The sequence below is a fragment of the Phaseolus vulgaris genome, chromosome 2, assembly GCF_051622355.1.
Source record: "Phaseolus vulgaris cultivar YP4 chromosome 2, ASM5162235v1, whole genome shotgun sequence".
In the NCBI taxonomy this organism is placed as follows: Eukaryota; Viridiplantae; Streptophyta; class Magnoliopsida; order Fabales; family Fabaceae; genus Phaseolus; species Phaseolus vulgaris.
The window spans coordinates 27221595-27276003 of record NC_143499.1 but is presented as its reverse complement, the minus strand read 5'-3'; the positions used below and the strand labels follow the sequence as shown (position 1 = coordinate 27276003).

Genomic DNA, 54409 nt, shown 5'->3' with positions numbered 1-54409 from the left:
AGAAAGAACCAAACACTGATACCCCCCTTGCCTGTAATTAGCTAGCTTATTATAAGCAGATTTAACCGAGAAAGAGTATGATGGGGGGTCGTTCCATAACCTTACATCCTCATTATCTGGTTGAAATGACGCCATTGATATTATTGACATGAAGTCATCTACCAAGGTCTTCTCCCATTCAAACCATTCTCTTCTCCAACTAAACATCCACTCCCACCGATCTATATTCCATCTGCCAAAACTTCTGATAGTCTTGTCTTTAAGCACAGAGTTGTTGTACATTCTTTCATACCTTACTTTGAGTTGGCCAATAGCTAGCCATTCATCTTCCCAAATTTTGATCTTGTCCCCTTTTCCAGCTTTCCAATATGTATTATGTTTAAACCAGTTGTCGCCTTGGTCTGATAGTCCAACTCTAGATAAGTCATTTCACCATCTAGATGTGAACTTATTTCGATTCGGTGTACATGAGTTCAATAACCTCCTCAAATCATACTTAGATTCCAAAACCTCCTTCCAAAGTCCACGCTCATTGGAATCTAACCTCCATAGCCATTTTGCCAAGAGAGCCTTATTAAATAAGTCGATACGTTTAATGCCAAGACCACCCTCTTCTTTCGCTTTACAGATATTTTCCCAACTAGTCCAGGCGATTTTCCTCCCTTCCTTTCCCCACCCCCACAAAAATTTCCGTTGTAGCTTAGTGATTTCCTTACACACTCCAGTTGGGGCTTTAAAGAAGGATAGATAAAAGAGTGGAACGGCATTTATAACAGATTTTATAAGGCAGACTCTTCCCGCAAAAGGATAAATATATATAATCAGTATAATTAGAAATAAATAAAATAAATAAATAGTATCAATACGTAATTAAATATAGATAAAATAAATAGATAAGAACATTACATAACTACAAATAAAGAAAATAGATAAATAAAATAAATAAAACTAGTACAAAAGATAAATACAAAAATTTAAGACGTGCGTAACAGGTAATAAATAAAATTAATACACAAATAAAAATAAATAAATAATAATAAATAAATAAAATGTTAATAAAACAAAAATGAATTTATTAAAATTAATATAAACAAAAGTTTAACCTCATCTTCACTAAAGACAATAACATCATAGCTCCAAATATGAAGATTTAAAATTCCTTTCTCGAAAGCTCCTTTCTCTCTTTTATCTCCCTCCCCCATCTTTTATCTCTCCTAACTTTTCCTTCTCTTTCCTTTACTTTCTCTTCCACTCCATCTATTTAGAAATCAAAATTTTATTTTATTTTATTTTATTTTATTTTATTTTATTTTATAAAAATCATGATAACTTTCATTTAATGAAAAAATTCCATTAACTGATCCAACTAACTGCCCTTCGGACTGTCAGAATCAACTATTGCTCGACATTACCGAATGGCTTACAACGTGTTCCCTCCATACGAACTTTGGATATAAGCGATTGCACTCTACTTCATTGCCCGACTAGCTGGGAGACCTTACTTCTCTTCAAAAGTTAAAGATTCGGTGGTGTGAGAAGTTGAAGTCAGTACCGAGTAGCATTCAACGCCTCACCAACTTTTCTTCTTTAATTATAGACGGATGTCCTTATTTAAAGAAGCGGTGCAAGAGAGAAACGGGAGAGGATTTGCAATACATAAAGTACATTCCAGAAATAAGACTGTACTACACAGACCCAGAGAAAAAGACTTCAAGATTTTGTGGTAAGTGAATGATTGTATCATTTTCTTTAATTTCTCCTTACTGTCTCAGTCTGTACATACATTAATGTTCGTAATTCTGTACATACATTTATGCTCAGTTTAACACTGCCCTCTATGCTACAGTCTCTCAAAATATCAACTTGGCCTGTCTTCTACATAAGTCTTTTATTATTTTATTTTTTTTATTGATTGCGTATTGTTTAATGGATTCAATAATTTTTTCTTATACAAATAAATGTTAAAAAAAATTGAATGTATATTTGTAAATGCAAACTCATTTATTTAACCTATAGTTTTTGTGGGACAAATACTTATGGAAGAGGTCCAAGCCCAAGATAAAAAAAGTTCAAGCATAAGTCCAAATACAAGTTCAAGCTTCTGCTCAAACCCAACAAATAGAAGATTTGGGCCAACAAAGCATCATTGGATGTCTTTTTTGTAATTACTTTTGAGTATTTTTAGTAGAACATAAAGGGAGGTGTAGATATAGATATAAGAGGTGCAAATGTATAAAGCTAAGTCACACCTGCCATGTGACATAAAAAGAAGATGTAGGTGTAGATTTAGGAGGTGCCAATAAAAAGAAACCAAATCACACTTCCCTTGTGACTAGGAATTGGCTCCATATTCAATTGCTTCTCATTTGAATTTTCCTCCACTTTCTTTTGAATTTTCAGCCCTCTAAACACTATAAATAAGAGGGCTTGGCTCATGTATTTCAAAGATTAATTGAATAGTGAAATGCTGCCAAAATTGTGTCATTCTCACTCCTTGCCTAAACTCTCTTAGGAATAGGCTTTTAATCTTCAAACCTTCACCTACAAAGGGAGTTGTCCGAACCACTCCTACTCTTCCTACTTCTCATGCACCTCCAAGGCTATCACAACTCTTAGGAGAGCCTTGTTCCACCATCAAGCCATGGAGCTTCCGCATTCATCAACAAAAACCGCAAGAAAGGAGACACAAATCCATCATTTGGTATCATGAGCATAAGTTCTACAAGAGCTAAGTGTCTTCTCTCATTTTTGTGTTTGTGTTCTTCTTATTTCCGTGTTGTTCATCACTTGTTCATGTTGTCATGCTGTTTTTTGCTTTTTAATTTGATTTAGTTGCTGTTTTAAGCAATTCAATCGGTGCAAAATGTTCAAATTGTTCTTGAGCTTCTTATTTTCATATTTTGTGTAGGAATCTATATGAAATTGTGTTGCTGTTTTGATTTTAGGTTGTTTGAGTCTTGTTTGAATTTTTGTTCGGTTCATATGATTTGTCTTGAGTCATTTTATTTTCTGAATCCTTTGATGTTTTGTCTAGTCATGTATTTCCTAATTTGTCATCAAATCCTTGTTGTGCTAAATTTGTTGATAATTTTGGTTTCTTGATTTAATTTGAGTCCAGAATTATATTTATGTGTTTGTTGATCCTTTGGTGCATTTTACTTTTATATTGAGTTCATATTTGTGTGATAGATCCATACAAATTCATATACATCTACTCCATTGTGTTTTTGAAGTTTCTCATTCTGTTTTTAAATTTCAGAATTAGGACTACTCTGTTTTTCAAGTTCTGTGCTGGCTGTTTTTTGTTATGAATTTTAAATACGTTGGAGAAAAATTCTGAAAATCTGGATTTATACAGTTTGATGTGTTAGAAAATCAAGAAAAAAAGAATCAGATGAAAATAAAAAATAGAGAAAAAATGATAAATAAAACAAAAAAAGAGTGCATCCTGGTGCCAAAATATACGGTAGTTGGACAGTGATTTTGAAAACTTTATCACAATTATTTGGTGCATGTTTTTGGTGTGATTCCAGCGCCAAAAGCTTGCTAAGACATTGAATCGTTTGTGGTTAAATTTTCATAAGCAAATTCAAAATTGACAGCTCAGCATAGATATTTTAAGTCACGCTTTCTGAACCTAAATTTTTCCAGTAGTGCTATTTTAGTTTTTCAAATCAATTCTAATACCTTTCTTTAGGTTCTTTTTGTGTGTCATCCTTTATTGAGTGCCTATTTTTATTTTCTTATCCAATTTTATTCAGAACTCTTTCTAAGTTGTGTCACATAATTCAAATCCATTTGCTGTGGTATTTTTTTTAAAATTTAATTTGTTTCTTGCTTTCTTTTCTTGACCTCTAAATTGTTGGTGGATAAATTCAATTGGTGCTTGTTAAGTGGAATTGACTTTGAGGTGAGTCTAGCTCTACTTAGTAGGTACTGTTTTGGAGAATTTAATTGTCTATTCATAAGAGGTTAAGGCAAGGAGCAACAACAAACACAAATACAAATACCAAACACATACACTTTGAAGGACACAATAAAGAAGAGCAACTACAAGCCAAAGGAGTGCATAGTATAGAAAGCTGAAATTTAATTTGTGCAATTCAATTTCTTTGTATTTCTTTGAGTTGTAATTACATTTAACCTTTGTTTAATTAGTGGATTAATCACGTGTAGACGGTGAGTATGTCTTCAAAGGCTCAAAGTGTCTAGAAGCCTCACTTAGGAAACGTCTAGTTTTAAGCTTTGTAGATTAGCAATCTTTAATTGTGTTTAGCTATTTGCTTTACGTTAATTACTTGTTTAGCATTGCTTAATTGCTTTGTTTGTTAAATTGCTTTGCATTGTTTTCCTTTGCATAAAATTTGACTTTTCATTCCTAATTGTGATATAAGTAATTTACTTAGAAAAAGAATTGTGTGAAGTTTTTGAGGGATAGATTTTGGCAAGGAAAGACTTGGTACTTAAGAAGTCTTAGTGACTCACCTCTCTTTCCTGTAAAGCTACCTTCACTACTTTCCTTTTCTTTCTTGAGGTAAAATACTTTTAAACACAAATCTTTAGTCATGTCAACTCATTCTTCTAAATTTAGTGAAAGTGATATAAAGTCCATCAAATCTCTTTTAAAACAATTAGTCAAGGACTTTCAATCATTCTCATATAGAGAATTGGAACATGAGGTACAAATCAAAGAGTTGAAAATGACTAAAGAAAAGGATGAAAGCTCTCAAAAATGTAAAAAAATATATTCACATGCATCTAGTTCTCACAATCATGAATCTTTTGGGGAAGAAAGTCTTAGGATAAATGAATATTATCAACCACCCCCTAGGAGAACTAGAAGAGAAAGAAAAGAACAAGAAAGCACTAAGGAGGTTAGGGTAGATCTACCTTATTTCCATGGGAAAGAAAATGTAGAAACCTATCTAGATTGGGAAATGAAGGTAGAACAATTGTTTGCTTGCCATAGAGTAAGTGAGGAAAGAAAGGTACCCTTAGCCATCTTAAGTTTTAAAGGAAATGCTATGAATTGGTGGATTGCCCTAAAAAGAGAGAGACATCTCCACATGGACCCTCCCATTACATATTGGAATAACCTTAGGGGAGCCTTGAGATGTCGTCATATTCCCTCATCCTACAAAAGGAAGTCAATGGACAAACTCCAAGGACTTCATCAAAAAAAATCTAAGTGTAGAAGAATATTGGCAAAAGATGGCGATATATATAAAAAGGGCAATGGCTAATGAGGACAACCATACCACCATATCTAGGTTTTTAAGTGGTCTCAAACTTGAGATAAGAAACAAAGTTGAACTTTTACCTTATAGAGATTTTAATGACTTGATTCAACTTAGCATTAAAATTGAAAAACAAATTTTGAGAAAACAATCAAGTCAAAAACAAAGTTCATACTTTGAATCTTATGACAAGGATGAGTTCCAAATAGGGGAAGAACATATAAAAGAAACATCCCTAGAACTTTCCCAAAACCTATTCGAGCATATTTCACACACTCAAGCTAGAATAAATCAATGTTTAGAATATCTTGGTAAAAGTCATTTAGCACCTCATTGTTCCAATGAAAGATCTATGATCTTAAGGGACAAAGGTGACCATAGTATCCAAGACAAAGAAAATAGTGAGAGTGAAAAAAATATAAAAATAGAAACTAGCCAACAAGTGAAGGTCGAGTTATCTATAGGCACCTACAAAGATAAAGTTTTATGTGATGTAGTGCCTAACGAAACTTGTCATGTTTTATTGATATGACCATTGCTAAGTGTTCAAAATTCCATGCTCCATGGTCGTACCAACGAGACTACCTTCACACATAAAAAATAAATTCTTCATGAAGGAGAACTCATGGGCCAATTTAGAGTTGATAAAATTTGTTAATAAAATACTCTTATTCAAATAAAGATCATAAAAAATGTAAAAAGGTATAAATTCATAAATTAGGGATTATTTTATATGTAAATTAGCAATAAATCCTCATAAGTGCCTATATTTTAATATGAAATATTACTGAAATTAGACACTTATCAAACTCTATGCTCCTTCACCTTTTGCAAGTGCTCCATGGGAAGACATAAACATAGGATTTATATTAGAACTTCCTAGGACAACAAAAGGTTTTGACTTCATTTTTATGGTTTTGAATAGGCTCTTCTTTAGAGAAGTGGTAAGATTTCATGGATTACCTAAAAGCATAGTTTTGGATAGAGGTCCAAAAGTTATATGCCATCCTTTGAGGACTCTTTTGGAAATATTTAGAACTAAGTTGAAAATTTCAATTTCTAGTCTTCCTCAAACGAATGGTGAAAACAAAGTTGAAAATATAGCTCTTTCTACTATGCCTAGGGTAATCGTGAGAGACAACCACAACTCTAGGGATGAGTATCTTTTCCATATTGAGTTTGAATACAATAAAGTAGTTCACAAGACTACTAATATTTCTTCATTTGAAGTTGTATATGGGTTTGATCCTCTTACTCCTTTAGATTTATTACCCCTTCCTAATCCACATACCTTTGTGCATAAGGAAGGAGTTACAAAAGCTGAATTTGCTAAAAAAATGCATGAGAGGATTCAAGAACAAATACAACAACAAATAGAGAAATATTATGAGAAGTTGCCAAAAACAATAGAAAAACAAGAGGAATGGCAACTTCATAAAGTTGATTGTTATACAACTGCTTCAACTAACTCATTTGCTTTGTTTGATGATTCCCATAGATGGACGTTTGATCCGGGAGGACGAGCATAGTTGTCAAAGCAAGAGGCTGCTATCTGAGATCGACCCTGTGGATCTGAGGATAGATTTTCTCAAGAAGGAGGAGATGATGGACACCATCCAGCCACATACATCCACATAATGATGATGAAGAAGAAGCATTGGATTTGAGGACAAATCCTTTTCAAGAGGGAGGGGATGATGGAAGAGGCCCAAGCCCATGATAGAAAAAGCTCAAGCCCAAGCCCAAATACAAGTTCAAGCTTCAGCTCAAGCCCAACAAATAGAAGATTTGGGCCAACCAAGAATCATTGGATGTCTTTTTTTGTAATTAATTTTGATTATTTTTAGTAGAACATAAAGGGAGGTGTAGATATAGATATAAGAGGTGCAAATGTATAAAGCTAAGTCACACCTTTCATGTGACATAAAAAGAAGGTGTAGGTGTAGATTTAGGAGGTGCCAAAAAAAAGAAACCAAGTCACACTTCCCTTGTGACTAAGAATTGGCTCCATATTCAAATGCTTCTCATATGAATTTCCCTCCACTTTCTTTTGAATTTCCAGCCCTCTAAACACTATAAATAAGAGGGCTTGGCTCATGTATTTCAAAGATTAATTGAATAGTGGAATGCTGCCAAAATTGTGTCATTCTCACTCCTTGCCTAAACTCTCTTAGGAATAGGCTTTTAATCTTCAAACCTTCACCTACAAAGGGAGTTGGCCGAACCACTCCTACTCTTCCTACTTCTCATGCACCTACAAGGCTATCACAACTCTTAGGAGAACCTTGTACCACCATCAATCCATGGAGCTTCCGCATTCATCAACAAAAACCACAAAAAAGGAGACACAAATCCATCAAATACAGTTTGTAAAAGTTAAAATCCATTTAAAATACAGAGTACACAAATTTTTATCATGCAAATTTTTGTGGATAGGGACTATGGACTTAAAAAGAGAGACTCATCTGTACGTAAAATATACAGTAATTAAAATATAGTTGAACAAATATGACTCAGCTATTTCCAGTTCTAAAATAAAGGGTCTTTATGATAAATTATTTGACTATAATAATTTTTATATTTAAAGAATTTTTTCTAGTTAAAAGTAATCTTTAAAAGTCATATGTTCAGGTATAAATAATTAAAATGTTACTTTTTTTTTTATTTCTATGTAGTAGTAGTGCTCAAATGTATGTTTAATTATTCAATCAATTGTTTATTGTTGTATTACAAATTACAACAGAATTAAGAAAAAAATTATAAAAAAATTGTGATTGACTTAATTAATTATAATAAGTTAAAATTATTATTTCGTCATTGTGTTAAAAAAAAATAGAATGAGAGTTGATTACCTATTTATATATATTATCCGACTTTACTTAAAATATTACTCCCGTTATATGACAATTCCATTGTGTTTTAAATTTACATACTAAGCTGGATTTATTTATGTTATTGGCGTACGTTCCTAATTGGTTGCTTAGTGTTCTACTAAAAACTAAGAGCTACTGTGTAGTTTACATAAGAAGAATCTATATTTTCTCAATGACTTTGGATGAATGACTTGGACCATTAATAGTTACTCTTGACATGATTGTAGGCAGGAAAAGAAATTATTTGATCAGTCTTGCTACGACAACCTCACGTCCAAGAATCTCTGCGTTCCTTCTCCTTCGAACACCTGAAACGCAAAGACAAAGGACGCCCTCGCGGCCGTTTGCACTCCGACGCTCAAGTCAGTCTAAGGGTCAGGAAACACCAAAACTCTCAGTGTAATTCTGTGTGTGTACTTGTGTTAGGATTGCGTACCTTGTTATGTTGGTTGTTACCCTTAATATACTTCAGGGTTTCCCGCCCTTTTCGCTAACCGTAACTGGGCTTACTGTAGGTGTGCCTTAGTGCCACTATCACCCATTCTTAGGGCCATTTGGCGCGTAAGACCCCTTTACTAGAGTGCGACCTCCCCGGGATGACCACTTGGGTGCCAACTCATGCACCCAATCTCTGGGGCCATCCGCCCTGGGAGCGCCCTAGTAGTCGCGTGCCTTGCATGCAGATCACCCATGGGATGTGACCCTTCTGAGTCGTCTCTTTCCCAGTGGCTCTTTAACTGTGTTACGCCATAAGGCGTCATCCACACCCCGCGCACGGATCCCCCATGGCCTAGGCTTCTCCCTTACTGATAACTGGAGTGTGGCTTGGAAACCACCATTTTGGCCCATCTTTTTTTGTTCAGGTCGCCGAGGTCCGAGGCCTTCACCCGACGCCGAGCACACACCTCGGCCACCTTGACTCACGTGCTTCGCGAGACACTGAGCCATGCTCCTCGTGGGACCTAGCCTTCGAAGCCCCACCACAACTGTGGTCAACGCCGAAGTCCGAGAACTGGTCGGTACAAGTCTCACTCTGGACCACAATTTATTATAATGTTATAGGTCATATATATCATTTTAGCTGCACCTATAGAAGACTGATAAGTATGAACTAACCTTGAGTGCCACTGCTAGGTATGGAATTTTCTCTCTCCTAAATTAGATAAAAATGAAGTAAAAACTGGAGAAAATGTAGTGCTCAGCAAAATTAGCTTTATTTCACAAGAGATCAGCTACATGGCTAACACAATATAATTAGGCTCAGTTGAAATCCAAATTCTCAGGAACATTATTCAGCATGAGATCCCTTTTAATAATTTCTTATTTTAAAACTAACTCTAAGACAATGTCTCATGAACTCTATGCTCCCTTTTGCAAGTGCTCCATGAGAAGACATAAGCATATGATTTATATTAGAACTTCCTAGGACAACAAAAGCTTTTGATATGGTTGTGAATAGACTCTTCTTTAAAGAAGTGGTAAGATTTCATGGATTACCTAAAAGCATAGTTTTGGACAGAGGTCCAAAAGTTATATGCCATCCTTTGAGGACCACAATAAATCCAAATTCTCAGGATCATTATTCAGCATGAGATCCCTTTTAATAATTTCCTACAATGCAATTCTTGCCTCCCTCTGTCCCTTCTTCTTAAAGTATAAAACATGATATCCACTCTCCTCACCAATGGCTGCCTTTGCACATATACGAACCATATAAACTGATTTTATATTATCTTTTTCTCAATCATTGTCACACTTATGTTACCACCAATATCTTTTCTTATACAATCATCCTGTATTATGTTCTTTTTCTTCTTACAACAACACATTCATCTTAACAAACTCATTTTTACTGCTCTAATTTTTCAATCTCACTATTTCTTAAAAGCTCAAGATTCACAACTCTACCCACACCCATAAAGGGGATATATTAACAGAATATCTTTATGTTTGTTAACTCCTAAAGAGGGGATCTACGAGAACTATAAAAGGGCTTTAAGACCCTGATCAAAGGTAAGTGCTATTCCACACTAGACCTAGACACTATACTCATAGTATATGCTCTCGCAAACTTGATCGTCGGAGTTTTGTCAATAGGTGGAGCTCCCTCATTGTGGATTTCAAGCATCTCAAAGTAGCAATTGTGGAAAAGAAAAGTTGGCCCAAAATCCACCACCAAGACTCGATCCAGGTCAATCGGCGAGAACACAAACAATAAAATATTTCTCCATACATGTTTTTTATAGGTTAAAAACAAGCATATGAACGATTAAACCTGGTTAGTAACTATAATATTTCCCTATCCTTATAGGTAAACCTGGTTCGGTGACATTAAATTATTGTCATGACTGAGAATAGATCATCTAATCTCCCATTGTTGTCACTCCTAACAAGTACAGAGTAGTCGAAATAAAATATTCCTCTGACCGAGAATAGAGTAATTTGACATTGTTGTTACAAGTACAAATCAATTGAAATAAAATTTCATCTCTCCAACAAAAAGTGTTCTATATTAAATTGAATCATCATCATTGTCAAAAAAAACATGACAATCTTCAAATAGACTTCACCTTCGCTGTACCTAGCCTAACATGCATAGATTTCATCAATCAATATTTGTCTAAGCCATACAAAACAAGAGATTCCTAATACTCACGCACCAAGTGAAATGCCTTCTTTATCTCGTCCTAACAGGCATATTCAGGAACACCAAGAACTCGGCGAGTCGGCAGTAGTCCAGTAGAAGAAGACAATGCTGGAACAATACAATAAAAGGGAAACCAAATGAAAACGTCAACGTATAAGACATCACAAATCACAAATATTAATAAAAACAATGCAATTCACGTTTGATTCAACCAAACCTGTTGCATGGAAATAACGACATCTAAACGGTATTCTCGAAATCAGAGACTCCTCTGTTTTCGTGACAAAACCGCAACTGACCAAAGCTAATAAGCAGAACATTTAATTCCGTAAAAGAAATATCGAAAAACTAATTATTATGCAAAAAAAACAAGATAAATTCAAAACGTGCCCCGAGCCAGCAAAAACGATTGGCCTTTATCCACGAGCACTTCTGAGGTCACAGACGAAAGCAAATGGAACCGATACTGCATTGGAAAAATCAATAGTGTAAAACGATGCCAGAGAAAAAGGAAGAGAGATTTTGAATAGTTTTGGGATATTTTGTTCCTCCACTTACCGACATTAAACGCGTGAACATTCTCTTTCGCGTGAAAAGGCTTGTGGATTAGTGATATCTGCGCAATAAAGCATCGGAACATCGAACAAGTGTTCTCGGCGACTATGGAATAGACTCCGGTGGCAATGATGGTGCGTGATCGGAGTTTACCGTACTGGGTTTGGGTCCAGGCTTAAAGTTAACGGCAACCAATTTTTAAAACATATTTATTTATTTGAAAAAACCTAGTGTTTTTTCTAAGGTTTTAAAATAATTTTGTTAAGAAAATCTTCTATTTTGTTTATTATTTTAAAATATTTTTTGAAATTTAACCCAAAGTTACCAAAACCAAGTTATCAAAACTTCGTTATTTTGGTAAAATTTTAAAATAAATTTTTGTAATTTAAAGAAGGTTAAAAAAATCATTATTAATTAAATTTATTTATCATATTATATTAATCTATACTAAATAAAAATAATCTGTTTTTTTTTCAATAATATATATTTATTTTTCTTGCTTTTTCGTTACAATTATTATTGTAAACTCGATAATTACTATGTCATTATTATTATTCATTTTATAAGTAAAAAATTAATTAGCTTTTTTATTTACTAATAAATTATCACATTTACATTTCTTCTTTTATAAATATTTTTGTTTTTAGTGTTCTTATAAAGTATCTTCTTACTTAATTTTTTATTTATTTTTAATTAGTTATGTGATAGTGCAATATTCCTCCGCAACACCAATAATAAATATAATTTTATATTTAATTATATTTTTTATTTATTTTTTATAAAAAAAATTATTTGATTGCTATTATTTGTTAACATCCTTTTAAGTTATAAGTTGTCTAAAAATTTAGTTCACTAAAAGGTTTTTTTATCATCATGGGGCCTTTTTTTTTGTTTTTACCAAAATGGGGTTGCTGTAAAAAAAATTATAAATCTGGGGCAAGTCATACAACCTTGGCACGACTTCATATGTAGAAGTCGTGCCAAGTTGGCACGACTTTGCCATGTCAGCCTGATGTCGTGCCAACTTGGCACGATTTCTGCCACGTCAACTTGAAATCGTGTCAAGTTGGCACGACTTTGTCCACATCATATTTTTCTAAAAAAATTTCTTGTTTTTAAATAAATATATATTATAATTAAAATTATAAGTTATGTAATATTTGAAATTAATTTGATAAATAATTTTTTTTGAAGGAATTTAAATACTTAGGTAAAGAAAATGAGGAAATTAATAATCAAACTTGAAATTGAATTTTATTATCAAGCTTGTTTGTGTGGACAATTGCTTCTATTGTGACATTCGGTTCTGTAATATGAACATTTTTTTTTCATTTTTTTTATTAATCTAATAACCAAATTAATATATTACATTACCGTCAAACATGATTCATACACAATTATTTATTTTTTATTGCTTAAAACTAACACCCTTAGAAAATTATGTATCAAATTAATTTTAAACATTACATAACTTACTACTCAATATATAAATAAGAAAATTTTACAAGAAAATTAATATATATATATATATATGACGTGGACAAAGTCATGCCAAGTTGGCACGACTTTAGGAATTGGCGTGGCAGAAGTCATGCCAACTTGGCACGACTTCAGGCTGACGTGATAAAGTCGTGTTGAAAACGACCCCATTTTAGTAAAAACGAGAAAAAAAGGTCCCATGATGGTCAAAACCCCTCACTAAAATCTATATTTAAACTTTTTATAAAACGTCTATACACATTATATTATTTAGAGGTTGAAGATTGTATTTTTTTAATAAGACAATTTATTGCTCCATATTGGAGTGACCTTTCTCCCTCTAAATGAATAACTTAAGGTTTAACATATTTGTAACTTTCATTGACACATTTAGAAGATAAAAAGAAAACGATAGAATGTTGTGTAGGGATATCGTGTGCGGAAGTGTAATAATTTCAACCAAAGATTATGAGAAATTAAAGTAACAAGTAAAGTGAGAATGATACCAGAATTTTTAGGTGGAAAACCCCTTTAAATAGAGGTAAAAACCCACTGGCGAGAGAACCAAAACTTCCACTATAATGGTATTGGGAGTACAATGAATTCCTCTCAGGCTAATAGATAAATAGCCTCAAAACAAATCTCTCTATATGGGTTAAACACTTATACCCAAGAGAAGAAATAGAAAGTATAGGAAAAGAGAGAGGAAACAAGTGTGTGTTGCTGTTTGTTGTGTGTGTTACATTGCTAGAAGGAAGCCACTATATATAGTGGTTCTAGGAGACAACAATAATAAAGACAATTAATGGTAATTAACCTCCCTTTGATGACAATTACTTGTAGTAAGAAACCTCCATTTGATTACACTTAATTGTGGCAAGTAACCTCCTAATTATGCCAAGAAAACGGAAAGGTGAGTCATTGATGACTTTTTACGGCAAGTGCACCGCGTTTGTCAGAAGTAATAATTGTCCCTAAGGACGGATATCGATCCCACAAGGAACAGTAAATTATCAAGTACGATATTTGCTAAATATAACAACATAACAATAAAAAGAGTTTAGAAGTGATTGTGTTGGCACTGATCAATAAGAAAACAAACAAAGAATTAGTTGCTTCAATTGGAAAAATAGGGATTAGGTTTCATCTCTCCCACTCTCATGTATTTTGATTAGCATGTTAATATTGAGTTCTTTGATTGAAATTGATGCCCGTAGAAAATTCATTTATATCGATCTCTCGCATATAAAATCCTTAAGAATGTTTCCTAAATATCGATCCCTCGCATATTTATAAAAACAACTTAGAATCACACTCAGACGTTAATGGCAATTAACATTTCAAGTCTATCCCTAGCACTCAAATATGCTAAGTATTGATGTTTAGGTCCAAACCCTAAAAATACCTCTCGGTCAGATTTAAGATTCTCAATTTGTCACGGAAAGTTAAAAGTAAAACAACAATACCAATAATCAATCAAGAACTGAATATTAATATATAAGATATCACCTCAATACATAAGAGTTTGAGAAGATTACTCCCAATCCCAAATGGTAGAATTAGCTACGCATACTTCTAGCACCTTTCATTCTCCCAATTGGGTTACAATTCACTCTATGGTGTTTTCCTCTCAATCTGGCACACTAGGGTTGAGCCTCTAGCCCTCTATTTATCCTAGTTTTCTAGGGTTAGGTTGTTTCCTGTGTCACGTTAATGGGCTAAATGATAAAACATAAAAAAAGGCTCAATCTTTCTTTGCATCTTTTTCCATTATGAGACCTTCCATCTTTATCTTTTTAGCTCAAATCATTCATCTTTAATCCAAATCTTCAATCTTCCCTAGAAATTTGCAATTAACACCAAATTTGTGAATAAAATGCTCTTATTCAAATAAAGCTCATAAAAATGTATAAAGGTATAAATTCATAAATTAGGGATTATTTTATATGTAAATTAACAATAAATCCTCATAAGTGCCTATATTTTAATATGAAATATTACTGAACTTAGGCACTTATCAGTCATAACCCACAAATCTCCACCTTGACTTGCCTTTGACTGGAACACTCTCTCGTCATGAAGCCTAGATTAAGTATGGATAATACCAGCTAAGTTCAGACAATGATCGAACTTAGCCGAAGGAACTGGCTTGGTCAACATGTATACAGGATTTTCGGCCGTATGAATTTTTTCAACAATTATATCTCCTGTATCAACAATGTCTCGGATAAAATGGTGTTTAATTTCAATGTGCTTGGTCCTTGAGTGATACTTACGGTTCCTGGTTAAGTGAACAACACTCTGACTATCACAAAATATAACAAGAACATCTTGTTGAAGACCAAGTTCACTTACCAAGCCTCAAAGCCATATAGCCTCTTTCATACCTTCTGTAGCAGCAATATGTTCTGCTTCAGTGGTGGACAAAACCGCAATGGCTTGAAGTGAAGAATACCAACTGATAGCAGACCCACATAGGGTAAAAATGTAGGCTGAAAGTGACCTTCTCCGATCTAAATCACCACCATAGTCAGCATCAACATAGCCAACTGCTCCTCCGGGATCGACTCTATGTTGATCAAATACCAAACCAAGATCTGGAGAACCTTTCAGATAACGAAGTATCCATTTAACGGCTTCCCAGTGTGTCTTGCCTGGATTTTGCATGAACCTGCTAACAATGCTAACAACATAAGTTAAATCAGTTCTAGTACATACCATAGCATACATGAGACTTCCAATTGCATTTGAATACGGGACATGTGACATGCGTCTTTTGTCCTCGTCATCAATTTTAACATCCAAATTTTCCAAATCAATTATGATGGAATTAAATTCATCAAGGTGAGATTGGATGGGAGTACCTTCGGACATTCAGAGTGTAAAGAGTCGCTCCTTTAACCGGAGTTTGTTTGCAAGACTTTTGGTCATGTATAGAGACTCCAATTTACTCCATATGCCTGCTGTAGTTTTCTCGTTGATGACCTCACGCAACACCTCACGAGACAAGCATAACTGGATTGCAGACAATGCCTTTTCATCCATCTCATCCCACTGCTCCTCTGTCATAGTGGTTGGTCTCATCATTTTACCTGTCAAAACTTTCTTTAAACCATTCTGGGTGAGAACAACTAGCATCTGGACTCGCCAGACAGCAAAGCTGATTTTACCATCAAATTTCTCAATATTCAATTTTGACATTATTGAACAATAGATCATGGTTGAATTATCGAAAAGCTCTGATGCCAATTTGTAGGGATATCGTGTGTGGAAGCGTAATAATTTCAACAAAAGATTATGAGAAATTAAAGTAACAAGTAAAGTGAGAATGATACCAGAATTTTTAGGTGGAAAACCTCTTTAAATAGAGGTAAAAAACCACTGGCGAGAGAGCCAAAACTTCCACTATAATGGTACTGGGAGTACAATGAATTCCTCTCAGACTAATAGATAAATAGCCTCAAAACAAATTCTCTCTATATGGGTTAAACACTTACCCCCAAGAAAAGAAATAGAGAGTATAGGAAAAGAGAGAGGAAACAAGTGTGCGTTGTTGTTTGTTGTGTGTGTTACATTGCTAGAAGGAAGCCACTATATATAGTGGTTTTAGGAGACCATAATAATAAAGACAACTAATGGTAATTAACCTCCCTTTGATGACAATTAATTGTAGTAAGAAACCTCCATTTGATTACAATTAATTGTGGCAAGTAACCTCCCAATTATGCCAAGAAAACGGAAAGGTGAGTCATAACCCACATGTTGCATTCTTTCAAAGATTAATTTACTAATGGGTTATGGGTTTCCTTCATGAGAACTTATTCTTAAGCTACAACAACAAGAGATTCCATAATTAAGGTGATGGAATTTATTTTAAGATATTAATCTACTTTTGAATACATTTATATACTTTTCATTTTACTTTGGTAAACTTCAAAATAAAATATACCTTGCTTCTGCAGTCACTATATTTAAAATTGGTTATTAGTTAAAACCATCTCGAGATAGTAAATTATTAGAAATACATTTATTACGATTTCTTCTACTTTTAAAGCCTCAACTAAAAAATAATTGATAAAAACATATCTTTGAAATTTTGAGAAAAAAATATCTGAAAAGTGATTATTAAAATTAATTGTGGTTGAATTAGTCCGTAGATTAAGATTTATATATAACATCTATTTTTGTAAAGGAGACAAAATATTTATTTATTGATATGAATATTAAGATATTGATTTTTTTTAACATTATGCTTAATACTTTTAGAATTATGTTGCATGATAATTATAATATGATCACTTTTTTTATAAATAACATGTTACTTAGTACTTATAACATGATCCAATATTTTTTATCCTTAATTAAAGTGAAATTTTATCTCACTACAAGAAAATCATGAAATAGAAACCAATTTTTAGAGACCAAAATAATTAGTTGTAATAGTAACTAAATTAGAGACCATTTTATAAACTAAAAAAAATTGGTTTCTAAATGAGTTTCTATTATTATTAAATAATTTCTAGATTGGTATCTAATTAGCAACCAATGTTTTAACTACCAATTATTTAGTTTCTAAATTTGGTAACAAAAACATTGGTTGCTAATTAAATACCAATTTAGAAACTATTTAATAATAATAGAAACTAATTTAGAAACCAATTTTTTTTTTAGTTTTTAAAAAAATTATTATTTTGGTCTCTAAAAAATTAGTTTCTATTTGATGATTATGATTTTCTTGTAGTTTCTGTCATTAATCAACTTGAATTACAGAATAAGGTTTTTTATGAGTGATGTGATAGAAATTCAACTGAGTGATATAATAGTTTCTTCAAATCTAATAAGATATATTTTTTAATATACTTTATTATATTAAAAAACTAGATTAAAATTTAATATCAAAACTAATTTATAAGATAAAATTTACATTCTCACTTTTATATAAATATATATATATATTAAAATTATAATTTATTCTTATTTTTAGTCAATATTGAATCTCCAAAACGTACATAAAGATAACATAGGTATTGTTATGACTTTAGAATTTAATATTTAAAAATAAATATTAATTATCAAATACAAAATTCAAATTATTTTTTAATTTTAAACGTATAGTCAAGGATAAAGAAATAATACTATCTTTTTGAAAAACAAAATAAACAAACTTAAGTTTTAAATAAAATATTATTTTTTTGAAGTAAAACATTTTTATATTGTAACATATTTTATAAAGTATTGTAAACTCATGTTAAAATACAAAAGTTAAGAAAGTATAACTAAAAAAAATCATTAAATAAAAACCAATTATAGAGACAAAAATTAGTTATCAAGATTTTTCTACCAAATTTAGAATCTAAATAATTTAAATAAATAATAATCTTAATTCTCTCCTCCTCCATTAATGTATCTCTTTAGATAACGCTCAAATGATGTTTTACCATTCAAGAAATTTAAGCAACCTAATCATTACCCAAATAATATTTCCCTAGTTATCTTTAAATGTTCCTTTAAAATTGATGTATGCATAGATAATTTGAATATTAAGTTAGAGGATTCAACCAAATTTTAGTTTCAGATTCTAGTATAGATTGAGTCAAATAGACAATGATATTACTAGGTGAAATCCGATAAAGATTTATAACATCAAGTCAATGATAAAGGAATAATTGATATTCAATGAGACATGTTTTATAAGAAATTGTTAAAGGAACATAAATGGTAAATTAGTGAATTAACAAATATTAAAAGTTGTTGATCTATAAATATGAACTTTGGTATTAATCTTATAGGAACAAATAATTGATATTATATATATTATATGGATAAGATGAATGGCTTTTGTAGAATGATTATATAATTATTTTTTATGTTTTTTCTATTATATTAATTTAATATTTTGATTATTTTAATATTTTGTGATATGTTTTAATAGAAGAATAATTCAATCTTATAAAATTAATTTATATGATAAAGTTTTTACTCACTTATATATTATGAGATGTTATTATCTCGTGATGATCTCCAACGTAATTTAATTTTATAAGAACAATACTTACACACATAATGTGTATAATATAGTTTGTACTCTTTTTATGTATTTAAATACGAAATTGTATGGACATTTGCAATTTGTATTTTTATTTAACTTAATATTATATATTTTTTGCATCAACTAAGAAATAAATGACACGTAAGTACTTGTGTAATCGACATTTGATGTTAAACTCTCTCCATGTAAGTACCATCTACTACTCTCTTAAGATTGTATGAACTCTTTCTTCAACAATATTTCTTCATTCTCTTCACGCAAGCGTATGTTATAAAATAGTATTATTTTTGTTAAATTACTATTGTTGTTACTTGATGTCGCAGATTAATTGAGATGGCAAATAACATAATGATACCTTCCATTAAAGTTTTTTTTTTAAAAAAATACTCATTTTTAACGTTCCACATTCAAGTAAAAATTTATAATAATATTATTGGAGATATATTGAATCAATAAATATGATTTATATAGTATAAAATACTTTAAATTTTTTTCAAACAAATAAGGTCTTGTATCACATAAAATATGGCACATATTTTTCTCAAAATCCCTTAAGTTTCGAATCAAAACTAGCTAGTCGTATAAAAAAATATTGGCTTAAGTTCCAAGTAAGTTACACTCGATAACTTTTCTAAAAACTATGATTTTTTATTATTTCTTTCAAAACGATTTTAAGATTTTTTTTATATAAGTTTGAATTTATAGAAAAACGTAAATTTGAAGCCAATAAGCCAATTTGAGTTAGTTTAATTTGATTTCTTTTATTATATGCCTTTTTATATTTAACATTTATATCAAATAAATATGTTTATTTATAAATTATATTTTAGATATATGATAAAAAAAAGTTATATATATATATATATATATATTATAGAATTATTTTTAATTATACATAACTTCCACTTTTTCACAAAGAGTTATTTAAATACACAATATAGTTTGAACTATTATTAAGTTAAATTTTTTTTGTGATTTGATTGAAAAATGTATTAGGGTATGATCTTGGGATGAAGTGAGGAAAGAGATAGAATATTGCATTGATTCAAAGATTGATTTGGAACCTTTTGAACTCTCCTAATTGGTTATAGTTTCCGTAATGAATTCAATATACTTTGGGATCACAAATTATTCTTGACGTGCAGTAAGAAGGATTGCATAGCGATAGCGTTGGAATTTTATTTTTTATGATGTTCATCTACTTTTATTCTCTCTCTTTTTTCACAGTATGAATATATTTATATACTTTTCATTGTAATCAGGTAAAGTTCAAAATAAGATATACTTTGCTTATGTAATCACTATAGTAGTGTAAATGATGCATAATTATATTCCAAACATTCTGCCCAAGTCAGTTAAATTACATATGAAAATCCTTCTAACTAAAATATTATTAACTCATTGTTGCCTCTTTTCTCCATAATCATCACCAACCTTTCTTTCATTCTAGCTCTCCTTCCTTCCAATGGCTGGCGCTTTGCTGGGAACTGTGTTTCAAAACTTGCAATCTGTTGTTAAAGACCAACTTGCAACTTATTGGGGTGTTGATCAACACACTCAAAAGCTTTCCAGCCATCTCACCGCAATTCGTGCTGTCCTCAACGACGCTCAGAGAAAGCAAATAACAAGCCAGGCTGTGAAGGATTGGCTGCAGAAACTCACAGACGCAACATATGTGCTTGATGATATCTTGGATGATTGTTCACTTCAATCCAAAAAGGTGCACTCTGGTGACGAACGAAGTTCATGCTTGGCCCGTGTGCATCCCAGGGACATTCTCTTTCGTTTTCATATTGGAAAGAGGATGAAAGACATCACCCAAAGATTTCACGATATCAATGAAGAAAGAAGCATGTTTGAGTTACGTGATGGTGTAACAGAGAAGCAAGCAATGAATGATGATGTTGATTGGCGCCAAACTAGCTCTGACATTACAGAACCTATAGTCTATGGCAGAGACCAGGATCGAGAGCAAATTGTGAAGTTTCTTCTGGAAGATGCCAAGAACAGTGAAGACCTCTCCGTATATCCCATAGTTGGTATGGGTGGACTTGGCAAAACAACACTTGTCAAGCAGGTCTTCAATGATCACAGGGTATGCAACCATTTTGACTTGACAATTTGGGTTTGTGTTTCTGATGATTTCAACACCAAGACAATACTAGAATCCATCATAGAATGTTGCACGGGACAAAATCCCAATCTCAAGACCTTAGAAGCAGTGCGGAAAAAGGTTGAAGAAGTGTTGCAGAGCAAGAGGTATTTACTTGTTCTTGATGATGTGTGGAATGAAGACCAAGAGAAATGGAAGCAGTTGAAGGGGAAGTTGCACTGTGCTAGGGCAGCTAAAGGAGCTACTATTTTGGTCACCACTGGACTCGAGGAAGTTGCTTCCACCATGGAGACACACCCTGCGTATCTTTTGAAAAAATTATCGGATGACGACAGTTGGTAATTGTTCAAACACCATGCGTTTGGACAAAACAAAGAAGAAATAGAAGAGCTCGTGGCAATTGGCAGAGAGATAGTGAGAAAATGCGTTGGTTCGCCACTTGCAATCAAAACACTAGGAAGCCTTCTGCGTGATGAAAGTGAGGTAAGCCAATGGGAAAATGTAAAAGAAAGTGAGATTTGGAATATACGTGAGGAAAATTCTATCATGCGTGCTTTGAAACTGAGCTATTCTAATTTGGAGTTGTCTCTGAGGAGATGCTTTTCTTTTTGTGCAATTTTCCCCAAAGATTTTGAAATAGTCAAGGAAGAAGTAATTCATCTTTGGATGGCTAATGGATTTATTAAATCTGAAGGAAACGTAGAAGTGGAGGATGTTGGAAATAAAGTGTGGAAAAAATTAGACCGTAGATCATTTTTTCAAGAAGCACAGTCTGATGAGATTGGTATGATTGGAAGTTGCAAGATGTATGATCTATTTCATGATCTTGCCCAGTCTATTATGGGTGAAGAATGTATGATTATTGAGAAAGGAAGGTTGACTCAATTGTCAACTAGAGTTCACCATTTGCACGTGTTAAGTTCTAATATCTCTGTAGATATGGCTGCATTCAAGAAAGTTGAGTCCCTCCGGACTTTTCTTGATTTTGGTAATACTGGCCTGGTGCCATCAACCCGTTGTCTCCGAGCATTATGCATTAGTTATTTTGTGTTGTCTCCACGGAATGATTTAGCACATTTGAGATACTTGAGTGTGCGTTGGAGTTCGAAGGCATGCTTGCTTAATTCAATTTGTCAGTTGCCAAAATTGCAAATATTGAAACTAGAAAATATGAGCCAACTTAGGTTGCCCAAAGAATTAACCCAATTACAGGATCTAAGACATATTGTGATTAATAAGTGTGAGTCAATATCAGAGATGCCTCCGAATATTGGCAAGTTGAGGCATCTAAGAACACTGAGCACTTACATTGTGGGTTCAAAGGCAGGGTGTGAGTTAACAGAGTTGCATAGCTTAAAGTTGGGAGGCACGCTGAGAATCGAAGGCCTTGAGAACGTCCCGAATGAATGGGATGCTAAACAAGCAAATTTAATTGGTAAGAAGGACTTGAATATCCTACACTTGTCATGGGGTGGTAGTGCTAATTCAGAAGGTAGTAATGTTAACGTTGAGAGAGTACTGGGAGCCCTGCAACCTCCCTCAACTCTGAAGAGTTTCGTGATGAAAGGGTATAAGGGAAGACAGTTATCGAGTTGGATGAGAAATGGTGCAGTTCTGAGAGACTTGGTGGAAGTTAAACTCTTGGATTGTGACAACTGTGAGGAGCTTCCTCCACTTGGTAAACTACCACAGTTGAAAAGGCTAGACGTGCGTGGAATGAAAAATGTGAAGTGGATAGATGGTGAGTCGTATGAAGCTGTGGAAGAGAAGGCATTTCCATCGTTGGAGGAATTGAGGGTGGAGAATTTACCAACTTTGGAGAGGTTGTTGAGAGATGAAGGAATAGAGATGGTCCCTCGTCTCTCCCAATTAAGAATTGATGGTGTGATGAACCTTAAAGTCCCACATCTTCCTTCTGCTGAGAAGCTATATGCTAGGAGAATTGACGCAGCGACTTCCTTCATTGAAGGGGTTGGGGAGAATATGGGGTGTCTAAAGACCCTGGATATTAGGGTGATTAAAGGAGTCATGGTACTACCTTACCACTTAAAAGTTGAGTATTTACAAGTGTGAGAAATTAAAATCATTTTCTCAAAGGTGTGCGACATTTAATATGTTTGGAGAATTTAAGTATCTGGTCTTGTCCAGAGCTGGTGGCTCTACCAAGCAATATGAGCCAACTAACTGCCCTTCAGACGGTCACAATTGGGAGTTTTGTTAAAATATCTTTCTGTTATTGTATTTGTATTAGAATATTTTCTATTACTGCAACCATTATATTTTGTCTGTTTTCTGTTTTTGGGCCCTTTTGGGTCTTTGGGCTCTTACGTGTGCCTATATTGTTTTACCTTCTGCATAACACAATGTACTGTACATTTTTCATTAATCAATTAATGAAATCCTTTTTCTCTCATTTTTTCTCTCTCTCAAAGCTTCTCCTCACTCTTTCTCTGAACTTCTCGGTATTCACGGTTCTTGTTTTTGGCTCTCTCTTTTATTCCTCTTTTACTGCAATTGACCATTTTTGTGATGGTATCAAAGCTCTTCTTGGAAGAGCTCTGCTGCGCTTCATCTCTGATTCCTCATTGATCCTGTCTCACCGATCTTTCTTTCCCTTCTCTTTCACTCTTCCGCCCCTCCTCTATTTTTCTTTGATTTCTCGTTTTTTCTTGTTCTGTTTTTTTTTTCTTCTAATCTTAATCCTTGATTTGGTTTCTTTTGAACAGATTTACCTCTCGGGATGAAGAAGGAAGAGGAGAAATCAGCCCCAAGTTATCTGTATCTTCATCCAAGCGAGAATCCAGTGACTCCTCTTGTCTCGTCGGTGTTGGACCCTAGCAATTATCATCCATGGAGTCGGTTGATGCTCACGGTGTTAAGCGCTAAGGATAAACTCGAGTTCGTAGATGGAACCGCTACACAACCAGCAAAGACAGATTCCACCTTCTCGGCATGGAATCGGTGCAACAACATGGTGGTCTCGTGGCTGGTCCACTCTATTTCCGTCCCCATTCGTCAAAGCATCGTCTGGATGGACAAAGTTGATATTCTCAAGGTGACCTCTCACGCATTTCTGACCTCCAAATGGAGGCATCCTCCTTAAACCAAGGTGAGCTCTCAATAACCGACTATTTTACAAAGTTAAGGGTGATTTGGGATGAGTTGGAAAATTTCAGACCCGAATCTGTTTGCATCTGCAAGAATTGTACTTACAATATTTCCTCTATTGTTTCTCAACGAAAAAGAGAAGACCAAGCCATGCAATTTTTGAGAGGTCTAAATGATCAGTATAGCAACGTTAAATCCCATGTCCTTTTAATGGAACCTGTCCCACCTATATCAAAAATCTTTTCTTTAGTAGCTCAACAAGAGCGACAATTGAGTAGTAATGCTTTGATTGCTAATATAAAGAATGTTCAACCCATGGTTAACAAGAGTAATGTGCAGTCTTATGTTGTTTGCTCCTTTTGTGGTAAGAATGGTCATAATGATAGAGTGTGTTTTAAGAAACATGGTTTTCCCAATCAGAATGAGAAAAAGGTCAGTCACAATAGTAATAGAAAGGTCTGCACACACTGCAACAGAACTGGCCACACTGTTGATACATGTTATAAGAAGCATGGTTACCCACCCGGTTACAAATTCCAAAATGGTAAAAATTATTTTGTCAACAACATTGCCACCCAAGAGGAGTATGATTCCAACAACAATGAGAATGGCGATACTCATTTTACTCAGCAGCAATATCAAATCTTAACCAACCTTCTCAAACAAGCAAACACCTCTGCTGGACAAGTTCAAGTGAATCAGGTTGGGTCTTTTGCTGCTGATACAAGTCAACAAGACCGGGACTCTAGCTCTGCATGTAACACACATGCCTTAAAGATTCCTTCATTAAATAAATATACTTGGATTTTAGATTCTGGAGCAACAGATCATGTTTGTTTTACTTTATCCGATTTTTCCATCTATCATCGTATCAATCCAATTCTCATAAAATTACCCAATGGCCACTATGTTACTTCCAATTATTCAGGAACTGTTAATCTCAATGACAAAATTAGCCTCACAAATGTTCTATATGTTCCAGCTTTTTTTTTCAATCTAATCTCTATATCAAAACTTACTTCTTGCCTTCAATGTCATTTAACTTTCTGCTCTAACAAGTGTATCATACAGGACAGCAGAACCAGAGACAGGATTGGTTCAGCTGATTTGATTGGTGGCTTATATTGTTTAGATAGATCCATTTCACAGCATGTTCCTCCTCTCTTAAATTGTATAACTAAAACTGTTGGTCTTTGGCATCAAAGATTAGGTCATCCTTCTGATGAGAGACTAAAGATTTTACAAACCTACTATCCTGATATATCTGTTGAAAAGTCTTATTTTTGTGATGCTTGTCACCAAGCTAAACAAAAGAAACTGCCATTTTCTCTTAGCACTACTCATTCTGCACATATATTTGATTTAATTCACATGGATGTATGGGGTCCTTGTTCTGTTATCTCTATGCACGACCATAGATATTTTCTCACTGTTGTTGATGATTTTTCCCGCTTTACTTCGATTTTTTCTATGCAAAATAAGTCTGAAGTTAGAGCTAATGTTGTGAGTTTTGTCTCTTACGTTGAAAATCACTTTCAAACAAAAGTCAAATCTATTCGTACTGATAATGGTGTTGAATTTGTGATGAAAGATTTTTTTGCTTCAAAGGGCATTTTACATCAAACTTCATGCATAGAAACACCCGAGCAAAATGGTGTTGTTGAACGAAAGCATCAACATATTTTAAACGTTACAAGATCTCTCCTTTTTCATTCCAAACTCCCTGCTAATTTCTGGAATTTTGCTGTCCAACATGCTGTTTTCTTAATTAATTGTATTCCTACTCCTTTGCTAAAAAATGAAACACCATATGAAAAATTGCATGGAAAGTTGTGTGACATTTCTGACTTGCGTATCTTTGGTTGTTTGTGCTATTCCTCTACTCTTGTTGCTCATAGAAAGAAGCTGGACAGTCGCGCTGTTCCTGGTGTCTTTCTTGGTTTTAAACCACACACCAAAGGTTTTGTCTTTCTAAACTTAAAAAATCACAAAATTGAAGTTTCCAGGAATGTTGTTTTTTATGAAAATTGTTTTCCATATCTTTTGAAAAATGAAAAAGATCCCAACAGTCTTTCGCTTCCCATACCACAACACTATGCTCAAACTTATGATGACATAAATCTGCATAATGACCATAGTTCTCCTGATAAAAATGATGATGATCTTTGTGTTGATAACAATGACGTGCCTGCTGTTACCCTCAGAAGATCTGACCGTAATAGAAGGATGCCAATCTATTTGCAAGACTTCCATACTAGCAGTAATCAGGTTAGTACCAAGTATCCCATACAAACTTACATTAATTTTAATTCCTTATCCTCTAATTTTAGACATACCATAATGTCGATCTCTTCTCATGATGAGCCTCAAAACTATGAGGCAGCCATTCAAAATCCTTTTTGGGTCCAAGCAATGCAGAATGAGTTAGCAGCCCTTGCAGCTAATCAGACCTGGAGTATTACAGATCTTCCCCCTGGAAAATCTGCCATTGGTTGTAGATGGGTTTACAAGATCAAATATCACTCAAATGGTACTATAGAAAGATATAAAGCCAGGCTAGTAGCGAAAGGCTACAATCAAATGGAGGGTCTAGACTTCTTAGATACGTTTGCACCAGTAGCAAAGTTAACCACTTTAAGGCTTCTCCTGGCTCTTGCTGCAGCAAAAGATTGGGATCTTAAGCAATTGGACGTGAACAATGCTTTCCTTCATGGAGACTTAAATGAAGAAGTTTACATGAAGCTTCCCCCTGGTTTTCCAGTAGCAAATAGAAATAAGTGTGCAAACTTCAAAGGTCTCTGTATGGCCTCAAGCAAGCCGGACGCCAATGGTATGCCAAACTTTCCAATTTCCTCAAATCTCATAACTATAATATCTCCACTGCTGACCACTCTCTTTTCTTGAAACATGATGGAGAGAAAATAACTGCACTTCTTGTCTATGTGGATGACATAGTCTTAATTGGGAACAACCTTGCTGAAATTAATCAAATCACAACCTTGCTTCATCAGCATTTCTGCATCAAGAATTTAGGGGATCTTACATACTTTCTAGGCCTCGAAATTGCAAGGAACAACACTGGTATCCACCTTAGTCAACAAAAATACACCTTAGATCTCCTTAAAGAAACTGGTATGGTTGCTTGTGCTCCTTCTCTCACACCCATGGCACATACTCTTCGCCTCACTACTGATAAAGGAGAAAGACTCAATGAAGAAGAAGCTACATCCTATAGAAGACTGGTAGGACGCCTCATTTACCTTACCAATACATGCCCAGATATTGCCTATGTTGTTAACCACCTCAGTCATTTTGTATTTGCACCTACCAACATTCATTCTCAGGCATCTTTTCATGTTCTCAAATATTTAAAGGCCTCACATGGTGCTGGTATCTTTCTCCATAACAATACTCCTGTGCAGATCAAAGCGTACAACGATTCAGATTGGGCCACTTGCCCCGAGACCAGAAAATCCATCCCGGGCTTCTGTGTATATTTGGGTGAGACTTTAATTTCCTGGAAATCAAAGAAACAACAAACAATTTCAAGAAGCTCCTCTAAAGCATAATACAGAGCATTAGCTGCTACCACATGCGAAATTCAATGGCTGGTCTACCTTTTACAAGATCTTCGAATTCCCTTCATTCAACCTGCTCTTGATTGCTCACAATCAAGTTTTCCACGAACGAACAAAGCATATAGAGATTGACTGCCATGTAGTTCGAGAAAAACTCAATCAAGGACTGATCAAGTTGCTTCCTGTCTCCTCCTTCATGCAAACTGCAGATTTTTTCACGAAACCTCTACCACCTAAGATGTTCAAGACCTTATATTCCAAGCTGGGAATGAAAAATATCTATTCCCAGCTTGAGGGGGGATGTTAAAATATCTTTCTGTTATTGTATTTGTATTAGAATATTTTCTGTTACTGCAACCATTATATTTTTTTCTGTTTTCTGTTTTTGGGCCCTTTTGGGTCTTTGGGCTCTTACGTGTGCCTATATTGTTTTACCTTATGCATAACACAATGTACTGTACATTTTTCATTAATCAATTAATGAAATCCTCTTTCTCTCATTTTTTCTCTCTCTCAAATCTTCTCCTCACTCTTTCTCTGAACTTCTCTGTATTCACGGTTCTTGTTTTTGGCTCTCTCTTTTATTGCTCTTTTACTGCAATTGGCCATTTTTATAAGTGGGTGCAAACCTCAACCCTATGAGTCGGTTTTATGGGGTTGAGTTAGGCTTAAAGTCCACTTTCGTAACATGGTATCAGAGTCATTTCGAGCCTATCCTAGCGAGTGTTTGTGTTGGGCCTATCGTGCCACCCGCTATCGGGCCGCTATCAGACCACACAAAATATATAGTCCCACGCACGAGTTGGCAGTCTCGGCGTGAGGGGGGTGTGTTGGAGATCCCACATCGACTAGAGATTAGAGCCTTTCATTGTATATAAGTGGGTGCAAACCTCAACCCTATAAGCCGGTTTTATGGGGTTGAGTTAGGCTTAAAGTCCACTTTCGTAACAAGTTTCTCCACATTACCGTATGGCTTACAATGTGTCCCCTCCCTACGAACTTTGTATATAATAAATTGCAAATCTATTTCATTGCCGGAGTGGGTGGGAGATATGACTTCCCTTCAAAAAATTAGAGATTTCGTTATGTAGGGAGTTGAGGTCACTACCGAGTAGCATTCAACGCCTCACCAACTTGTCTTCTTTATTAATAGGCGAATGTCCATATCTGAAGATGCAGTGCAAGAGGGAAACGGGAGAGGATTGGCAATACATAAACCACATTCCAGAAATACATCTGTTTTTCCCAATGAAACCGACTTTTTGTGGTAAATTCAGGAGTGTTTTGTTTACTTCTCTCCCTAATGTGTCACTTTGTCCTTCAAAATTGGGTAGCCTTTTGCGCAGTGTATATATTGAATAATAAAACAAGGTTTCAGTATTCCCCACTTTTATGGTTGATGTTTTGCACGTACTGTACCAAGTCTTAGTCAGTAATGTTTTTGTCCAGATAAAGTAGTAAAAGGAAATCAGTTTTTTTATATCCAATTTCTAGATGATTTAATGCCTGATATAAATTCATTTCTATTCTTTCTTTAATCTTTTTTTTCTCCTCTCCTTAGGATTTTGCTGAAGTCTTTGATGTGGTTGATCTGGATTGCATGCATGATGCTATGAATAAGCTTAACGGTGATTCTAAGAAGATCAATCCTCAGGTATGCATCATTCTTTTAATTTTTCTTTGCTCTTGTTCTCCATGTAGTCATTGATGGTACTTTCGAAAGTGATTTCAAATTGTTATCTGCTATATGGTGTTCCACGTGCCTTAAATTGGAATAAAATTTGAATTTGTTTATGATCAAATATTGTTTGTTGAATTGTTTTTAAACGTGTAAGTGGTAAGAAAGATTTGTGATTGTTTTCTTAACATGAACAAAATTTTATTTTGAATTGTTTATTTAACATGTATAAAAATTGATTTTGAAAAAATTTCTTACTAACACCAGTGTGGACACTCATGAATTTGATTCAAAATAACTGTGTAGGCTTAAAGTTTAGATTCAATTCTTTGTGTTTGCATTTCTGAAAGGATATATCTATTAGGCTGCAAGATATCATTTAAGAAACAACATATCGATAAGAAATGGTTAGTTACTAAATTTTGTATGGTCACGGTGCTATAAGTAGCAGAAGATATTTGCAATTCAATACATGGTTTCGGTGGTAGTTTGTTGTTTTAAAACCCTGTAAAGATGCACTTATGTATTTCTTCTGCCACTGTGCCTAATCTTGAAATGAAACTCTAGAATGAAGATAAGGCTCGTATTCTTTTTAATGCTCTACCAAATTCATCTGAACACTTCTAGAATGAAGATAAGGCTCGTTTGGAAGAGATCAAACAATCACTTTTCATGTGCAGTGCTCAATTCAAATAAAGAAATCTCAAAAAGCGGAAGATATGAAAACTAAAAATAATGCAGAATGTTTGAATATTATGTAGGGCAGATCAGAGAAAAGAAATTCTAAACTAAACAAGCATAGATCTAAATCCATAAATCAATCATAAAGCACTTATTTAGTCTTTTTTTTATTTTCTTTCATAGTTTTGTGATAACGTGACCCTTGGCAAGACTTCATCACTTAAGTAAGACCAAGTATATTTTTATTTAGTCCTCGACAAATTATATTTTGTATTTAGTTCTACAACTGAGGCTCACCGTGCAAGTCCATGATTATGTTGTTCTTAGAGATAAAAATAAAATATCTAATAAAAAATGCAAAATTATCTATGAACTTGAAGAATCAAAGCAGAGTAACTATTTAACAATTAAAATTGATTGAATAAAAACTTGAATCTAAGTCTAGATGCGATAAATATCACAGATAAATAATTGTTGTAGAACAGATAAATAATTGTTGTAGAAAATAAGGAAGCCTTGAAAACTAAGATGCATTATTTGTGCTCAAGTTCTAAGGTGTTCTGTTGTCTTAATGTGTTTTATGTATTTTCCCAACTGGCATTATATTGTGCATGTTTTTTACTGGATTGATGAGTAATTAGGGACAGTTCTGTTTGTTGCGTTTCATTTCCCAAGGTTATGTTTGAATATGTTCCATAGCAGAATGTCTGGTCAAGCTCTATTTGTGTTAATATGTTTCTATTAATTCTATTCATTTCATGTTAAAACAACAGGAGGAGTGATTGGTGTAAGTCATTAAAGGTGAGAGGATTATCACTAAGGTGTTGTTGATTTGGAAAACTTACTAGAAGAACACCACTTTACATTTTTACAAAATATTACTTTTGCAGTAGTTAAACTTTTTATGAGTTTGAGTTGAGCTTTTTGAATCTTCATAAACATGAAGTGTCAAATTTCACGATACAAGTGTTTGATAATGGGTAATCTTTTACTGTGATGTACGGTTGCTTACCAATTGCCAATGTGCATGTTTCCTATGACAGTATACAAGTGGATGTGATTTTAAGTATGTTTGTAGGACTTTTATTTTGTTTTACAACGTAAATGGAGAATGAACTTGTTGAGACTGTGTATTGTAATTTGGAAGACAGCGATAATAAATTCACTTTGATATGAATGAAACATGTGACTATGTATACGATATTATTGTGGAAAAAATAAAACTTGTTCTGCTCTTCCCATTTTCTTCTCATCTGTTTATGGTTTTTATGTTGCATGCTTCTGCTGTTATTAATAAAAATCTTTATAATACGACATTCAATTTTAAATTATCATAGAGTACTAATGTAATACTACCCAGCATTAATACAACACATTGTATTTTCTCTGTTAAGGAATTCCAATTCATGTATAGTAGCAGATCATATGCTTTCTGTAGAATTCAAAAACTTCCATTTTTTCACATGAATTCACTTGATATTACACAACAACAAAAGAAAAAGTAGATATACGAGAGATACCTGATACAATTGATGCCATATAAAGAATGGTATCTATATGAAAATTTTCTATATAATTAACTTAACAAAATCAGATTATTGAGTTACCAATTTTCCATCTGATAAATGAAATTGACCGATTCTAGACTTAAATTATAGAATGAATCAATATTTTGTAGAGGATGGCTCTGAAGTCGTTCCCTTAACTTCTGCTTCTGGATTTACGATTCTACCACTCCAGAGGTTCCAGAGTTTGTCATCTTGAACCTGTGTTGGATGAATGCCATAGCTTTTTCTGGCATATCAAAACCTTCTCTTTGTCAACTCCATACTCAGTCTTTTCTTTGAGACATATCCATCGCATGCCCTTCCCCACAGTAGCAACAGCATCCACAAAATAAGTGGACTCTCGAATGATAACATGGCCACCAGGTCTTAAAATTCGGTCCATCTCCAACAACACATACTTCATTTCACATCTGTTAAGTAACAACTATTGTCAGAAACATATTCAATAATCGAAGTTTAGAGTGAGTCCATATTTGAGTTACTAATGAGAGTAAACAAGTTTACATATTCACCTGTGGTTTTCTGCACAGAAGAATCCATCAAGATGAAGGAGGTCATAGGTTCGAGGATAGCAGGAAAGTGAAGAGATTGATACTTACTTTTCTGTTTTAAACTGATCTTCTTCTCTATTAAATTAAAAAAATTAAAGATATTTGTTGTGTCTTCTTTCACTAGGTTTTCTTTTGCACACATAATCTCGCTCTCGAATACAATAACAAGATTCAGATGGTTGAACCCACCAAAAACCTCCAGAGTCATTTGATGGGAACCAAGGGTTGAAACATCATCACTTCTACCATCAGATGATATTGTTGTACGAATGATATATTGTTTGGGATATTAAAAAAGTTATTCAAACTGCATCAATCCAAGTAGTTTGGCATAGTGATAAGTGCCTAATTTCAGTAATATTTCATATTAAAATATAGGCACTTATGAGGATTTATTGTTAATTTACATATAAAATAATCCTTAATTTATGAATTTATACATTTTTACATTTTTTATGAGCTTTATTTGAATAAGATCACTTTATTCTCAAATTTGGTATTAATTGCAGATTTCTAGGAAGGATTGAAGATTTGGAGTAAAGGAGAATAATTTGAGCTAAAAAGAGAAAGCTGGAAGGTCCTAGAATGGAAAAAGATGCAAAGAAAGATTGAGCCTTTTTTCAAGTTTTATCATTTAGTCCATTAGACAGAAAGCAACCTAACCCTAGAAAACTAGTATAAATAGAGGGTTAGAGGCTCAACCCTAGTGTGCCAGATTGAGAGGAAAATACCATAGAGTGAATTGTAACTCAATTGGGAGAAATTGAAGGTGCTAGAAGTATACGTGGCTAATTCTACCCTTTGGAATTGGGAGTAATCTGCTCAAACTCTTATGTATTGAGGAGGTGATATCTTATATATTAATATTCCGTTCTTGATTGATTATTGGTATTGTTGTTTTACTTTTAATTTTCCGTGACAAATTGAGAATCTTAAATCTGACCGGGACATATTTTTAGGGTTTGGACCTAAACAACAATACTCTCATACAGGCACAAAGAGAAAAAATAGGACGATTCATTCATTTCGTTGGCCAATCGAGGAATCTCCGACGACTTCTTCTCTCAAATTTGTTCTAGCACCCACCAATACTTTAGTGAGCAAAGAAAGTTTAACCACCACCACAAACAAATTCTTTAATATTATTATGATTTAGTAATACTAGTAATATAGTAATATTAGTAATACTAGTAATAGTAGTAATACTGCTAATACTAGTAATACTAATAATAGTAGTAATAATAGTATTATTATAATACTAATAATAGTAGTAATACTAGTAATACTACTAACACTACAAAAAAAATGTATATTGTGGTGGTTATTTTTGTATAAACTGGCATTTATAACCGTCACAATATACGGTTGTGGCAGTTTCCCAAACCGCCATAGAACTGGCCGCCACAAAGTTTAATGTGGCAGTTTTACGCTACCCGCCGCAACACCCGCCACTTTAAACATAGTGTAAATAGTGGTGGTTTTCTGGAAGATTAAGGGACTTCCTTCAGCTCATGTCACAGCTTGGAGGGCAATTAAGAATAAATTTACTTTTAAAGCAAATCTAGAGAGAAGAGGGATGGGGGTCGAGAGTAATCTTTGCAGTTTGTGTAGATAGTCAAAGGAGTCAACAGGACATTTGTTTTTTGGATATAGAGTCGCTTGGCTGTTTGGAATCTTTGCTATGAATGGCTAGGAGTTAGATCAGTTGACCTTATGGTTCCGGGTCTACACTTTTAACATTTTAAAATTCTGGATGTGTCCAGTTCAGTGAATCTTATTATGGGTAACATTTGGATAGTGTTGGTTAGCGAGATTTGGAGACACAGGAATAATTGCTTATTTAAATGTGGAGTGGTTAACCACACTGGTGTTTCTTCCTAGCACAGGTAAAGGTCTGGTCATGGATCTCTTTTAATTACGGTCAACGAGTTTCTTGTTCTCTGACTAGTGTCTAGAACCTTTGGTATGCATGAATTCAATTTAAAATCTAAAAGGGTTGATCCTTGTTCTTTTTGTTTTTTAGTGGCAGGGTTGGGTCAGATAATAGGAGGTCTCATTTTGGATTAGTGTGTTTTAGGAAAGGTATTTTTGAATATTTCTTTTCTGTATTAAGGGTTGAACCATCCCTGAAATTGTCCTTTTAATTTATTGCTTCTTGCCAATAAAAAACAACAACTAATGGTATACATAATTAAAGGAATGAACTACTTCTAAATAAGTCAAACAAATGCTCTCACTGTAGGGACGAAGGTCACAATAGAGCAAATTGTCCCACTACAAGAAAATGTGATATTAACCGCGTAAAACTTGTGTTGGCCAAGAGTGGATGCGAGTTGCGTCGACCAAACTCACGCAAATTCATCGCAAAAAGATGTTGCGGGGGGCAGCCGACGCATGGAGGACGTGAAAAGAAAGTGAAAAAAAGAAATTGTGTCAGCCAGACCGACGCATGAGACAGAAATAATTTGATTATGCGTTCACCATAACTTTCATTACATATCCAAAAAAAATATTATTTGATTCATCGGTCAGGCCGACACATTGATATCACCTTTTAAATTTCTTTAAATTTTTTTATTATGTGTATAGATTTATTTATTTTAAATTTATTGAATTGTAATATTGTAATAAATATATTAGTTTTGAAAAAATTATTTCATAGTGAAATTTAAATTTTGATATAAGTTAATTAAATTAAATTTATTAGTTGATTAAAGTGTTTAATATTAAAAAAAATTATTTGAAAAAGTTAAGAAATAATAGAAAAAAGAGAAAAATAATAATCGAGTAAAGAAAAAAAATACTTATTTAACTTTTACTAATGACATATAAAATATAAAATACATATAAATTTTGGGATATAAATTTGACATGAAGTAATTAATGTAAAATTTAATAGATTTATTTAAAAATAAAGAAGAAATTTTTTTTGAAAGTAAACTTAAGAAAAGAAAAAATCAAGGTAAACCTTTGATTGGTAACTTTAACAACAATTTATTTAAAAGAACAATTGTAAGTAAACCTTTGAGTCTCATAACATCTGTAATATATAAAAGAACAATTTATTTTGAAATCAAGATTTTCATTTGATATCCATTGTGGTTCAAAAGAATTGACTTCTAAATAATGAAACATAAGGTTATTTTTAAGATTTATCCGCAAAATATATAATACAAACATAAAAAGTGAGTGTGAGTGAGTAATTTATTTTTAATTGTTAGATTACTACAATATCTAAATTGTCCCAAACTTTACCAAATGTTCTATAAGTGCAAATTGAATATATAACAAATTTATTCTTTAATTATTGGACCTCATTTCCATTTTCTTATGGAGGAACATGTGACTAATCGAGGACACAGGTGTGTTCTAAAACCAACCATTTAGTACATAGCATGCTATAAATGAATTTTTTAATGTAAATAAAGTAATAGTAATAAAAAAAAAAGTGAGTTAATACAGTTCTCCAATGCAGTGAATAACAAATTTACAAATTTATAGATTTTGTTTCTTTTATTGTAGTGATTTTACTAGGCTTAGTTCTTAAATATGAGATTATAGAGAATTTGAACTAAGCATATTTTTTTTTTCAAATTTCAAGAAGAAATAAAACTGGATATGTTTTGATCTTAGGTAATTAATATTTACCATGTGTGTGAATTCAATCAATGAGCACTTATAAACAATTTCATATATTTTTCCAAAGCATTTCTATATTATACTCTCAATCAAGTTTTCTTTTCGAAGAACAATAAATGAAGAAGAATCAATTTCTTTCCCAACAATAACAAATTTAACATTGAATGTTGTTATAACATTGAATATCTTTCCAATCCAATGTTTAGTTTAATTTTAATTTATTTTTTATATGAATTAAATTATTTTGTTTAAAGTTCTATTTTCATTTATTAAGATTTAATTAATTGCTCAAAATATTATGAAAATGGTGAATTAAATATCTATTAAATTTGGTTGATTTATTTATTTGGAAAGAATTTATAAAAATATAAATTTATGTGTAATATTTATTAATTATATTTGTAATGAAAGTTAAAAATTTAATCACAAAATCATAGAACCGACGTAAATTAGAAGTTTGTTTCCTTTTACATCAATCACGACTGACATGAAGTAGGTTTCCACTTTCGCATGGTGCAAAATCTTGAATATATAGCGAAATTTTACTCTTCTATACTACTTTGTCCCAAATTAAAAGCCTAAATATAAATTTCTTTCTCTCACTTCACTCTAGAGATCCCAAGCCTACCTACTCCATCGTAGTCCTGTAGATGGTCTTCTTTGCATTCTACTCTTTGTTTTTTTATAATTTATTATTAAGTCTGCGTTGCTGCAACATGTGACTCCCACCTTCTGCTCCAACTTCCACTTAATTGACGAAAGGTAATTTTAAAAATTTAATTTTTTTTTTTAGATTTGATTATTTATTTTTTATGTTTATGTTGTTTTTTATTTTATTTGAATGGTGAATGGTTTATTTTTATTGTTTGGTTTATTTTATCCGGTTTATGTTGTTTATGATTTTAGGTTTATGTTGTTTATGATTTTATCTGAATGATGAATGTTTTATTTCATTCTGTCTATGATTTTATTTGAATGGTTGGTTTATTTTATTCTTTGCGGGAGAAAAAAGAAATACGGGAAAAATATTTTTTTTTATTTTCCATTTTTTTTCACAGACTCACACAAAAACTTTTTTTTTAACATAATTTGCTTTAACTAAGCCAACGTAATATCTGATTTTACATTTTTTATTTATTTTTTTTCTCCACATCACCAATGCATAATAGGATATATGAACCATTTGCTTCCGCTGGCAGAAGTAAAATAGACTTTGCTTTCACACTTTTTCCGTCATCTCTGTGACCGACGCAAATCCGACTTTTTTTTTTCTCCACTTTTAGTCGTTTGCTTCCCAAATTGGTAGGAAAAAAAAGCAGTTTTTGTTGTAGTGTCCGGTTAACGTTCTCTATTAGTTCTAGATTAAAATTTCTGATTTAATTTTAGCATTTCAAATTTAGTGTTTTACTCGTTTAATTTCTATTATGAATTAATTTTTTTTTTAAATAATTAACTTATATTATTTTATATTATTGAAGTATCACATAATTAATTTTATTAAGAATTTAAAATAATTTTAATGTATTTAATATTTTAACTATATATAATAAAAAATTATTTTCTAAAAATTCAACTATTCTTTAATTATATATAATATTTTTTATTAAAAGTTATTCATTTTAAAAAAAATATATAATTTTTTTTAAATATATATAAAAAAATATAAATAGAAAATTCACTACAAGAAAATCATTAAATAAAAACTAATTTTAGAGAGAAAAAATAATTAGTTACTATATTGATTAAACTAGAGATCATTCTAAAGACTAAAAAAATTATTAGTTTCTAAATTAGTTTCAATTATTAATAAATAGTTTCTAAATTTGTATATAATTAGTTATCAATGTTTTAACTACAAATTATTTAGATTCTAAAATCCAATTATTTTAGACATTATAAATTATCTCTAAAATTATAAATTGTAAATTTAATTTTAGTTATTTAAAATTATTTTTCTTCTATTTCTCAAATAAATAATGCTAGGAGATTATTTTTTTGGCTAACTTTATTTGTTTTCCTTGTGATTTCATACGTGAGTATCTGATGAAAAAAATATATTATCATAATTAGTGTAATTTCTTATAAGTGTTTTAGGTGTTTATGCTAGGTTTTTGCATATTTTTAAAGATTCAATGCAATGTTACATTATTCTTTCATTTTAGAGTTTTTTAAAAATAAACTATTTGGCTAAGTGAGGGTGTAACATTTGAGTGATGAAGAGTCAATCTTAATTCTCTCCTCTATTAATGTATTTCTTTAGATAATGCTCAAATAATATCTTATCACTCAAGAAATTTAAACAACCTAATCATAACCCAAATAGTATTTCCCTAGTTATCTTCAAATGTCTCCTTTATAATTTATTTATCCATAGATAATTTAAATATTAATGTAGAGGATTCAACCAAATTTTAGTTTGGATTATGTGAGTCAAATAGATAAGGGTATTCAGTGATGAAATCAGACAGAGATTTATAATATCAAGTAAGTTAGTGAAGGAATCCTCGATAATGAAACATGTTTCATAAGAAATTTTTAAATGTAATGTATAGCATAAATGGTAAATCATTAAACTAACCAAGTCTTATATGTATTATATGAGATGTTTGCCTATAAGTTTTAACTTGATATTAACCTTCTAGGAACAACCAATTGTTATATGTTTTATGTAGTTTCTAATATTTTAATTTAATAGTTTTCTTATTTTGATGTTTTGTGATATGTTTTAATACAAGAGTAAATAATTTTATAAGAATAATAGTTACACAGAACCTGTATAATATAGTTTTTGCTCTTTTTATGTATTTAAATACGAAACTGTATGAGCATTTGAAATTTGTATTTTTATTTAACACACGTAAGTACTTGTATTTTCCATCTATGTAATCGCCACTTGATTTTAAACTCTGTCCATGTAATTACCATTTATTACTCTATAAAGATTATATGAACTCTCTTTATTATTTATTTCAAAAACAAGATGCTTAGTTTTTAAGAATATTTTAATAAAAATGCTCGGGTATAACTTTATTTATAACACAAAACTAAGTTAAATTTAAGTTGATCAAACAAACTCTATTTTTTTGTTAAACATTTACATAATAAAATAGTATAAAAGTTTAAAATTTATTTATATTGTTTATATATTGAGCGAGTTACAGTCAGTTCAGTCTAGCTGAAGGTCCTATTGAGAAGGGGAGGATAGGAGTCTTCTTCAGCCTTTGTGGGAGTTGCTGGGGACAGGAGAGGTGGGGTTCAGCCGAAGCTAGAGCTGGGAAGGGCGGCTGGGTGGATTTCAATAGTAAAGCCGTCAAACAAGGTCTGGGGCTTGAGTTCCAAGGTCCACTTCATGTGGGTCTCCTTCACTTGACTATTTATTATTTATATATTGTTACAGATATTAAATAAGTATAGTTTTTGTTGAATGTTCTAGACAAATTATTCTTGGCGTGCAATAAGAAGGATTGCATCATCAAACATTTATATACTTTTCATTGTAATGAGGTAAAGTTCAAAATAAGATATACTTTGCTTATGTAATCATTTATATTATTCACTCATATTCCATAATCATCACCTTTCCTTCATTCAAACTCTCCTTCCTCCCAATGGCCGACGCTTTGCTGGGAATTGTGTTTCAAAACTTGCAATCTGTTGTTAAAGACCAACTTGCAACTTATTGGGGTGTTGATCAACACACTCAAAAGCTTTCCAGCCATCTCACCGCAATTTGTGCTGTCCTCAGAGACGCTGAGAGAAAGATAATAACAAGTCATGCTGTGAAGGATTGGCTACAGAAACTCACAGATGCAGCATACGTGCTTGATGATATCTTGGATGAATGTTCACTTCAATCAAAAAAAGTGCACTCTGATGACGGACGAAGTTCATGCTTGGCCCGTGTGCATCCCAAGGACATTCTCTTTCGTTTCCATATTGGAAAGAGGATGAGAGACATCACCCAAAGATTTCACGATATTAATGAAGAAAGAAGAATGTTTGAGTTACGTGATCTTGGAACAGAGAAGCAAGCTAGGAATGATGATGATGATGATTGGCGCCAAACTATCTCTGTGATTACCGAACCCATATTCTGTGGCAGAGACCAGGATCGAGATAAAATTGTGAAGTTTCTCCTCGAAGATGCTAGTGAAAGTGAAGACCTCTCCATCTATCCAATAGTTGGTATGGGTGGACTTGGCAAAACAACTCTTGCCAAACAGGTCTTCCATGATCCCATGGTATGCAAACATTTTGACTTGACAATTTGGGTGTACGTTTCTGTTGACTTCAATGTGAAGGCAATACTGCAATCCATTCTAGAACATGTCACTGGTCAAAACCCCAATCTCCATACTTTAGAAGCAATGCAGAAAAAGGTTGAAGAAGTGTTGCAGAGCAAGAGGTATTTACTTGTTCTCGATGATGTGTGGAATGAAGACCAAGAGAAATGGACAAATTTGAAAGGGATGTTGCAGTGTGCAAGGGGAGCAAAAGGAGCTGCTGCTTTGGTGACAACTCGACTCGAGGAAGTTGTTTCAACCATGGAGACGCATGGTGCTTACCATTTGAAAGAATTATCAGGAGACGACAGTTGGTCATTGTTCACAAGCCATGCGTTTGGACCGAACAGAGAAGAGAGGGAAGAGCTTGTGGTAATCGGCAAAGAGATAGTAAAAAAATGCGTTGGTTCGCCGCTTGCAATCAAAACACTGGGAAGCCTATTGCGTAATAAAAGTGAGGTAACACAATGGGAAAATGTAAAGGAAAGTGAGATTTGGGATTTACAGGAGAAAAGTAGTTCTATGACAGTTAAGGAAAATTCTATCATGCGTGCTTTGAAAGTAAGCTATTTTAATTTGGAATTGTCGTTGAGGAGATGCTTTTCTTTCTGTGCAATCTTCCCCAAAGGTTTTGAAATAGACAAGGAAGAACTAATTCATCTCTGGATGACTAATGAATTTATTAAATCTGAAGGAAATATAGAAGTGGAGGACGTCGGCAATAATGTGTGGAGAAAATTATACCACAGATCATTCTTTCAAGAAGGAAAGTCTGATAAGCTTGGTATAATTACAAGTTTCAAGATGCATGACTTATTTTATGATCTTGCCAAGTCTATCATGGGTGAAGAATGTCTGATTATTGAGAAAGGAAGGTTGACTCAGTTGTCAACTAGAGTTCACCATTTGCACGTGTTAAATTCTGATGTCTCTGTCGATATGGCTGCTTTTAAGAAAGTTGAGTCCCTACGGACTTTTCTCGATTTTGGTAATATTGGTCAGTTGCCATCAAACCACTATCTAAGAGCATTACACACAACATCTTCTCTGTTGTCTTCACTGAATGATTTAGCACATTTGAGATACTTGAGTTTGAAAACGGGTTCGACAGCAAACTTAAATAACTTAAAGTTGCCGAAATTGCAAATATTGAAATTGCAATATCTCAGTCAACTTAGGCTACCCAAAGAATTGACACAATTACAGGATCTAAGACATATTGTGATTGATAACTGTGATGTAGAAGAGATGCCTCCGAATATTAGCAAGTTAAGGAATCTAAGAACATTGAGCACTTTCGTTGTGGGATCAAAGACAGGGTGTGGGTTAGCAGAGTTGCATGGCTTAAAGCTGGGAGGCACGCTGAGAATAGAAGGCCTTGAGAACGTCCCAAGTGAATGGGATGCTAAACAAGGAAATTTGATTGGTAAGAAAGACTTGAATATCCTACACTTGTCATGGGGTGGTAGTGCTAATTCAGAAGGAAGTAATGTTAACGTTGAGAGAGTACTGGAAGCCCTACAACCTCCCTCAACTCTGAAGAGTTTTGGGATGAATGGATATCAGGGAAGGCAGTTACCCAGTTGGATGAGAAGTCTTGTAGTTCTGAGAGACTTGGTGGAAGTTATACTCTTCGACTGTGAATACTGTGAGTTTCCTCCACTTGGTAAACTACCACAGTTGAAAAGGCTAGAAGTGCGTGGAATGAAAAATGTGAAGTGGATAGATGGTGAGTCGTATGATGGTGTGGAGGAGAAGGCATTTCCATCGTTGGAGAAATTGAGTTTGGAGAATTTACCAAAGTTGGAGAGGATGTTGAGGCAAGAAGGAGCAGAGATGCTCCCTCGTCTTTCTCAATTAACAATTGTTGGCGTCTCCAACCTTAAATTTCCACGTCTTCCTTCTGTTGAGAAGGTATCTATTTGCGAAGCGGCTTCCATCATGGAAGGGGTTGTGGAGAATATGCCTTGTCTGAAGGCCTTGGAGATTGAAATGATTAAAGAACAGGTGGTATTACCCGACCAACTCAGCGGGTTGGGTGCACTACAGGAACTAGGCATTGGACTTTGGTATAATCTGGAGTATTTTTCGGAACATGTGTTGGAAGGTCTGAGCTCTCTTAAAAGTTTGAGTATTTCCAACTGTGAGAAATTAAAATCATTATCTAAAGGTGTGCGACATTTGACATGTCTTGGGCGTTTGAGTATCAACAATTGTCCAAAGCTGGTGGCTCTAACAAGCAATATAAGCCAACTAACTGCCCTTCGGACTGTTACAATTGTGGATTGCTCCACATTACCCTATGGCTTACAATGTGTCCCCTCCCTACTATCTTTGGATTTAATGGGTTGCATGTCTACTTCATTGCCAGACTGGCTGGGAGACATGACTTCTCTTAAAAAATTAGAGATTTTGTTCTGTTGGGAGTTGAGGTCATTACCGAGTAGCATTAAACGCCTCACCAACTTGTCTTCTTTAATTATACTCGAATGTCCTTATCTGGAGAAGCGGTGCAAAAGGGAAACGGGAGAGGATTGGCAATACATAAAGCACATTCCAGAAATAAAACTCGACTCCTACGCACTCTATGAGGAAAGGACTTCAAGATTTAGTGGTAAGTGAATGATTGTATCATTTTCTATAACTTCTGCTTACTGTGTGAGTTTGTGCATACATTAATGTTTGTAATTGCGTGCAGAAAGCATCTCGCGATCATCTCACTCATGGAACTGCTTCAAGCCTGCCATCAAAGTAGTAAGAAGGAATTCATTTTGATCGTATAGTTAATGAGTAAATGACTGATTCCACGTCCCACTACCTGAGCTAGATAAATTTATAAAATGCAGATTCAAATTTTCCTTATATTATTAATGTGGTTCACAAATGAGTTACTGTTTTCTTCAATTAACCACCTGTTAGCTTTGACTGATATTGGTGGATGAATGAATTGTATATATTGGTGCTGAGTTTAACACTGCCCTGTATGCTAGAATCTCTGTAAACATCAACTTGGCCTGCCTTCTACATATGTCTTTTATTTTTTTTATGATCCTTGAAGTGCCTGTAAGCAAAGGTGCTTTCATGATGTACATCTTTTACTACCAAAATGGGATTAGATTCTACCAATCATTCATCCATTGCTATCCTAAAGTCAGGATTTCTAACTACTGTAGGATTTAATGCACAATCTCATATCTAAAATTCCTCTGCTGTGATCCTGCTGTTTATATTTCACACTTTCATGAACTATACTCAAATAAGATTAAGGTGCCTTAAACACCAAAATCTCTAGCACTTCATAGAGAAAAGTCCCTTTGCTCCATGTTTTTTCGCTTCACACTCATCATGCATCATATCCAAAACTCCATGCAATGAAACAACCATTTCAGCCATTCACACCTCTTTTTTCGAAGTTGTTCAAAAAATTTGAACCCTTCATCGTATTTTTCCTTCATAGTTTGCGTTATGACCTTGTGTTAAGTAGATAACACCGTCTATATGTTCCATACATGTATAAGTATTTTATCTTATAAGTGAGCTTTGAATTTGAGTACATTCAACTTGAGGAATGAAAGTAGAGTAACTATTCAACAATTAAATATATTGAGTAAAACTTGAATTGATCTGTTGAGCTTGAGTTGAGGATTTTGAATCTTCGTCAAGTTTACATAGACTTTTGGGTTGACAACCTTGGTTCTGATAGAACAAACACATATATAAGCTAAACAAAATATAATGAGAACATAATAATAATGGAAACTATGCCTATTTTTATAACATGACAACCAGATATCAATTTAACCACATCATGTAAAAGAAGACTACCATATATAAAGATTGAAACAAGGATAAAATAAAAAATTTAGGAGAGGAACTAAATCATAAATGATTCTAGAACTATTATCTGAACAAGAGAGCATGAGTTGAAACCATAATGCCCTACCTACCAAGCTATTAGGGTAAGGAGTATTAATAAGCCCAAAAAGTGAATGCCAGAATAAAAACAGAATAAGGGGCAGCACCAGACTTGTAGAGTTTTAGTTTATAGTTTCTTTAAACAAAACAATTTAATGAACTCCAGTTTACTTTAAAACAGTTGAATCAAATTTGACATCTTATAATGTCTAAATATAACAATCCAGATTTGTTAAGTAAATATAGTATAATACAAGAGGAGGAACTAAATTCAATGTTTTCTGAAGAACAAGTAGATAAGGAGAAGAGTATGAACACTGACCTTCCTATGATGGCTCTCAGTACTATTCTAAAAAATACAAACAGTTTTTCTGACGAACAAAATTTGTATGGTATATTACCAGATGGAAGACAAATTGCTGTTAAAAGGCTTTGAAAAACATCAGTTCAAGGAGGGAGGAATTCAAGAATGAAGTAATATTGATTGAGAAATTGCAGCATTGCAACCTTGTGAGACTGTTGGCTGGCTGCATTGTGCAAAATGAAAAGCTGTTATTCTATGAGTACATGACAAATTCAAGCCTTCTTTTCTACCTGTTTGGTATGACTCCAAAACAATGATCCAGTTGTTCATTACGAGCGTCGGCAGCAGAATACAGAATTTTGGCCCAATTTAGGCTCCAAAACTTTTAAAAGTTTATCAGTGTTAGTAATTCAAAAACTTAGGGTCTAATTTACAAAATGGAATGAGATCAACTAGGTATTGTGATTTCCTTGCTATTCTTTCAATTCTTACATGGACATGCCTCTATGAGATGAGGAACTTTTGGAATACTCAGTTAAAGAAAAGTTGATTCATATGGGTTTTTTTTATACAATGACTCACCAACCTTTCCGGCTTCCCACATTTGCTGGCTTTAGCCAACATGACAGACCTTATGGATCATCAATCACCCAATAAAGAAACAATCAAATTCAGTCAAACCATTTTTTACAGAACCACTCTAAAAATTTAATTAATGAAATTAACATTTTAATCTTTTCAAATCTGACAAAAATATACAATAATTCCTAGTACAAAAACACAAGAACATCCATTCAGATCATCAAAACAAAATCAAGCAATCTGAAATGCCCTTGAATAATAAACATAAGTTCAGTGACTAAACTTAAAACTTAACAATACACATAGACTTCAAGTATCAAATAAACTTAATATAAGGTTGCAACCAACAACAAATTTTAGCCTACCAGAGAAACAACACCATCCCATCATCTCAATTACCTATTCCTTTACCTTTTCTCTACCCTCTAATCTATGCTTCTATCTATGTGCAATACCCTTATTTATCTCTTTCACCCAAAAAAAAAATCTCATCTTCATCTCTCGTATTTCAAAACAACCAAAAATTTCACCAAGGTATGTGGGTTTTTCAGGTTTGTTTGTCTCTGTTCAAGTTTCACACATACAAATAGGAAAGCCAAAACCTTCTTACCTCTTAACCTCTTCTCTCTTTCTTGGCCTTCTCTTTTTCTTTCATTCATTTTACAAAACAAGGCAAATTCTTCCTGCACCATATCAATTTGAAGTTGGATCCTATCATCTTTCTAACATTTCTAAAATTATCTTCTGGATTTGAAAATCTGAAATTAAAAAAACATAATTTAAAAAAAATCTAAAATACAAAAAATACATTTTGTAAAAATATTTCAGAACATAAAATCTGAAAATGCATTTTGAAAAAAAAAATCTAAAATTCATAAATATGTTCCAGAAATTCAAATCTCCAAAATGTATTTCAGAAAAAAAATTCCCAAAGTAATTTTTTTATCTACACCTTCCTTTCCTTTAAAGTTATTTTCTTTATTTTGCAAAGACATTTTTATCATTTTAATGACAAATCGGGGGCAGAAATTGATCCGGGCAGGAAGAATTTGCCACAAAACAAATGTCATACCCTTTGTAGAGTGTTTCTTCCTACACTTCCATATATTCTTTTCTCACAAAACATGAAAATATATTTTTATCCCTCCCGTGCTATCCCCATAAAGTAGCTTCCGGATTATGTAATTCAGAAAGTAATCATGTGTTTGAAAAAAGGCTTTCAGATTATGTAATCCGAAAACTAATTACAAATTTAAAAAATGACTTCTGAATTACATAATCCAGAATATTATAAAAAAGTTTTTTTAGAAATACGAAAATTTTTGGAGGTGAGAGAAGAAGGTATGAAGGTGCAGGAAGAAACAGTCTCCATTGCAATACATGACTCAAAATAAGATCAGAACATACAATGCTTGCATGAATAAGTCTAACTAGAGTTGGACTTACGGCCCACTCATACGAAAGTAAATGTTCAAGACAGATTTTCCCTACATCTTCATTGCTCCTTCCACACCTCCATATAATTTTGAAATATCAAATATACCCTTATAATGTACTGGAATGATCCATCCAAACACTTTTTTTTTAATACCGGCCTGTGTAATCCGATAATTGAAACTGGATCCAAAATTGTATACCCAATTGTACCAACTGATTTCCTTTTATCATTTACAAACCGGTTAATATAATCCGGTATATAATCCTGAATTCAGTTTCAACTACCCTACAAGCTAATATTCAAATAAATAAAAAATTGAATTCTAGAATGGCCAATTCGTTCATAATACAAATATTTTCTTGCTTGTTTTTTCTGTTATAATTGCTATATGAACCCAACAATCACTAAGTCATTAGCTTGATTTATTTAAAAAACTTTAAATAGCTTTTCTATTCACTAATAAATTATCACATTTTATATTATTCTTTTATAAATATTTTGTTCCTAATGGTCTTTGATAAAAAAAAAAAGAATACTTATTATTAGCAATACGTCATCATTTAAAAAAAAGACTAATAATAAGTATATTTGTATACTTAGTCCTACCTTTTATTTATTTTGGTCTTTGATAAAAAAAAAAGAATACTTATTATTAGCAATACGTCATCATTTAAAAAAAAACTAATAATAAGTATATTTGTATACTTAGTCCTACCTTTTATTTATTTTGGTCTTTTATAAAAAATTATTTTATTTTGATTACTATTATTTGTTGACATCCTTTTAAATTATAACTTGTGTGAATTTTGGTTCTGTAAAACTTATGTTTAAAAGCTTTTAGATTGACTAAAGTAAAACTTATGTTTAAAAGTTTTTAGATTATCTAGAGATATTAAACCTTCTAGAGGTTCAAAAGAAGGTTCAAATGTTTGGTGGTTCAAATTGTCTATCTTAATCCCAACTTCTCATTAGATTGTTTATTGTTTTAGGTTGATTTATAGTATTAGTTGGTTTTTCCTGCATCTATAAAGTGCATGTGACTTAACAACTATTTGTGTGTTCCACTTTGAAAATTGGTTAAACAGTTTCATTTATATAAATAAGAACTTAAAAAAAAGTTATTTTTAACTTAGAGTCGAGAGTTTACTTTAAAATAAATTTTGTGTTTATTTTCATTATTAATAGATTTATAACTGTGAACATAATCTGAGTTTTAGTCGAAATATGTTGTTCCTGTATAAGCAAAAGAGGGCCTAGATAATAACTGAAACTGGTTGTAAAATTGTTGATGTGTCGGTTGCCTTCTTGCTCCTCACTTTAAGTCTCCTCCTTTAATTGTTGGTACTCAGTCGGGGTTGACCTGAAAAAGGTACTCTGACAATCAAGTAAGTACTATATGTAAAGAGTGTATAGTGAAAGCTGATTAAAGTGTACCTTACACTTACACCTTTGTAAAAGGTTTATTTATAGTGTTTAGTCATAGGCCCTTGTGTGATAGGCCAAATCAATCAAATATCAGTTACTAACTGATTTATAACATGATCCTTGATTTATAGGAAGGTATATTGGTATATTGGTATGTTGGCATATTGGTATATTGATGTCACCTGGATTTGGTAGGACATACATAATCATAATTCATAGGGAGTTCGCATAATTGTTATCGTTGTCATTTATTGAGTACCTTTAATATATATTAATGCGATCAGTCACCGAGATCGAGTGACATGTCTTGTCTAGTACCGATTGATACACTTGCCCTCCAGGTTCGAGAAACGTTTTATTTCATAAGATTCTAGATGTGATCGTTGGATGCTTCGAGGTATGAAGTGACTTTTTGTCCTTCTTTCATTTCTGACCGAATGACTTTAATGCTTTTGATCTTTTAGTAGTTGTTTGAATGCCTCTATTGACACTTGTATAGTTTTAACAATGTATGTCGAATGATCATTAGGATTAAGATCCTTTAGATTTTGCTCGGACTTTTGAATTGTTTTATAATTTTGAATGTTGAGCATATCCTTCTTGAATGAGATTATATTAATCTATACTAAATAAAAAATAATCTCGGTTATTTTTTTCTTCATAATATATATTTATTTTTCTTGCTTTTTCGTTACAATTATTGTGTAAAATCAATAATCACTAGGTCATTATTATTATTCATTTTATAAGTAAAAAAATTAATTAGCTTTTTTATTTACTAATAAATTATCACATTTTATATTTATTATTTTATAAATATTTTTGTTTTTAGTGGTCTTTGATAAAGTATTTTCTTACTTAATTTTTTATTATCTTTAATTAGTTATGTGATAGTACAATCCTAAGCAAGACTATTAATAAATATAATTTTATTTTTTATTTTTTATTTTTTATAAAAAAAATATTTTTATTTTGATTGCTATTATTTATTAACATTCTTTTAAATTATAAGTTGTCTAAAAATTTGGTTGACTAAAATCTTTATTCAAAAAATTTATACAACGTATATACACATTATTCATTTAGAGGTTAGAATCCCGTTCAAGATTGTATTTTATAATAAGACAATTTATTGTCTCATATTGGAGTTGGCATTTCTCTCTTCTAAATGAATAACTTAAGGTTCAACATATTTGTGACTTTCATTGACACGTTTTGAATAGAAAAGAAAAGGATAGAATGTTGCATTGTTTCAAAGATTAATTTACTAATGGGTTATGGGTTTGCTTGATGACAACTTATTATTCAGCTTCAGCTACAACAAGAAGGAATTCCATCATTAAGGTGATATAATTTTTTTTAAGATGTTAATCTACTTTTTAATACATTTATATACTTTTCATTCTACTTTGGTAAACATAAAATATATATATATATATATATATATATATATTTATATTTATATATTTCTTTATGTTGTTTTTACTATTTTAATTTAAAATTTTATTTATTTTAATGTTTTGTGATATGTTTTAATATAAGAGTATTTATCAAATCAGTCAAGTTTATACTCTTTTATATATCATAAAATATATCATGAGATATCATTATCTCGTGATAAAATCTCCAACATAATTTAATTTTATAAAAACAATACTTACACAGAACCTAGAACCTATTAGTATAGTTTTTTTTTCTCTTTTATGTATTTAAATACGAAATTATATGAGCATTCACAATTTGTACTCATATTTAACTTAATTATATATATATATATATATATATATATATATTTGCATCGACTAAAAAATAAAGATACCTAAGTACTTATATTTTTCATCACCATTATGTTAAACTCTCTGTCCATGTAATTACCATCTACTACTCTGTTAAGATTATATGAACATTTTTTTCAACAATATTTCTTCATTCTCAACACGGAAGCATATGTTATAAAACAGTATTACTTTTGTTAAATTAATCATTTTTAATGTTACACATTCAAGTAAAATTTTATAATAGTATTGTTGCAGCTACATTTAATCAATAAATACGATTTATATCGTATAAGATATTTTAATTTTTTTTTCAAACAAAAAAGGACTTATATCACATAAAATATGTCACATATTTTTCTCAAATCAAGTTTCGATTTCTTTTATTATATGCCTTTTTATATTTAACATTCATAAGAAATAAATATGTTTATTTATAAATTATATTTAAGATATATGATAAAAAAAATATATATATTATAAAATTACTTTTAATTATACATAACTTTCACTTTTTCACAAAGAGTTATTTAAATACACAATATAGTTTGAACTGTTGTTAAGTTACATTTGTTTTTGTTATTGTCAACTTAAAAGTTTAAATATTTGTAATTTCATTGAAAAATGTATTAGGGTATTATCATCTTGGGAGGAAGTGAGGAAAGAGATAGAATATTACATTGTTTCAAAGATTGATTTGGAATCTTTTCAACTATCCTAATTGGTTATAGTTTCTGTAATGAATTCAATATATTTTGGGATCACAAATTATTCTTGACGTGCAATAAGAAGGATTGCATAGCGTTGGAATTTTATTTTAAAATGTTCATCTACTTTTATTCTCTCTTTTTTTCACAGTATGAATATATTTATATACTTTTCATTGTAATCAGGTAAACTTCAAAATAAGATATACTTTGCTTATGTAATGACTATAGTCGTGTAAATGATGCATAATTATCTTCCTAACATTCTGCCCAAGTTAGTTAAATTATATAAGAAATTCTTTCTAACCAAAATATTATTCACTTCTCGTTACCTCTCTTCTCCATAATCATCACCAACCTTCCTTCATTCAAACTCTCCTTCCTTCCAATGGCTGAAGCTTTGCTGGGAATTGTGTTTCAAAACTTGCAATCTGTTGTTCAAGACCAACTTGCAACTTATTGGGGTGTTGATCAACACACTCAAAAGCTTTCCAGCCATCTCACCCGCAATCCGTGCTGTCCTCGTAGACGCTGAGAAAAGGCAAATAACAAGCCATTCCGTGAAGGATTGGCTGCAGAAACTCACAGATGCAGCATATGTGCTTGATGATATCTTGGATGAATGTTCACTTCAATCCAAAAAGGTGCACTCTGATGACGGACAAAGTTCATGCTTGGCCCGTGTGCATCCCAAGGACATTCTCTTTCGTTTTCATATTGGAAAGAGGATGAAAGACATCACTCAAAGATTTCATGACATTCATGAAGAAAGGCTCAAGTTTGAATTACGTGTGGGTGTCACAGAGAAGCAAGCAGTGGATGATGATGATGATTGCAAATATTGAAACTGGAAAATTGTCATGAACTTTATGGGTTTCCTAAAGACTCAACACAATTACAGGATTTGAGGCATATTGTGATTAATAGGTGTTCTTCAATACCAGAGATGCCTCCTAATATTGGCAAGTTAAGGCATCTAAGAACATTGAGCCTTTTCACCGTGCGTTCAACACCGGGGTATGGGTTGGCAGAGTTACATGGCTTAAGGCTGGGAGGCAAGCTGCATATCAGAGGACTTGAGAATGTGGAAAGTGAAGGGGTTGCCAAAGGAGCAAATTTGATAAGCAAGAAGGAGTTGAATCGGCTATATTTGTCATGGGGTGGTAGTGCTAATTCAGAAGGTAGTAGCAGTAATGTTAATGTTGAGAGAGTACTGGAAGCCCTGGAACCTCCATCAACTCTGAAGAGTTTTGGGATGAATGGATATCAGGGAAGCCAGTTTCCCAGTTGGATGAGAAATGGTTCAGTTCTGAGAGACTTGGTGGAAGTTAAACTCTTGGACTGTGAAAACTGTGAGGAGCTTCCTCCACTTGGTAAACTACCACACTTGAAAAGACTAGACGTGCGTGGAATGAAAAATGTGAAGTGGAAAGATGGTGAGTGGTATGATGGTGTGAAGGAGAAGACATTTCCATCATTGGAGAAATTAAGTATTTGGTATTGTCCAGAGCTGATTCTACCAAACAATATGACCCAACTAACTAACCTTCGGATTTTCGTAATCGGGGGTTGCTCCACATTACCGTATGGCTTAAAATTTGTCTCCACCCTACAAACTTTGCATATAGACAGTTACACGTCTACTTCATTGCCGGACTGGCTGGGAGACTTGACTTCTCTTAAAACATTAGAGATTTGGAACTGTGGGGAGTTGAGGTCAGTACCGCTTAGCATTCAACACCTCCCCAACTTGTCTTCTTTTACTATAAAAGATTGTCCTCATCTGGACGATTGGTGCAACTGGAAAGGGAAGGATTTGAAATACGTACGTCACCTTCCAACACGAATAGTCAAGTACTTCCCATATGGAATGATTTCAGAATTTAGTGGTAAGTGAATGATTATTTCATTTTCTTTAATTTCTCCTTACTGTCTGAGTCTCTGCATACATTAATCTTCCTAATTGCGTAAAGAGAGCAACCGGCGATCATCTTGCTCATGGAACTGCTTCAAGCCTGCCATCAAACTAGTAAGCAATAATTTATTTGATCGTATAATTGATGAGAAAATCACTGATTTGATGTGCGAGTAGCCGAGGTATGTGTTACTCTTTTCTTCAATTAATCACCTGTTGCTGTTACTCTGTATAGCTTTCACTGATATAGGTCAATGAATTGTAGATATTGGTGCTCAGTTTAACACTGCCCTCTATGCTCCTCGGCCTACCTTCTATGGGATTACATTCTATCAATCATGTTCTTTTCTCAAAGTGGTGCAATTTTTTTATATTTTCAAAATGAGCAATTTTTTTATTTTATTTTTAAAATGGGTAAATCGTCAATCGCAAATGAAGATTTTGATAAAATAAAATAGTCAATCCCAATAGTGATTTTGAAAAAAATTAAAAATTGTATACAAAATTTTAACTAAAATCGTATTCACCATGTACGATTTTAATATTAAAATATAGTTTAACATATTAATTTTTTAAAAAAAATAAAAAATAAAAAATTGTATATATAAAATACGATTTCAACATCCTAAGTTTATATATAAAAATATATAAAATTAAAAAGAATTATATAATAAATATGTTTTAAATATTTTAATATATAATAATTTTAGTATATATGTTTTTAATATTTAAAATAGAAATAAAAATAATATAAAATTAGAAAAATTTAATTCATTATTATAAATTTATTTTATATATAATTAAATAAAATTAAATTTTAGTATTTAAAATAATAACAATAATAATAGAAAATTAGATAGATTTAATTTACTATTATAACTTTTTTTATATATAATTAAAGAAATTTATATTTTTATAAAAAAATTAACTAAATAAGTTTTCAGATTTTTTTTATTGTACATAAGAACTATTTTGATTTTTTAATAAAATTAATGATGTAATATTTTAATAATATAAAATAATATAAATTGATTATTTTTAAAAATGATTAAATTAAATTTAATTCATAATAAAAAATTAAGTTGGTAAAATTCTAAATTCGAAATGCTACAAATAAAGCAAAAACTTTAATTGAAAAAGTAAAATGAAGAACGTTAACCAAAAATTTAATTATCATAGAAAGCAGAAAAATAATACAAGAGTTTACATTCTACTATTGTCTATATGGACAATTTGTTCTATTGTGGCTTTCATTCCAACATTTTTTGGCTTATTTGGAATTATGTATACGATTAGTTGTTGGTCTGCCTAATTCCTTACGACGCATGTAGGGGTCCGAGATGAAATTCGGTCCCATATAAGTAGACCAATAATCTTCATTTTGAACTGGATGAAATTCAACTTCGTAAGCCTTCAAAATATACTGCAAACTATAAATAGGATCAACGAATGTTGTTAGTTGTAAATGGCATGCCGAACAAACAGCGATAACATGAGCACAAGGAAATCGGAGAGCTTGAAACTCCCCAGAATCACACCACTAGTCATTAAGTCTTACTGTGTATGGCATAGGTAGGCATTGTAGTTGGGCAGTGGATAGCTCTTGAACATCAAACTCTGGATTTTGTCTATTGTAGCTTTGGACATGACACATAGCCGATTGTTGTTCATTTTTCCGTAACAAGGCAATAATATCTTCTGGATATTGATGGCTAGCTCGTAACATACACTCTATCTTCGTCCCTCGTTCAACAAACCAAGATTTGGTTCTTTCAAAAGTTGTCATCCATGCTTTTTTATATGTTACAGAATAACCATAATGACTTTTAATTTTTGCGATTAAACTTTTCACAGGGATGGATGGGTTTGCTTTAATGGAATTGACCACTACAGTTGCAATTTGGTTGGAGTCCAAATTTACGTGATCATCAGAAAGAGTGGTCGATAAACATGTGTGGGGTGCTTCAATATTTTTTATCTCCCATGTATCACGGATTTTACTGAAGGATGCTCTAAGCCGCCATTGACATCCATTATTGTAGTCAATGCACCGGGCTACATATTGATCCGTTTTTGACTCCACGACAACAAATTTGAACCCTTCAGCTATGTGATATTGTTTGATGACAACCAATGTAGCCTCTTTATTAGGAAAAGTCATTCGTTCAGAAAGGTCATATTGAGATATTTGTCTAGATCGATTATTGAAATCACTTTTTTGGAGTGATGACATTGTGAAACCACCATCTTCGGGTAAATCATCAACATCGTCGTCTTCACTAAACTCATTAATAATATCTCTGATTACG

At 32.5% G+C, this 54409-nt stretch overlaps 2 protein-coding genes and 1 pseudogene across 2 annotated transcripts; all 3 read left to right on the top strand.

The window, feature by feature from the left end:
- The first annotated feature begins 20276 nt into the window (after window positions 1-20276).
- LOC137811164 (putative disease resistance protein RGA4) lies at window positions 20277-29629 on the top strand (annotated as a pseudogene).
- Window positions 29630-38959: 9330 nt separating this feature from the next.
- On the top strand, window positions 38960-44812 carry LOC137811160 (putative disease resistance protein RGA1). Its single transcript, XM_090298462.1, has 2 exons — window positions 38960-42653; window positions 42738-44812. The coding sequence occupies exons 1-2, from the start codon at window positions 39365-39367 to the stop codon at window positions 42812-42814; spliced, it is 3366 nt and encodes a 1121-aa protein (XP_090154588.1). The 5' UTR covers window positions 38960-39364; the 3' UTR covers window positions 42815-44812.
- A 5700-nt stretch (window positions 44813-50512) lies between these two features.
- On the top strand, window positions 50513-52561 carry LOC137809673 (putative disease resistance protein RGA4). Its single transcript, XM_068610773.2, is given in 4 exon segments — window positions 50513-50690; window positions 50692-51014; window positions 51017-52074; window positions 52159-52561. Coding segments are annotated over 4 exon segments (1617 nt in total). The 5' UTR covers window positions 50513-50573; the 3' UTR covers window positions 52278-52561.
- Window positions 52562-54409: the final 1848 nt, after the last annotated feature.

Coding starts and splice junctions, on each gene's coding strand:
- LOC137811160 (XM_090298462.1), top strand. CDS start 39,365: ATGGCCGACGCTTTGCTGGGAATTGTGTTTCAAAACTTGCAATCTGTT. Junction 42,654..42,737: donor AAGGACTTCAAGATTTAGTG/GTAAGTGAATGA, acceptor AATTGCGTGCAG/AAAGCATCTCGCGATCATCT.